This window comes from Triticum urartu, chromosome 3A, assembly GCF_056163025.1.
Source record: "Triticum urartu cultivar PI428250 chromosome 3A, HENAU_Tu73, whole genome shotgun sequence".
NCBI classification, from domain to species: Eukaryota; Viridiplantae; Streptophyta; class Magnoliopsida; order Poales; family Poaceae; genus Triticum; species Triticum urartu.
In genome coordinates this window covers 474,497,492-474,564,903 of record NC_141875.1, presented here as the reverse complement: position 1 = coordinate 474,564,903, position 67,412 = coordinate 474,497,492, and the positions used below count along the sequence as shown (strand labels likewise).

General features: G+C 49.0%; 8 protein-coding genes, 1 long non-coding RNA gene and 4 other non-coding genes across 17 annotated transcripts; 10 read left to right on the top strand and 3 right to left on the bottom strand.

The window, feature by feature from the left end:
- The first annotated feature begins 24,715 nt into the window (after nucleotides 1-24,715).
- LOC125544466 (SWAP (Suppressor-of-White-APricot)/surp domain-containing protein) lies at nucleotides 24,716-30,296 on the top strand. 3 transcript variants are annotated; one of them, XM_048708171.2, is made up of 5 exons: nucleotides 25,209-26,041; nucleotides 26,173-26,315; nucleotides 26,417-26,549; nucleotides 26,740-27,537; nucleotides 28,781-30,296. In XM_048708171.2, the coding sequence occupies exons 3-5, from the start codon at nucleotides 26,457-26,459 to the stop codon at nucleotides 30,167-30,169; spliced, it is 2,280 nt and encodes a 759-aa protein (XP_048564128.1). In that variant the 5' UTR covers nucleotides 25,209-26,041; nucleotides 26,173-26,315; nucleotides 26,417-26,456; the 3' UTR covers nucleotides 30,170-30,296. The 3 variants fall into 3 exon arrangements, with proteins under 3 accessions (XP_048564126.1, XP_048564128.1, XP_048564127.1); XM_048708170.2 differs by having other exon boundaries at nucleotides 26,408-26,549; XM_048708169.2 differs by lacking the exons at nucleotides 25,209-26,041; nucleotides 26,417-26,549 and adding an exon at nucleotides 24,716-25,171.
- LOC125549750 (small nucleolar RNA snoR101) lies at nucleotides 28,087-28,149 on the top strand. Its single transcript, XR_007301472.1, has one exon. It is a non-coding gene; the product is annotated as a small nucleolar RNA snoR101 (small nucleolar RNA).
- On the top strand, nucleotides 28,472-28,535 carry LOC125549749 (small nucleolar RNA snoR101). The gene has a single exon (XR_007301471.1). It is a non-coding gene; the product is annotated as a small nucleolar RNA snoR101 (small nucleolar RNA).
- A 134-nt stretch (nucleotides 30,297-30,430) lies between the features above and the next one.
- LOC147980157 (F-box/LRR-repeat protein 13-like) lies at nucleotides 30,431-32,265 on the top strand. The gene has a single exon (XM_087547395.1). It carries the CDS (start codon nucleotides 30,843-30,845, stop codon nucleotides 31,788-31,790), a length of 948 nt encoding a protein of 315 aa, XP_087403521.1. The 5' UTR covers nucleotides 30,431-30,842; the 3' UTR covers nucleotides 31,791-32,265.
- A 1,516-nt stretch (nucleotides 32,266-33,781) lies between these two features.
- Nucleotides 33,782-33,844, top strand: LOC125549752 (small nucleolar RNA snoR101). Its single transcript, XR_007301474.2, has one exon. It is a non-coding gene; the product is annotated as a small nucleolar RNA snoR101 (small nucleolar RNA).
- A 313-nt stretch (nucleotides 33,845-34,157) lies between these two features.
- Nucleotides 34,158-34,220, top strand: LOC125549751 (small nucleolar RNA snoR101). Its single transcript, XR_007301473.1, has one exon. It is a non-coding gene; the product is annotated as a small nucleolar RNA snoR101 (small nucleolar RNA).
- Nucleotides 34,221-37,217: 2,997 nt separating this feature from the next.
- LOC147980156 (F-box/LRR-repeat protein At2g29910-like) lies at nucleotides 37,218-38,324 on the top strand. Its single transcript, XM_087515496.1, has one exon. The coding sequence runs from the start codon at nucleotides 37,218-37,220 to the stop codon at nucleotides 38,322-38,324; it is 1,107 nt and encodes a 368-aa protein (XP_087371622.1).
- Nucleotides 38,325-38,631: 307 nt separating this feature from the next.
- LOC147980155 (uncharacterized) lies at nucleotides 38,632-41,244 on the top strand. Its single transcript, XM_087515495.1, has 5 exons — nucleotides 38,632-38,900; nucleotides 39,136-39,685; nucleotides 39,875-40,652; nucleotides 40,826-41,061; nucleotides 41,164-41,244. The coding sequence occupies exons 1-5, from the start codon at nucleotides 38,632-38,634 to the stop codon at nucleotides 41,242-41,244; spliced, it is 1,914 nt and encodes a 637-aa protein (XP_087371621.1).
- An 852-nt stretch (nucleotides 41,245-42,096) lies between these two features.
- On the top strand, nucleotides 42,097-42,793 carry LOC125546890 (uncharacterized). Its single transcript, XM_087516838.1, has 3 exons — nucleotides 42,097-42,117; nucleotides 42,208-42,479; nucleotides 42,579-42,793. Exons 1-3 carry the CDS (start codon nucleotides 42,097-42,099, stop codon nucleotides 42,760-42,762), a joined length of 477 nt encoding a protein of 158 aa, XP_087372964.1. The 3' UTR covers nucleotides 42,763-42,793.
- A 1,184-nt stretch (nucleotides 42,794-43,977) lies between these two features.
- On the bottom strand, nucleotides 43,978-44,481 carry LOC125546891 (uncharacterized). The gene has a single exon (XM_048710990.2). The coding sequence runs from the start codon at nucleotides 44,479-44,481 to the stop codon at nucleotides 43,981-43,983; it is 501 nt and encodes a 166-aa protein (XP_048566947.2). The 3' UTR covers nucleotides 43,978-43,980.
- A 9,164-nt stretch (nucleotides 44,482-53,645) lies between these two features.
- On the bottom strand, nucleotides 53,646-55,057 carry LOC125548524 (protein STRICTOSIDINE SYNTHASE-LIKE 10-like). Its single transcript, XM_048712106.2, has 3 exons — nucleotides 54,745-55,057; nucleotides 54,373-54,648; nucleotides 53,646-54,288 (listed from the first exon to the last, which is right to left on the bottom strand). The coding sequence occupies exons 1-3, from the start codon at nucleotides 55,047-55,049 to the stop codon at nucleotides 53,805-53,807; spliced, it is 1,065 nt and encodes a 354-aa protein (XP_048568063.2). The 5' UTR covers nucleotides 55,050-55,057; the 3' UTR covers nucleotides 53,646-53,804.
- A 294-nt stretch (nucleotides 55,058-55,351) lies between these two features.
- Nucleotides 55,352-59,897, top strand: LOC125544468 (zinc finger BED domain-containing protein RICESLEEPER 1). 3 transcript variants are annotated; one of them, XR_015619133.1, is made up of 5 exons: nucleotides 55,352-55,567; nucleotides 56,146-58,200; nucleotides 58,300-58,370; nucleotides 59,195-59,577; nucleotides 59,659-59,897. XR_015619133.1 is itself a non-coding variant. In XM_048708172.2 (4 exons), the coding sequence occupies exons 2-3, from the start codon at nucleotides 56,169-56,171 to the stop codon at nucleotides 58,368-58,370; spliced, it is 2,103 nt and encodes a 700-aa protein (XP_048564129.2). In that variant the 5' UTR covers nucleotides 55,352-55,567; nucleotides 56,146-56,168; the 3' UTR covers nucleotides 59,195-59,897. The 3 variants fall into 3 exon arrangements, 2 of the variants coding, with proteins under 2 accessions (XP_048564129.2, XP_048564130.2); XM_048708172.2 differs by having other exon boundaries at nucleotides 59,195-59,897; XM_048708173.2 differs by lacking the exon at nucleotides 55,352-55,567 and adding an exon at nucleotides 55,578-55,800 and having other exon boundaries at nucleotides 59,195-59,897.
- A 1,802-nt stretch (nucleotides 59,898-61,699) lies between these two features.
- Nucleotides 61,700-65,066, bottom strand: LOC125548525 (uncharacterized). Its single transcript, XR_007301110.2, has 2 exons — nucleotides 64,638-65,066; nucleotides 61,700-61,958 (listed from the first exon to the last, which is right to left on the bottom strand). It is a non-coding gene; the product is annotated as an uncharacterized LOC125548525 (long non-coding RNA).
- Nucleotides 65,067-67,412: the final 2,346 nt, after the last annotated feature.

The window sequence follows — 67,412 nt, the reverse complement described above, 5'->3', positions numbered from 1 at the left end:
GCGAGACTATGTCGAAGATTAACTCCTCGCTTCAGAAATTATCCGGAGATCCGAAGACCACTTCAAGTGTGACTGAGCCTGTGCAGTTGGCCTCTACACCTGGTATTATGCCTTTAAAGGTCGTTTTGGTGGGCTTAATCCTCGAGGGATCTATGCCCATTTTCCACACTGTATCCTGGTAAAGCAGGTTCAGGCTGCTGCCGCCGTCCATAAGGACTCTAGTGAGATGAAATCCGTCAATAATTGGGTCTAGAACCAATGCGGCGAATCCGCCATGACGGATGCTAGTGGGATGGTCCCTTCGATCAAAGGTGATCGGGCAGGTGGACCATGGGTTGAACTTTGGGGCGACTGGCTCTACCGCATATACGTCCCTTAACGCACGCTTCCGCTCCCTTTTGGGGACATGGGTTGCGTATATCATGTTCACCGTCCGCACTTGTGGGGGAAAACCCTTCTGTCCACTATTGTTCGGCGGCCAGGGCTCCTCGTCGTCATCACTATGCAGCCCCTTGTCTTCATTGTCAGCGCTTAACTTGCCTGCCTGCTTGAACACCCAACAATCCCTGTTGGTGTGATTGGCCGGCTTTTCGGGGGTGCCATGTATTTGGCACAAGCAGTCGAGTATTCGGTCCAAGCTGGATGGGCCCCTAGTATTCCTTTTGAATGGCTTCTTCCGCTGACCGGATTTAGAGCCTCTGAATCCGGCATTAACTGTCGTATCCTCAGCATTGTCGCCGTTAATGCGGCGCTTCTGCTTGTTGCGACGCGACCTGCCACTAATGTCCCTGGTGTCCGAACTACCAGGGTTCTTGGTCATATTGTTGCTACGAGCGAGCCAGCTGTCTTCTCCCGCGCAAAAGCGGGTCATGAGTGTCGTGAGTGCTGCCATAGATTTCGGCTTTTCCTGTCCGAGGTGCCGGACCAGCCACTCGTCACGGATATTGTGCTTGAAGGCTGCTAGGGCTTCAGCGTCCGGACAGTCGACTATTTGATTTTTCTTTGTTAGGAACCATGTCCAGAATTGTCTGGCCGATTCCTCTGGCTGCTGGATTACGTGACTTAGGTCATCGGCGTCTGGGGGTCTCACATAAGTGCCCTGGAAATTGTCGAGGAATGCGGCTTCCAGGTCCTCCCAACAACTGATTGACCCTGTTGGCAAGCTGTTGAGCCAATGCCGAGCTGGTCCTTTAAGCTTGAGTGGGAGGTATTTGATGGCGTGAAAATCATCGCCGCGGGCCATGTGGATATGAAGGAGATAATCCTCGATCCATACCGCAGGGTCTGTTGTGCCATCATATGATTCGATGTTTACGGGTTTGAAACCCTCGGGGATTTGATGATCCACTATTTCGTTTGTAAAGCACAGTGGGTGTGCGGCACCTCTGTACTGGGCGATGTCATGACGTAGCTCCAATGAGCTTTATCTACTGTGTTCGGCCCTGCCGAATGTGTGGCCGGCGTGACGTTTACCGTCTCGAGCCGTGGGGTGCCCATGCGATCCGTAGATCGAACGTGTTTGCCTTGCCTTGTCCTCCAACATGTCTCATAAGTCCGGCGCATATTCCCGTGCCTTGGTACGGGGTGCGGCTTGAGTGGAGGGCCGGGAGGCCTCTCTATCACGGCCACGAGGTGGCCGTTCGGCCGCATCAAGTGCTTCCTCCTCTAATTGGGGTAGCAACCTGCGCTTTGGGTAACTCTTGGAGGGGCGTTCGAGTTTATGCTCTTCGACCGTAAGGACTTCGGTCCATCTGTCAACTAGCAAATCTTGATCAGCTCGGAGTTGTTGCTGTTTTTTCTTGAGGCTTCTTGCCGTGGCCATAATCCTGCGTTAGAAACGCTTTTTCTCAACGGGATCCTCTGGCACGACGAATTCATCGTCGTCGAGGCTTGCCTCGTCTTCGGAGGGAGGCATATAGTTATCGTCCTCGACCTCTCTGTCTGCCGCTCTCTCATGAGGGCTGGTTTCTCCATCCTCCTGTGCTAAACCTCGCTGGAGGGGGTTTTCTTCGGCACACTCCGGAGTATTATTATCTCCCGTGCTCGAATCACCGTTTTTGTGTTGGCGGGATTTTGAGCGGCGCCGCTAACGCCGGCGCTTGGGCTGCATTTTGGAGGGGTCATCCTCCGCTGTTCCATTACCCTCTCCCTCTTTTGGGGTGTCCACCATGTATATGTCATATGACGAGGTGGCTTTCCAGGGCCTAGTAGGCACTGTTTCTTCATCATCTCCTTCATCGGCGTCCATACCGTCGATGTCTTCGGAGTCAAAGTCGAGCATGTCGGTTAAGTCGTCGACAGTGGCTACAAAGTGGGTGGTGGGTGGATTTTGAATTTCTTCATCGTCCGTACCCCAACCTTGCTGACCGTAGTCCAGCCAGGGCTCTCCTGATAAAGAGAGAGACTTTAGTGACTTCAGGATATCGCCGAAAGGCGAGTGCTGAAAGATGTCTGCGGCAGTGAACTCCATGATCGGCGCCCAATCGGATTCGACTGGCAGGGGCACGGAGGGTTCAGAGTCCGGAGAGGAGTCCGGCTCCTTGGAGTCACGAGCCTCACAGAGTACGGGGCTGGTGCTCGGCTCAATCGCCGTTTGGATCGCAGCCCCCGAGGTGGCGTCCAACCGCCCATCCTCGATCGGCATGGTCGGCTCCGAACTAAGGGTCGGAGCCGATGCGGGTGCGGCCTCCAGGGCACTGTTTGGCGGCAGAGCTAGATCATGCTCGTCGTGACAGTGCGGCGCGCTCGACAGTGGTTCGAATCTGTCGAGGATCAAGTCCCCGAGGATGTCAGCCGTGTAGTTTAAACTTCCAAATCTGACCTAACGGCCAGGGGCGTAGCTTTCGATCTCCTCTAGATGGCCAAGTGAATTGGCCCGCAGTGCGAAGCCGCCAAAGACGAAGATCTGTCCGGGGAGGAAGGTCTCACCCTGGACTGCATCGCCATTGATGATCGTAGGAGCCATCGGGCCTGACAGCGACGGCACAGAGGAACTCTCAATGGAAGCACCAATGTCGGTGTCAAAACCGGCGGATCTCGGGTAGGGGGTCCCGAACTGTGCGTCTAGGCCGGATGGTAACAGGAGGCAAGGGACACGAAGTTTTACCCAGGTTCGGGCCCTCTCGATGGAGGTAAAACCCTACGTCCTGGTTGATTAATATTGATGATATGGGTAATACAAGAGTAGATCTACCACGAGATCAGAGAGGCTAAACCCTAGAAGCTAGCCTATGGTATGATTGTTGATGTGTATGTTGTCCTACGGACTAAAACCCTCCGGTTTATATAGACACCGGAGAGGGTTAGGGTTACATAGAGTCGGTTACAATGGTAGGAGATCTGAATATCCGTATCACCAAGCTTGCCTTCCACGCCAAGGAAAGTCCCTTCCGGACATGGGACGGAGTCTTCAATCTTGTATCTTCATAATCCAGGAGTCCGGCTGAAGGTATAGTTCGGCTATCCGAACACCCCCTAATCCAGGACTCCCTCAGTGCCCCCTGCCCCCGTATATAAAGGAGCAAGGGGGAGGCCGGCCGGCCCTTGGGGCGCGTCAAGGAGGGGAGGAGTCCTCCTCCTAGTAGGAGTAGGACTCCCCCTTTCCTAGTCCAACTAGGAGGAGGAAGGGGGGAGGAAGGAGAGGAGAAGGGAGAAGGAAAGGGGGGTGCTGTTGGATTTCGGGTTCCGGCAGACCCTTAAGGTTCGAACACTGGGGTGCACGCGGAGATTACGCCTTCTACCTATCCGCCTTGCAAAGATCTAGACTACTGAAAGAACTGCACAAAAGACACAAGGTTTATACTGGTTCGGGCCACCGTGGTGGTGTAATACCCTACTCCAGTGTGTGGTGGGTGGATTGCCTCTTGGGGCTGATGGTGATGAACAATACAAGGAAGAACAGCCTCGCGAGGGTTTGTTCATGGCTGGGGCGATGAACTGCTGGGAGGAGTTCAGCCACCTTTCTCTCTCTCTCTCTATGCTTCCTCTTACTCGTCGGCCGGCCGAACCCCTTGCTATGTGGGTGGCTGGTCCTATTTATAGAGGCCCTTGTCCTCTTCCCAAATATTGAGCGGGAAGGGAGCCAACAATGGCGGGCTAATTTGAAGGGGGGCAGCAAGTATCAACTATCCTGACAAAAGCAGTCTTCGCCTGCGCAAAGCTCTAGTGATGACGCCGTCTTGGGCTCCACGGTGACCTCCGTCTCGTAATCCTCCTGGTCTTGGTCTCGTTGCACCGAAACGGCAACCTTTGCCTGATGCCTCGGTACTCCCCGGCTGCGCTTGTCCCCTTTGCACCAAAGAGGAAAGGAGGACGCTGCACGGGCTGGCACCCGCCTGGCGCCCCGAGTCATCATGGCTTGCGTCACGGGCACCTCGTGAGGTACCCCGCCTTGATCTCTCCGCCTCCTCGCGAGCCAGCCTGACGAGGACGTGCCTGAGGAAGGTCCGTGTCGTCCTCCCCGCGAGGCTTGGCCCCTCGCGAGGGTCTTGAGTCTTGTGTTGATAAAGATGGGCCGTGCTGGGCCCCCTTTGAGCCACGCCGCAGGCCGCAGGCAGGCAAGTCTGGGGACCCCCATTCCCAGAACGCCGACAGTAGCCCCCGGGCCCAAGGCGCGCCCGGACTGGGCCGTGCTGAGAGGCGAAAGGGCAAGGGCGAAGCGCCGCGGGCCCTAACAGCCTGCGCCCTTGGGCGCCGCGTGGCAGTTGATTGGACGTGGGCGGCACTGTTCCCCCACGCCCCCTTATCCTGCGCCCTACTAGGCGGACTTGTAGTTGTACACAGCCGCTCCCCTTCCTATTCTTCCTTCCTTCGAACGCCAGCTCCTGCTTCCAATCCAATCTCGAATCTTCCCCCTCCTTCCCATCGCCATGGCTCCAACGAAGAAGGAGAGAGGGAAGAAACCCATGCCTCCGTCTTGTGTGCCACCATCGGTGGCCCCCGCCGTCGGCCAGTCGACCATACTCGATCGAGAGTGCCTGGGCAAGGTCGGCTTGGCTCTGGCCACCATCTTCAATGAGTGCGGGAGGACGACGGCCTGGCCCGCGCCCCACTTCTCCATCGACAGGATAGCTACCGAGGTCCCATGTTTTGATGACGCCCTGTGGGCGGGTCTGGTTCCCCCCTTTTCCGATTTCTTCAATTCCGTGCTCTCACATTATCAGATCCATATGATGCACCTAAGTCCTGAGTCCATCACCCTCCTTTCGGTCTTTGCCTTTGTTTGCGAAGCGATGGTGGGCATCCCTCCTTCAGTTGCCTTGCTGTGCCACTTCTTCTCGCTGCATCTCGTCGACCCTACCCAATGCTGGGCGTGCGTGAGCTTCGCTGCCAAGCCTGAGACTGCGGCCTCTGGGATTGACTTCAAGCTCCCCCTACCCACGGTTGGGTTCCGCGAGCGGTGGCTGTATGTGGACGCAGGGGTGCCCAGCACCCTGCTATCGGAGCCGACCTCGCCCGCTGTCCCCAATTCGGGTTGGGGCCAGGAGACGCTCGAGAGCCCCCGGCTCGTATTCGTCTGGAGCCGCTTCGCGCTCCTGAGGAACCTCGGCGTGACAGCGCCCAAGGTGGTGAAGGAGTTTCTGTTATGCCGTGTCGCTCCCCTTCAACGCCACTCTCGCCGGATGTGGGCCTTTTGTGGGCGCGAGGATAGCATGAGGCTCCAGGAAGAGGACCTGGCTCCTGAGGTGCTGAAGTCGGTGCTCTTGACCTTGGCCGGGGACCCCAACCCCGGCAGCGTCAGGGAGGGAGGGGCCTTGCTGTATGTCTGCCAGAGCAGGGTCGACTTCGTGAAGCAGATGCCCGTCTTTGATGAGTGGGGGCTGCGCCCCGCCGACCTCCAGGGACCTCGTGAGAATCCAGTGGTGGTGACTGTCCTTCCAATCGGCCAAGGCGGCTCCTCCTCAGGTGGCGGAGCAGGGAGGCAGGAGGTGCCGGAGGCCGAGGGGGCTCCCGATGAGGTGACAGCGCCGGGTGATGCTCTCGAGGGGACAACTCCTGGGACCCGTGCCGCTGAGGCTGAGGGTGGCAAGCAGCCGCCCCCGGCGCCCGGGGCTGGGGCCTCGGAGGCCCCAGCCGCGTCTACTGGCGAGTTGATGGGTAGCACGCGCCAGGAAGGCGCCCCTGACGCGGATCGCCTCGATGCTCCGTCTTCGTCGCAGGTTGATCCTTGCGCTCTTCTCTTGGGCCGCTTCCGCGTGGACTTTGAGGCCCTCCGGAGAAAAAGGGAGGCTCTGGGTGACGACTTCCCTTGTCGCGTGCTGAAGCGCAGGAAGTACTTCGCCACTGATGAGTAAGTCTTCTTCCTCTCTGGTTCCTGATCCTATTGTTGCTTTCACTGATCCTTGCTCTGCAGGCCCCTTCCAGCCGAGCTCGCGGAAGTAGCCGAGGTGCCGCCTCCTTTGGCTTCGCCCCCTCTACCATCCTCAAGTGCTCCGAGCAGCTCTGCCCTTGTGGTGGGGGCGATCGGAGGGGTGAACCTCCCCGAGGTGCTCCGCGGCCCTTCATTCCCCCCGATTTTCCTTTGCGGGCCCTCTCGAGGCGTAGCCAGCCTGCCGTGGGCTTCTCGTCTGGTCGTGGACTGCGACTGGTTGAGGCGCCCCCTGCGCCCTTCATCTGGAGACGGGCTGGCTCCAGGCTGGGCTTCTGGTGCGGCGCGCCCGGCCGTCGCAAGGGTGCCAGCCCCTAGCCCCCTGCCCGGAGGGGGAATGATGATTTGTGGCCCCCGGCGCTTGCTTGGGGCAGATGATGGTGTGGAAGACGTGCTCGAGCGCGCCCGGGAGCGCCGCGCTCGCCGCCAAGGGTTCCTTCGAAGGTCAACTGACGCGGTGAACTTGCTTGGGGAGGAACTTGCCGACGAAGACGCGCGCCTGGAGGCCGAGGGCCTGCGCCTGGCTGCAGGGAGGCGCGAGCTGGAGGCCGCGTCGCCCTCGTGCGCCGTCAGCGTGATCTTGACGATGAAGAGGCGAAGGCGTCGCTAGAGGCCTCTCGGGTGGCCCGATCCCAGGCCGCCGAGGAGGCCCGGAGAGCTGACCGACAGCGAGAGGCGGCGGAGGAGCGGGCTCGGGAGCTCCTGGCCTGGTGCCACTCGCTGGAGGAGCAAGTGGAGCTGCGCGAGTCGGCCCTTGCGTCGATGCGGGTGGCCTCTGGCGACCCAGCTGAGCTCCAGAAGCGTGAAGAAGCGTTGACACTAGAAGCTGCCGAACGCACCCGCGAGTACGAGCGGCTGGAGACGAGGGAGCGCTTGGTGACGCAGGTGGAGGACGATGTCGCTGCACGGGAAGCTCGTGTCCTGGAAGAGGTCGGACGTCAGGTGGCGATGGCGCGCCAAGACCTCGAGCGCGAGTTCGAAGGGAGGCTGGAGTTGATCCGGGTCGAAGCTGAAGGGAGGACCGCAGCCTTGAGGGTCAAGCGGGAGGAGGCGACGCGGCTGGACGACGCCTCACGGGCCGCCCTTGAGGTAGCGCAAGGGGATTTAGCCGCCTCCCAGTCCGAGATGCTCCGTCTTTTCCAGCGGGTGGAGGAGGCTGAGGGCGTCGCGCGCCAGAACGCGGATGAGATACGTCAGCGGCAGGTCCTGGAGCACGTGCACGGCCCCATGCTCGCCACGCTCCGGGAGAGAGCTAGCGCAGCCTTGGGCAACATCTGTGAGGCGACTGTTGGCGAGCCGCACACAGCCAACTATGCTGGCAACCTTCAGTTCTTCACCGCCGTGGTGACGCAGCTGGAGGCACGGTCGGCCAGGGCCGATAGGTTGGTGGAAGAGAGGAACCGCGCCCTGCTCGGGCACGCCTTTTCCCGTGTCTTCAGTCATCTCCTGAACATGGATTCCCACTTCGATTTTGACGCCGTCATCGCCCTAGTTCCCTAGGCCATCCGGGGCGATCTGGCGCACTGGGTGGAAAACAACGTGGACGCCCTTGTCAGGGCCTTCGCTTCGGACGATGACGACGTGATCGTGGCTGCTGACGTGGGCGGTGCGGCGAACGGCCCTGACGCCGCTGGTGGCGACGCAGACGATGATGGCGAGTTCGGCGACGCCAGCGACGGCTCGGGAGGTGCTTCCGAGGACGCATTGGGGGATTGGTCCGACTGAGTGTGTATCGCTCCTGTCTTTTTTACCCTGCATGAATAGAACTCAGGTTTTTGACCTGATGGCTGTGAGAGCATTTTGGGAGGGGGAGCCCCTCATGTAAAACCTGTGTTCATCGTATTGGTAGTTGTCATATTGCACGAGCGCCCGTGCCTAGTGGTTGGCTGGTTTACCTTTGTTTCGCGCAAGCCCCAAAGCAGCCTGTGGGAGGGCGTGACGTCTTGGGTGTTCTTTAGTTGAATCCGTAGGATATGAAAGTGTCACCGGCGGGGAGCTTCACAGGCGTTGGCCTTCTTCACAGGCTCTGGGCCTTTTCCAAAACGCAATAGCTTCACAGGCACTCGCCTTGCTTCACAGGCTCTGGGCCTTTTCCTGAACGCAATAGCTTCACAGGCACTCACCTTGCTTCACAGGCTCTGGGCCTTTTCCTGAACGCAATAGCTTCACAGGCTCTGGGCCTTTTCCTAAACGCAATAGCTTCACAGGCACTCGCCTTGCTTCACAGGCTCTGGGCCTTTTCCTGAACGCAATAGCTTCACAGGCACTCGCCTTGCTTCACAGGCTCTGGGCCTTTTCCTAAACGCAATAGCTTCACAGGCACTCGCCTTGCTTCACAGGCTCTGGGCCTTTTCCAAGCAGGACAACCTCCGCAGGCACCCGAAAATCCTCCCGAGAGGGAGCAATAGCGGCAGTTTGTGTTGCGCACGAGCCAGGCCTGACCCGACTCGCGAGGGGCTCGCGAGGGGAGGCAGCTATGGCGAAGCGGTAACCAGAACACGAGAAATGGCTCGAACGAGAATAATCACCCCTTCCCCGAACACACGCAAACCTCAAATTCGAATCCAACTTAAATCCAGCGGGGGAAAAGATACAGCCAAAGGGAAAGGCAACGAAAGCAAACAAAAGGCCGCGTCCGGCACCTAGTCTATTCTTGGACGTCTTCTCACCAGCGCGGAGCTAAGTGCTGCCATTGGGCGTGGGAGGGAGCCCCAGGGCCTGAGGCCGGCACCCCGGAGACTCCGGGGCATGTACAGCCCCACTCATTATTACGTGAGAGTGTCACGGGGCGGCGAGCTTCACAGGCACTGGGCCTTCTTCATAGGTACTGGCCTTGCTTCATATCGCCAGATGAGGGCCCCGCCTTGCGCCACACTCTAGTGCCATCAGCAACGACCGGAAACCAAGACGCCGCCCGATGGGGTAAAGCGGTCGCCAGCGGTTCCCCCGACGACCACGGGTCCTCCGTCGGGGGCAGGCCCTGGGGCACCTCCCCAGCGGAGGGCCTACCTCCTGAGAACGCCTTGCTCCGAACGCCGTGGTGGCGATGTCAGATCCCTGCCCCTCTCCTGCAGCCCCCTGCGCCCTCCTCCCGAGGGGTAGGAGACCGTGGGAGCGGGGCAGTTGCTTGCGGCGGCGACCTGCACCTCCTGCGATCCATGGTTAGTGTATACCTGCTCCTGAAGAATTAGCGGTGCCCGATAATCGTCGCCTCCAGCGTGGCCAGTGGGACCGTTCCGGGGCTCCTGGAAAGGCTCGGCTTCTGGTGCCTCGTCCCCCCAGCTTGGGCCGAGGAGCAAGCCTTGTCCGCTCTCGTGAGGGTATCCTTGGTCCATCATGAGGGGCACGTATTCCTCTAGCACCGTCATCCCGAATGCCACGCCGTGATGCCCCGCATGCCCCGCGGTCCCTCCTATCACGCCCACTGCAGGGTGGCAGCGCGGCCGCCCACTAGGGCCGTGGGTCGCGTTGAGTCCTTCTTCGCGGGCCGGGGGCGGGGGCAGCGCCGCTGCCAGTCCGGTGCTGACAGCCTCGCTGGCGTCGGAGTAGCCTAGGAGCCCGCGGGGGCGCGCGGAGCCCCCGCGCGGGTCGCCCTGGGTTTGAGATGGGAGCTGGGTGGAGAAGGGGTGAGCCCCCGAGGCGGTGAAGCCCAGGAGCTCCGCCACTCGCTCCAGCAGTACGTCGTGGCCGCCCTCCAGCAGTCTGCACTGCAGCAGCTCTCGGGCCACCGTGAGCGCGGCCCTCGAGTTCGCCTGCTCCCGGCGGGTGTATGGTGTCGTGGTCGCGGCGTGATTGGAGGCCCTTGCTGCCGACCGTGCCTGCCGCGGTGTAAGAGTTGTCGAAGTCTGTCCGCGTCGCCCGTGGCCCGCAGCGCCCTGCGGACCGCGAGCTGCCTGGGGCACGGGGTCGCCCGAGGCAAGCGGTTCCACGCGGGCGGGCCACGCGGCCCATGGGTCAGGGTTGCCCTCCTGGTCGCCGGGCATGGTGATGACGGCGCGACGGGGCACGGAGCGGTGGAAGACGAACTCCGGCGCACCCCTACCTGGCGCGCCAAATGTCGGATTTCGGGTTTCGGCAGACCCTTAAGGTTCGAACACTGGGGTGTGTGCGGAGATTACGCCTTCTACCTCTCCGCCTCACAAAGATCTAGACTACTGAAAGAACTGCACAAAAGACACAAGGTTTATACTGGTTCGGGCCACCGTGGTGGTGTAATACCCTACTCCAGTGTGTGGTGGGTGGATTGCCTCTTGGGGCTGATGGTGATGAACAATACAAGGAAGAACAGCCTCCCGAGGGTCTGTTCTTGCCTGGGGCGATGAACTGCTGGGAGGAGTTCAGCCACCTTTCTCTCTCTCTCTCTCTATGCTTCCTCTTACTCGCCGGCCGGCCGAACCCCTTGCTATGTGGGTGGATGGTCCTATTTATAGAGGCCCTGGTCCTCTTCCCAAATATTGAGCGGGAAGGGAGCCAACAATGACGGGCTAATTTGAAGGGGGACAGCAAGTATCAACTATCCTGACAAAAGCAGTCTTCGCCTGCGCAAAGCTCTAGTGATGACGCCGTCTTGGGCCCCACGGTGACCTCCGTCTCGTAGTCCTCCTGGTCTTGTTCTCGTTGCACCGAAACGGCAACCTTTGCCTGATGCCTCGGTACTCCGCGGCTGCGCTTGTCCCCTTTGCACCAAAGAGGAAAGGAGGACGCTGCGCGGGCTGGCACCCGCCTGGCGCCCCGAGTCGTCATGGCTTGCGTCACGGGCACCTCGCGAGGTACCCCGCCTTGATCTCTCCGCCTCTTCGCGAGCCAGCCTGACGAGGCCGTGCCTGAGGAAGGTCCGTGTCGTCCGCCCCGCGAGGCTTGGCCCCTCGCGAGGGTCTTGAGTCTTGTGTTGATGAAGATGGGCCGTGTTGGGCCCCCTTTGAGCCACGCCGCAGGCAGGCAAGTCTGGGGACCCCCGTTCCCAGAATGCCGACAGGCGCCGCCCCCTTCCCTAGTCCAATTCGGACTAGAGGGGGAGGGGCGCGCGGCCCTGCTTTGGCTGGCCCTCTCTCTCTCCACTAAGGCCCATGTGGCCCATTAGTTCCCCCCGGGGGGGTGTTCCGGTAACCCTCCGGCACTCCAGTTTTCTCCGAAATCACCCGAAACACTTTCGGTGTCCGAATATAGCCATCCAATATATCAATCTTTATGTCTCGACCATTTCGAGACTCCTCGTCATGTCCGTTATCATATCCGGAACTCCAAACTACCTTCGGTACAACAAAACACATAAACTCATAATACCGATCGTCACCGAACGTTAAGCGTGCGGACCCTACGGGTTCGAGAACTATGTATACATGACCGAGACACGTCTCCGGTCAATAACCAATAGCGGAACCTGGATGTTCATATTGGCTCCCACATATTCTATGAATATCTTTATCGGTCAAACCGCATAACGATATACGTTGTTCCCTTTGTCATCGGTATGTTACTTTCCTGTGATTCGATCGTCGGTATCTCAATACCTAGTTCAATCTCGTTACCGGCAAGTCTGTTTACTCATTCCGTAATGCATCATCCCGTAACTAACTCATTAGTCACATTGCTTGCAAGGCTTATAGTGATGTGCATTACCGAGAGGGCCCGAAGATACCTCTCTGATACTCAGAGTGACAAATCCTAATCTCGATCTATGCCAACTCAGCAAACACCATCGAAGACACCTGTAGAGCATCTTTATAGTCACCCAGTTACGTTGTGACGTTTGATAGCACACTAAGTGTTCCTCGGTATTCGGGAGTTGCATGATCTCATAGTCATAGGAACATGTATAAGTTATGGAAAAAGCAATAGCAACAAACTCAATTATCATCGTGCTAAGCTAATGGATGGGTCAAGTCAATCACATCATTCTCTAATGATGTGATCCCATTAATCAAACGACAACTCATGTCTATGGTTAGGAAACATAACCATCATTGATTCAACGAGCTAGTCTAGTAGAGGCATGCTAGTGACATTCTATTTGTCTATGTATTCACACATGTACTAAGTTTCCGGTTAATACAATTCTAGCATGAATAATAAACATTTATCATGATATAAGGAAATATAAATAACAACTTTATTATTGCCTCTAGGGCATATTTCCTTCATGCCCTGCATCACTAGCGAGATACCATCTTGTTATATCATATTATGATTGTTTTGAGAACGTGTTGTCATCCGAGATTTGTTATTATTGCTCGCTAGTTGATTATGCCGTTGATATGAGTAAACATGAGACCTAAATGTTATTGTGAATATGGTTGGTTCATAATCTTTGCTGAAAACTTGAATGCTGGCTTTACATATTTACAACAACAAGACCAAACAGAGTTTGTAAAAGTTTTTCTTTATCACTTTCAGTTTGTCAACTGAATTGCTTGAGGACAAGCAAAGGTTTAAGCTTGGGAGAGTTGATACGTCTCCAACGTATCTACTTTTCCAAACACTTTTGACCTTGTTTTGGACTCTAACTTGCATGATTTGAATGGATCTAACCCAGACTAACGTTGTTTTCAGCAGAATTGCCATGGTGTTATTTTTGTGCATAAATAAAAGTTCTTGGAATGACCTAGAAATTTACGGAGACACGTTTTGGAATTTATAAAAAATACCAGCGAAAGAATCAACACCAGGGGGGCCCACACCCTGTCCACGAGGGTGCAGGGTGCGCCCCCCTGGGCGCGCGCCCCTGCCTCGTGGGCCCCCTGAGGCTCCACCGACATCAACTCCAACTCTATATATTCATGTTCGGGGAGAAAAAAATAAGAGAGAAGGATTCATCGCGTTTTACGATACGGAGCCGCCGCCAAGCCCTGATCTTCATCGGGAGGGCTGATCTGGAGTCCGTTTGGGGCCCTGGAGAGGGGAATCCGTTGCCATCGTCATCATCAACCTTCCTCCATCACCAATTTCATGATGCTCACCTCCGTGTGTGAGTAATTCCATCGTAGGCTTGCTGGACGGTGATGGGTTGGATGAGATTTACCATGTAATCGAGTTAGTTTTGTTAGGGTTTGATCCCTAGTATCCATTATGTTCTAAGATTGATGTTGCTATGACTTTGCTATGCCTAATGCTTGTCACTAGGGTCCGAGTGCCATGATTTCAGATTTGAACCTATTATGTTTTCATGAATATACGTGAGTTCTTGATCCTATTTTGCAAGTCAATAGTCACCTAATATGTGTTATGATCCGGTAACCCCGAAGTGACAATAATCGGGACCACTCCCGGTGATGACCATAGTTTGAGGAGTCCATATATTCACTAAGTGTTAATGCTTTGTTCCGGTACTCTATTAAAAGGAGGCCTTAATATCCCTTGGTTTCTAATAGGACCCCGCTGCCACGGGAGGGTAGGACAAAAGATGTCATGCAAGTTCTTTTCCATAAGCACGTATGACTATATTCGGAATACATGCCTACATTACATTGATGAACTGGAGCTAGTTCTGTGTCACCCTATGTTATAACTATTGTTTGAGGAATCGCATCCGACATAATTATCCGTCACTGCTCCATTGCCTATGAGCTTTTCACATATTGATCTTTGCTTAGTTACTTTTCCGTTGCCATTGTTACAATCACTATAAAAACTACTACTGTTACTTTTGCCACCGTTACCGCTACTTCCATATTACTTTGCTACTAAATACTTTGCTGCAGATATTAAGTCTTTCAGGTGCAGTTGAATTGACAACTCAACTGTTAATACTTGAGAATATTCTTTGGCCCCCCTTATGTCGAATCAATAAATTTGGGTTGAATACTCTACCCTCGAAAACTGTTGCGATCCCCTATACTTGTGGGTTATCAGAATATCCGGGGACGGGTATGCGAGTATCACGCGGTAGTTTACCCAGGTTCGGGGCTCTCCGGAGAGATAATACCCTACTCCTGCATGTCTGGATATATATGGTGTACATGTCTGGTACAGAGTTGCTCCTGGAGTTGTATCTGAGGTCAGTGCTATAGGCATCTGGCCTCGTATTTGTGAGCACAAATGCTTGGGCATGCCTGCCCGTGGTCGGGTGGCCATATGAGCTAGTGGCCATGTGTGGCCATGAGTGTGTGCCTGAGAGCATGTGTGTGCCCATACATGGGTGAATGGATGTGTGCCCCATTTGTAGTGTGGGCTAGCTTAGGAAGTAAGCTATGTGAGAATGGGTGTGGGCATGGTGGGTGGTGGCCCACCCACCAACTACACTATTCGGGGGACATTGATGTGACGTGTTACACCTGCTACAGCACTCCACTATTCTCCAGTAGTGCCGGGTATGACCGTCTCGTCGGGGTCTTGTCGGTGTCGGGTCGAAGCAGCGGTTGACTCAGCGCAGCAGGCCGGCTGGAGCAGCCGGACGGAGAGCAAGCCGGGTGGCGAGCCGGCCCAGGCAGTTGGACAGGGGCCGTCTGGGGCGGCCTGAGCAGTCGGACTGAGGGGCTTTGCTAGCCCCCGATGTCTTGAAATATTGTCTTGTAGTCTTCGGGGTACCCGTGGTCAATCACCCCGACATTGATGTTGAAGTGTTAAGACCTTGGAGACAACAAGAGCGGGGCTTGAGTCTTCGTCACGAAATACTTGATCGTCTTCATCTTCGTTTACTTGCCGGTGCATGGCCACTTGCTCAAGGGCTTCCATTTCGCCTTCACTCATGGAGTCATAAGTACCATCGTCATTGAAGATCATGGTGCGCTTGTTTGTACATTCGAAGGACTTGTGGCCTCGGCCGCCGCATGTAAAGCATTTGAAGGAACTTGTCTTGATGGTCTCATCAGTTGGGGTAGATGATGATGAAGCTCTCGGCTTGAAGTTGCTTGTAGTAGGAGGACGAATGGAGGTCGTCGAAGTTTTCTTGTAACTTGATTTGTCGTCGTTGCTTGTAGATGGCTTGGTTGAGGTAGAATGTGTTGGAGTTGTTGAAGCTTGTGGGTTGGAGAAACCATCGGACTTGGATGAGAACTTGGCATATTTGAAGTCATCTTGCACTTGACGTCCCGCTTTGGTAGCTTGATGCACTAGCTCGATGAGGTTCGAGTATGGTTGGAAGTCGGCGATCTTCTTGATAGGATGATTGAGTCCATTCAAGAAATGTGCCATAGTTTGCTCATCATCTTCCGTGACATTAGCTCGTATCATGGCAATCTCCATTTCCTTGTAGTATTGTTCAACGCTCTTGGTTCCTTGCTTGAGGAGTTGGAGTTTCTTGAAGAGGTCGCGGTTGTAGTATGTTGGCACGAAACGTACTCTCATGACGTCCTTCATTTGCGCCCAAGTAGTGATGGGTGGGTTGCCTTTTGCCTGACGACGCTCAATGACTTGTTCCCACCAAATGAGGACGTAGTCTTGGAACTCAAGGGATGCCATCGCGATCTTCTTCTCTTCCTCATAGTTGTGCAAGCGGAAGATTTTGTCAACTTTCAATGCCCATGAAAGGTACTCTTCGGGATCATTGCTTCCATTGAACTTGGGCATGGTGAACATTAGCTTGCCGTATCATTGCTCTTCATTGTGTTGGGGTCGGGGATGATGACGTCCTTGACGAGGAGGATTGTCTCCCTCAACTTGCTCTTGTCTTGGAGGATCTCAATTGTCTTCTTGTTCTTGTCGAACTTGAGGTGCTTGTCGAGCTCGTGGAGGAGCTTGAGGGACTTGACGATGCACTCTTGATTGAGAAATCCTCTCTTGAACTTCATCGCGAAGCGCTTCTTGTTGCTCACGAGCTTGTCGGCTGCACGTGGCTACGGCTCGACTTGAATCTCGGAGGGGACGTTGTGCCTCAAGTGCTTGAGCTTCACTTAGTTGTTGTTCTTGACGTTGTGCCTCGACGTCTTGCTCCTCTTGAAATTTACGCGCTCGCTCTTCCTCTTCTTGTTGGCATTGACGTTGTCGTTCTCGTGCTTGCGCGAAAGTAGCTTGGTTTTGACGGTGGCTTTGCTCTTGAGAGTCGTTTTTCTGTAGAGGATTTCGGTTTGCTTGACGGTCTTGGCGCACGGCACGTCAAAGAGTATTCGATGTTGGTGTACTTGAGCCGGAGGTGGTGTCGTCGGAGTGTCGACTTGAGCGGCTCTGTCTTAAGTAGGACGACGAAGTGGAAGAAGGGCGTTTGAGCAACAAAGCATGGATCTCGTCCATTCTTGCGTCATTCTCTTGTTTGTGGTCGTCGAGCTTGTGGTCAAAGTAGTCTCTTGTAAGTTGCTTGGAGAGTCACAAGTCGGTGGCGAGGTTGTCGATGCGTTCGCTCATTGCTTGTTGCTTTTGATGCAAAGCTCGTTGTGCACCAAAGAGGTGGCCCTTTGTGATGTAGGAGGACATGTCGTCGTCTTGCTCGATGAAGAGTGGGTTGGTAGAAGTACTTGGCCTATCCATCATTCCAATCAAATATGTGAGTGGGAGAAAGAGAAGAACTTATACCAAATGTACCTTGACCGATGTTGAAGATGGATCAATGATCACTCAAATGTGGAACAAGGAAATATCACAATTGGTACCAATTCTTGTCGGTTTCTCACACCACACAAGTAAAATCTTATAGTGGAGCTTGGTTAGGATGGTGGCACAAAATTTGATGCAATTGTTAGTGAACTTCAATAATGTTAGAAAAGATTCACAAATTTGCAAATGCAACAAGTAGACCAATAGCCAAATATGGTAAACGGGAACTCACACACGGAGAGATAAATGGGGTCGTGCAACCAAGGAATGAGCCAAAATGTGGAGTCCACGAAAATGCTCGTGTTGCACAACACTAGAGAGACGCTAGCATGATTGCACAATAGGCGGATACGAAGACTTGTGCACAACCTACTAAGCAAAAATGCAACGACTTCTATCCCAAGTATGCTCTATGTATGGTATTCCGATGATATGATCCAAGATGATCTAGTATGACAATCTTAATGTAGTATGATGCTATGGTTCTTGCTTAAAAGCTTTTTACTTATCTTTTCCTTTTGCTTAAAAGCTTGGTTGGCTCTTTCTCTTTTGAGCTCTTTTCTCATGCAATGCTTCACGAGCCAAGATATCAATTGAGTATGCGATGACAACTTTGTGACACAAAAGATGATACCAAGATATGCACCACGATGATATGGTATGTATGCTATGGGGTGTATGATCACTAATGTGCACAAGTGACGTTGCCAGCAATACTCAAAGGCTAGTCTCGATGGGTAAGATACGCAAAATTGGGCTATGGTGGTTATCAATGTAAATGGCAAGAATGTGAAAATATGGGATGTCATGATACCAAGCTGAGGTTACCGTTGAGGTTGGTTGTTTGTAAGCAAGAACGGATGACAGTGACCAAATAGTGAAGTGGTCGTTGTTGATGACGAGCCGTGGCGAAGATGAGCGGTGGTGATGTTGATGTCGAACCATACCTAAATAGCCGAAACACAATAGGACACGGAACTGCAACTCAAATTCTCAAAGCAAAATGTGACAAAATTGTCGAAGTTTGTAGCGGGTAAGCGATGGTGGTGCTATGCGGAAGTGCTGGTTGTATGCGGAGGTGGAAGTGGGCACCGGAACAAAATTTGGTAGAGGTTAGGCGGAAAACGAAGCAGTGGATGGAAGTGATGTTGTCAGGGGCCGGATGTCCCGGTTCTGGATCCGTGGATGAACTCGAGGAACTCCGCGTGGAAGAGGCAAATTGGGGCAAAAATCGGGGGATTTTGTGGATGAAAATTGGGGAAAAGATGGGGGAAAGCTAGATCTACCTGAACACACGAAATCCGCAGATCAAATCCAACAAAACTTCATCACACCAACAAATCACAAATTTTTGGGGGCTATTTTTGGTGGGGATTTTCGAATTTAGGACGAAATCAAACAAAAGAAAGGCTAGAAAAACAAGGGGTAGGGGCTCCAAATTCATGATCAACATTGCTTTGATCCAAGATGATGTAGGGTGGAACCCTAGATAGCCGATCTTTCACGAAAGGAGCGGATCCCGCTGAAAGAACATGCGGTGCCCCCATGTTTGGTTTTGGTAATTGATGACAATCTACATGGACTAATGGTTGCCTTGAGTTATATTTGAAGGTTTTGTCCATAGGCTTTTCTTGGAGTACATGTGTTGGTTTCAAGGAGAGTTTGTGTCGACCAAGGTGCTATTCAAGGAATTACCTAAAGATTGGTCTTGTGAGAGGTTGATCAAGACTAAGTCAAAGAGTGAATCAAGTTGATCAACCCACAAAGCATAGAAGATGTACCGAGAGGGATCAAGTGATCCCATGGTATGGTAAGCATTGCCAATTACGTTTTGTGTACTAACCCATGGTCTTCGTGAGAGTTCTTTGTGGGGTTAGGTTGCGGTGTGCAAGTTCAAGTGGAGCATCATGAAGAGATCAAATGCTTGAAGCTTGCCGTCCATTGTGGTGACAATGGACCTGTGAAGATGTGCGGAAGAGTGGCTCACCCATAGTGGAGTATGGGGGAGCAATCAACTAGTCTTCATCGAGCCAACACAATCAAGAAAGGTGGTCCAACTTGAGGAAGTCAAGATCGTCATCATCTAGCTCAAGTGGACTATGTGTAAGACAAAGGTTTGCCCTTGATAGGTTTTCTATTTTACCAGTCTCATAGTGGTGGTTGGGAGACCGGGTTATAGGATCGATTGCCGTATTATCAAGGGGGGCTCTCGACGAGTAGCTTGATCGTATCGTTCGTAGAGAGATCAAACCATTTCATCCTTGCATCATCTTTCTTGGTTCTTGTTTGGTTCTATTTATGAGTTTTAGAGCTTATGGTCATCTTGGTGACAAGCTCGAGTTCATCGAAAACGGAGTTCACTCACATCTTTTTTGTTGTTTTTGATGTTGGAGGTTATGCCGGTTCTTCTCGGTTGGAGGTTTCACTCCTCTATTTGTTGTCATACCTCCCCTGCCTCTTCTTACTATAACCAGTCGCTGTTTTGATGCTACTCGCTGTCTTGTATCCAACAAGCTTGAGTTTGCTCAATTCGGAGCTCGTATGAAGAAGTTATGGCAGTTCTGGTTTTCTCCCTGCGGTAGTACCGCGGTCGGCAGCGGTAGTACCGCTTGTAGCATCAAGCGGTAGTACCGCTCCAATACCGCCTCGATTTTGGGTCCTGCTCTTTTCGTGTTGGGTTTAGCAATAGTTGCACGGCAGTAAGGCACGGTAGTTCCGCCTACCTCCTATAAGCGGTAGTACCACTCCGGTCGGGCGGTAGTACCACTACTGCATTACTGCCGCCGTACTCTGCTCTTCCCTGCCTCTTTTGGTCCCGTGTTCTGCTCCTCCAGCGGTAGTACCGTCGGGGTGAGCGGTAGTACCGCTTATATGCGGTACACCTCCCCAAGGTTCATGTTTTGTTGCTCCTTTTCCCTGCTTCTTCCGCCTGAGCGGTAGTACCGCTCGGGGAGCGGTAGTACCACTCGTGTGCGGGCTGAGCACATAACGGTTGGTTTTTCCCCCTCCTATAAAAGGGGGTCTTCTTCCCCAATGAACCTAATCCTTTGAGCTCGTGTTCTTCCCCCATTCTTGACCTTTTTCGAGCTTGCTAACTCTCAATCCCTCCATGGATTCTTGCTAGTTTTTGAGGGAAAAGAGAGAGGAGATCTAGATCCACATTTCCACCAATCACTTTCTCCTCTATGTGAGGGGAACCCCTTGGATCTAGATCTTGGAGTTCTTGGTGTTCTCCTTCTTGTTCTTCCTCTCATTTTCCTCCCTAGCATTAGTTGCTTCGGTGGGATTTGAGAGAGAAGAACTTGGGCACTCCGTGTGCCCTTGCCATTACATTTGGTGCATCGGTTTGAGTTCTCCACGGTGATACGTGGAAGTTACAAGTTGAGAAGCTTATTACTCTTGGGTGCCTGGTACCCTTGAGCTTGTTCCTCTTGGGTGCTTGGGCGCCCTAGACGGTTGGTGGTGTTCGGAGCTCAATCATTGTGGTGTAAAGCTCCGGGCAAGCGTCGGGGTCTCCAATTAGGTTGTGGAGATTGCCCCGAGCAATTTGACGGGTACCGGTGACTGCCCCCAAGGGTCCCTTAGTGGAATCACGGCATCTTGCATTGTGCGAGGGCGTGAGGAGATTACGGTGGCCCTAGTGGCTTCTTGGGGAGCATTGTGCCTCCACACCGCTCCAAACGGAGATTAGCATCCGCAAGGGTGTGAACTTCGGGATACATCGTCGTCTCCGCATGCCTCGGTTATCTCTTACCCGAGCCCTTTACTTATGCACTTTACTTTGTGATAGCCATATTGTTCTTTGTCTTATATCTTGCTATCACATAGTTGCTTATCTTGCTTAGCATAAGTTGTTGGTGCACATAGGTGAGCCTAGTTGTTTTAGGTTTTATGCTTGTGCAGTTAAGCTGGATATGATGAAGGCTTACGATAGAGTGGAGTGGCATTTTTTGGAAGCAATGCTCTTGAAACTGGGGTTCCATGCGGATCTGGTCAGGCTGATTATGAAATGTGTCACTTCAGTGAGATTTTCAGTTCGTGTCAACGGCGAGCTGCAACCCTTCTTTAACCCATCGAGAGGGCTTCGGCAGGGATGTCCAGTGTCCCCATACCTTTTCCTGCTCTATGCCAAAGGCTTCTCATCGCTGCTGAAGCACTATGGAAGCTTTGTTGATCAAGGAATAAGGGTGAACTTCAGAGCACCGTGGGTGAGCCACCTCCTGTTCGCCGACGACAGTCTTAGTTTTATTAAGGCGGACACAGAGAGTGCAACAAGATTGAATGAAATTCTAGAGATTTACAGGGAAGCATCGGGACAGAGTGTTAACAGAAGCAAAAGCTCAATCTTCTTCAGTCCCAACACACCCGAACCTCTTAGACTAGTTCTGAAACTAACACTTGGTGTTCCAGTGGATGCTTTTTCAGAACGGTACCTCGGTCTTCCGACAGCTGTTGGAAAGATAAACATCGGTACCTTTGAGTACCTAGGGGACAGAGCCCGAGGGTATATGCAAGGTTGGTCGGAGAGGCTTTTTGCTTGCGCCGGGAGAGAAGCACTTCTCAAATCTATTGTCCAAGCAATTCCGACGTTCAGCATGAGTTGCTTTCTCTTGACGAAGAAGGTGTGCAAGGGTTTGACCTCCAATATGGCAAAATTCCGGTGGGGGAGTTCCATTGATAGAAGATCACTCCATTGGATCTCATGGGACAAACTTGCAACACCAAAGTGTAATGGCGGTATGGGCTTCCGTGATCTGCGGATCTTTAACTTGGCATTGTTAGGAAAGTATGGATGGCGCTTCATGACAAACCCTGATTCCTTGTGTGCCAGGGTAATGAAAGGGAGATATTTTCCTGACACGGACTTCATGCATGCCTCGGTACCGAACTCCTCCTCGGCGACGTGGAGAGCTATAGTGGCAGGTCGTGAAGCCTTGCAGGCGAGACTGGTGAAGCGGGTCGGCAATGGGTCCTCTATATCTGTATGGGAGGACAAGTGGATCCCTTCTACGGTTACAATGTCATCGATGCTACGACCAGCAAATGCGATAGTCCTTACTGTCGATGAGTTGATTGATACGGAAAGCTGGAGTTGGCGAAGGGAACTAGTAAGAGAAAACTTCATTGCACCGGATGTGACAGCAATTCTGAATATTCCGCTACAGCGGGGAGGAGGTGAGGGTTTTCTCGCGTGGGCACATGAGAAGTCAGGCAACTACTCTGTTAAATCAGCGTACCGGGCTCTAGTGAATCAGAAAGAGCGTTTAGCTCTAGATGAAGGGCAGGCTATCGGCACTTCAGTGAATCAACAACAGATGTGGAACGCAATCTGGAAACTCAAAGTCGTCCCGAAAGTGAGGGTGTTCTGGTGGCGGGTGATGAGGGGCATCTTACCTGATGAATGCACCCTTAAACACCGCCACATAAGACAGATCAACACTTGTAAAATTTGTCTAGCCATGGAGGAGGACTTGGAACATGCACTGCTGCACTGTTCGCATGCGAGGAGGTTTTGGGAGGAAACAAGATTGTTATTTCATGTGGATCTACCTCGGCTCCATCCTCTTACTTGGACGAAAGACATTCTCTGCGATCCCCGATTCTCTGACAAGGAACGGGCGATCTTCATCACAGTGATGTGGGCAATTTGGACGTCTCGAAATTGACTGACTCACGACAAGGAGGGGTGGAATCCAGCCTATTCGGTCAGACGGGTTAGAGAAGATCTAGCCATCTTGGAATTACCCAGGCAGCAGGAGATCACACTACCCGGCTTTGGCTGGGATCCTCCTGACGATCCTCATATTAAGATCAATACAGATGCTGCGGTTCACCTCGATGATGGCAATGCAGGAGCGGGAGGGGTCGCCCGCTCGTCCTCAGGCTTCAAGGGTGCATGGTGCAAACCGATATCGGGTGTTACGGATCCTCTCATCGCGGAGGCTCTAGCGCTGAAGGAAGGAGTTCTTCTTGCTACACTTCGAGGCTTCACGCATGTGATCATGGAGACTGACTGTCTAGAGGCAGTTCACCTCTGGAACTCTCGCTATACCGGTCGGTCGGTGATAGCACCTATCTTGTTAGAAATTGGAAAGCTAGCACTTAGTTTTACTTCTTTTCGCATTCAGCATGTAATGAGAACAACCAATGGTCATGCACACTTGTGTGCTAAGCGTGCTTGTACGCTTAATGTGACCGAGAGCTGGCTCGATACCACTCCTGGCTTTCTGATCAGCAACCTATTGGCTGACTGTTCAGCGAACGCCTTTGTTGAATAAAGCTCTCTAAAGTTCCCCGCAAAAAATAGTTACAACAAATACGTGAGTACTCCTATATCGCTTGTAATTACATTATTATGGGATTGGAGGAGTAGCTTATATCCTGTCTAGGAATAAATAGTTTTGAAAAATTTGAAACAATGTGTGGGATAGTGACCCACCTAGTCTTATCATGCCAGCGATGAGTTTTTGAAGTCCAATAAAGCTAGCCGAATGGCATTCCCTTAAAAAAAACTTCAAATGAATCGAAAATTGCTTTATATTTTCTCTATAGGTTGCATTTCAACCCATTTCACCCGAAATTTCACACACATAAACCTCACATATGTATTTATTGGGCAATGATAGACGTAGGTGCGCCGGCCCAAATTTGGGTCGGTCGCTGTGCAGCCGTCCGATCCGAACGCGTCCAGCTGTTGGATTAGGTCTCCTTCCCCGTGTCGTCTTCTTCCCCCACGCTCACCATCCCGCATAGCATCATCCCCCTCTTGCCGCTTCCATACCTGAAAGGGTACTGTCTGCCCCGTCGTCGTCGCCATGGCCGACGAGCATCAGCAGGATCTCGATCCTTGTGGCCGCCGGGATTGCAACCAGCGCACGGGCACCATGGATGCACTTTAACACCGAGTGGTCCAGCACGCAGCCGCCATGCTTGCAGCATCTTGCGCGTCACCGGCTCCGGCTCGCCGTCTTGTCTACTAGGACTACCATATCCTAGTGAAACTCAGCGAACAAAAATCTCAGGATGGTTACTTTAAGCAAAACAAAAATCCGTAGACTGAAAGAAGTCTGATTGTAACAAAATAGCTAACCGATTCCAGCAAACTCAAAGAAGCAGGATGGTTCCAGGAAAGTGCTTATGGTCCTTATAAAAAAAGTGATATTGCCAATTCCAGCAAATGGTGACCGTGCTGGTAGCAATCGCTGGTGTCAGTTCCAACATTTTGGTGGACACCACCGTTTCGCCCCATGTCGGGTGTTGTAACCCTGCCGGTGCCGGTTTGCCACATCGTTGTTGTAGCTCTGTTAGTGATCGTCGCAGCAAAAAACGGCATCGCCGTCACGTCGCATGCACGGTGGTTCCCCCCAAAAGTTGCAGCCGCGTTGATTTTCTGCATCCTCCGCCGCAGCTCCTTTGGTGTTCGCCGCGACAAAATCGACTCGCTGCCGCGCCCCTCGCGTGGTGGTTAGCCCCCCAAGCTGCAACACATCTCCTGTCGGCCGTCGTTGTTGCAGCAGCAGGCGACGGAGGTTGTGGTGGGGAAAAAGGAAAGGTAGTGGTGGAAAATGGATGGGTGCCGCTCCCGAAAGGAAAAGGTTGTTCGAAGCGGTGCGTGGACCCACGCGGTGATTGCAGTCGCTATGAGACCGGCCCAAACTAGAGCCGGCGGTCTGTCGCGAAATGTTTTCCTTGTAATTTTTTTTCAGATTTTTCTGATACCGAAAATTTTGAAGTTTGAATTTTGATTTTTCTAAAAGGCCGAGATCCAAAATGCCATCCTAGATGAGCCCTCTCTAGCTAAACAAAATCCCCTAAAAAAAAACTAAACAAATCAATTCCGTGTTCGTTATTTATATTCGTAGAGATACGAGGGGCAAATTGCGAAAAGGTAAAACTGGGTCACACCTTTTTCGCTTGTGCACGTCTTTCCATCGAAACCCTAGCAGCCGAGCTCTCCATCTAGCTCTCCCGATACGGCCCCGCCGCCTCGCTGAGCAGACTCCAAGCGGAGGCGAAGGCGAAGGCAGACGAAACTATCGCCCATGGATCTGCAGATCGTGGGACGGCACGCGTTGCTCTTTGACGACGACGCGGCGGCGGAGGTCGTGAACTCCGGCGGTTCCCTCGTCCCCTGGTCCGCCGCCGGCGCGGCCGATCTCCTCCTTGACCGCCACGACGTCCGCCACCTCCTCGACCGCGTCCCTCCTCGTCCAAACCGCGCCTACTCCGTGGCCCTCCTCTCCACCCCCTCTCCCGACGGCGTGTCCGAGGCCGAGCTTGACCGCGAGCGCTTCCTCGACCTCACCGCCGACGTCGGCACCGGAGACGCGTCCCCTTCAGGTATAAACCCCTCCACCCTCTGTGCTTATTGTATATGACGCTACTCTCTGGCGCCAACAGCTGTTTTTTTGTACCATTTTTATGTAATTGGACGCTGTTAGCGCAATTCTGCGGACTTTTAGCATTCTGAGAGCGGTCTTGGGAAATGGAACCATCGTATCTTATAGAAGGTTGATGCCAAATAATGTTTTCTTTTCAAATGCCCCCATTTGCTATTGTCAGAAGAGAGTTGGTCTGTATGAGCTGAAATATGGGTGGCTCAGTTGGAGTAAATGTTGAATTTGGTACGCTATGACACTGAGATACTCCCTCCGTCCGCGAATAAGTGTACATGTAGCTTTTGTTCTTAAGTCAAAGTTCTAAAATTTTGACCAACTTTCTAGGGAAAAGTAGAAGTATTTATAGCACTAAATTAGTATCACTAGATCCGTTTTGAAATGTACTTTCATAATATACGAATTTGATGTCATATATGTTACTACTATTTTCTATGAAGTGGGTCAAAATTTTAAATTTTTGACTAAGAACAAAAGCTAGATGTACACTTATTCACGGACAGAGGGAGTATGTCCGGAGAAATATCTGTGAAATGCTAACATTGTAAAATAACTCGGTGGTCCCGTGCTATTGTTTGCCTGTAACAAAGTTAATATTGCATCTGTTGGGTTCCTATAGTAGCTGTACTGTCTACCGCGTATACGAGCAACAGTAGTTGTTATAAAATTTTGCAGTTTTACCTAATGAAACTGGCACACGTGGCAAAGGCAGTGGTGCTAGTTGGACTCCTATTATATTTCTTGTCATATTGTTTTGTAAGTTTGCAGGAAGGATGCTTGATTTTATTTGATGAGCATCTTTAATCTGTTCAAAGTAAGGGAATTTTCTTCGATTTCTCCTGAGATGTATCTTTGGATCTGCATTTTTCTTTTTCACTCAATCTTAGTTTCTGTGTCTTGATTGTTATGTAACAATACCCAAACTGGCATGTTTTCTTTCTGCAGGAAACGGGACAGATACTGGGCAGGCCGGTTATAATGCCGTCGCTTTCTCATATGGGGGACCTGCTGGTTCTGATGATCCGAAGGATTCAGTCTCTTCTTATCGCCCATCTTTTCCTGTGCCAGAAAGCCTGTTGAATAAGCTGGTGAGTGTACAAAGCCTACTGTCTGCTCTCATCATATATGCATTCTGTCATATTATTTTTCCACTTCATACATTTTTATTAATCTTCTTCAGTTGATCCAGCAATAATTGTCCAAGGTGCATATGTTCTTCTAAGGATTAAATGTCTATTTCAGATGGTTGGAGCAGAGATGAAGTTCCTACTAGTGATCCACATTGTTTCCTTACGATCTATCTTGACGTAAGGAATAGGCAGGTGGGATTAGAATGATGTAAATGGTACATATAATAAAAGAAGAGAATACTGCAACGGGATAGCTGTTCTAAATTTTACTATGTTGTACCAGTTCTGTAGTACTCCAGTTGTGTTTAAGTTATATGGTTGCGATTTTCTGCTCTCATACCATTACTGAGACACTTTTCTTGTCATAATTTTTAATTTGCAGCCTCCCTCCGAGAAGGTGCATCAGATAATTGCAAGAACTGCTCTATTTGTCAGTGAGCATGGGGGACAATCAGAGATTGTGTTAAGGGTGAAGCAGGGAAGTAATCCAACATTTGGATTCTTGATGCCTGACCATCATCTCCACAGCTACTTCCGCTACATTGTTGATCATCCTCAGCTGTTGAAAGATGTCTCTGATGCTGACACGAATAAAGGCAACAAAATTGTTATGGGTGAGAGTGAGAATGCTGCCTCGTCAAGTGGAGCTTTATCATTGCTTGGGGCCGTCTACGAGTCTGGAGATGAGGATGAAGGCGTGCTTCCAGCTAGTTCAAAAGGCAAGGATCCTGGAAATGAAGCTTTGCATGACAATGTCCACAAAGGTTCATCATGCCTTGTACATGACAACGAAGTGAAAAAAGATCAGACAGTAACAATAGAAGCAGCCACTTTAGTAAAGGATAAGCCTATTTTTACCAAGAAGAACCCAACAATTGCTGGAAACAGCATTGTTGCTGCTCAGCGGGAGAAGGTTAAAGATGCCATGACAGTGTTAACCACTTCTACCAAGTCTGACAACTCTAAATTGGGTGTGTCTGACACAAAAGAAATGATACTGGAACCACCATCCTTTTTGAAGGGCACAATGGAGAAAATAGTCGAGTTTATTCTCAGGAACGGGAAGGAGTTTGAACAAAAGCTCATTGAGCAAGACAGGATGACAGGGAGGTTTCCATTTCTTCTCCCGTCTAATCCATATCACTCGTACTATCTCAAGATGCTTCAGGAAACCCAAGAGGTAATTTGGATCACACTCATCTTTTATTTTTTAGGACGTAATATTCGCATAACTTTCCCTTTCCTGACCTGTTCTATAGAAGTCAATTTTTTTAGACATTTGTCAGATAGTTTAATTGGGCTAAACATTTGCAATTTGTACCCCTTCCCTTCACATCCATATTTTGTGGAGTTCTATTTGACTAAACATTTGTCAGAATTCACACCATTAATTGGTTGTTTCATCATTCATGCTTTGTTTAAACGAGTGAGCTGTGAACCAATGGGCATGTTCGCTTAGAAGTTGCAGCAGCTGCCAATGCTGTAATGAAATAAATATAAGCTTTGGCCTAACATTCTTCAGTTTCTGAGGTTTATTTTTTGTTTCCTTTCTTCTTCTGGATCACTCGCTTTTGTCCGGCTACTGCTTTGTCTTCCATTCTCTGTGACACACTGACACTTAAAAGTTTCGACGTCTTGTAGAATGAGTATTAAGTTATTTACCCATGCTTGAACTTCTGATTACCTTTCATGCTAAAATTGCCTGTTTTTTTTCTTAAGTGCACATGATGTCTTACACTTGATCTCTGAACTTCAGGTAAGTTCATGTGGACACTATATCAATCCTGATGCACAGTTTATTCTTATTTATTTAATTCCAATCGATACACAGATATTTTATTCAACTGTGTATATGATTTGATTGATGTCATGGTTTTCTTCTTAGTTTGGAAAGTTTTTTAAAATTCTGGTGCACTTCATTTTCCTTACACATGTGTTTTTGTAAACTATAAGTTGCGTTGGTCTGATTGTTTCTTCTATATGTGCTGTTTTATATTTTCTGTGGGATGTAATACCATCATCGGGTTTTAGTGGATATTCATCTTTATGCTTATATGGCCTGTTTATGCCAAGATTGCTTGTTTCCTTGGTCTTTACTCCTAAGTGCACATGATGTCTTACACTTGATCTCTGAACATCAGGTAAGTTCTTATGTGGACACTATGAATCACTGATGCACTGCCTTTTTCCTCTTTGTTCATATTTCCAGCCAAGTACCGAAGTATTTGGTTTAACTGTATTGCATCACTATGTTTTCTGGCATTGCCTATAAGCATCGATTTACGGTTTTCTTGTTATTTTCAAAGTTTAATACTGGCACTGTTTCTAAATTTCTAAGATACAAGACTTTGTTTTGATATCATGGCTCGCACCAATGCAAATTGTAACCGCTCTTTACTGTGTTTCCTGAATTTGCTGTGCAGTCCAAGTCCCGTGGTGGTTCTTCAGAGCACAAAGACAGAAGGAGCTCTTCAGAGCGCCAAGACTGGAGGAGTTCTTCAGAGCGCAGAGACAGGAGGAGTTCAGAACGTAAAGACAGAAGATCTATGGATCGCAAAGATAGAAGTTCTTCAGACCTCCGAGACAGTGGCCACGACAAGGGGCGGGGAAGTGCTAACAAGGACTCAAGCACTTCTGATAGAAGCTCCGCGGAACCATCACAGAAGCAGCTTTCTGACAAGCAAGGGGAGGGGAAGTTCCAGTTGGTCACTGATGGGGCCAAGAAGGAACTTCCTCGGACGGTCACTGCAGACGAAGCTGCTGCTATTGTTATGGCGGCTACTCGTGGACTGGGGCCTGCCAATCCTCAACCTAACACGCTAAAAGACACGAGTGACATTCGCCATATACAGGGCTCAGGTGCAGTGTCCAAACCTGCTTCAAATAGTGAGCCTGGCACATCAGTCACAAGTAGTGATCAGCTAAAGAAGGAAGGTATTGGAATTATCGATGATGATTGGATCACAAATACAATCGCAAAAGCAGTTGCTGTTGCCGCCTCTAAAGAGGCAGATTCTTCTGAAGCTTCCATGACAAACGAGCAGAAGCTGAAGGCTGAGAGGCTTCGGCGTGCAAAGATGTTCACTTCAATTATTAAGGGTGGTGGCAACAAGAGCGATCTGGTGACAAGTGAGATAACTAATGAATCTGCAAGGGCCGCTCCTGCTAATTCGAACCTCCCCGTGCCTCCAGAACCTTTAGCAACTGAACGGGAAGGTAGCTCTGTGCGTTTTGAACGGGAAGGTAGCTCTGTGCGTTTTGAACGTGAAGGTTCGAATATGATCAAGCAGGAGAAAGACTCTGATGACGAGCAGAACAGGGCACGCAAGTACAGAAAGCATCATCCAGAATCCGATGAGGACAAAGATTATTTGGAGGAGGAAAGTTATAAACACTCAAGGAAGAGGCATCGTTCGGAGCGTTCAAGAGGCCACAGTAAGGATGCACACAAACGTAAGCACAAGCAGCACTCCAAGGAAAGGGAGTATAGGCATGATCATAGCTCTTCGGAAGATGAGCTACGCAGTTCCAAGTCAAGGCATTGGCATAGGGACGATCATCACTACACTGAAGATGACGAGCATAGGAGGCACCGGAGGAGCCATCGCTCTGGTTCCAAAAGGAAACACAAGGATGACAGAGATCTCAACGAGCAAACTCTTGGCCGTCCTGAAGCCTCCCAAAACACGCCCGAGCACAGGCATGGATCAGAGCAGCCCCCTAGCGACACTGCTCAATCTTCGCAGGCGGCAACTCAGGTCCCAGATGAGCTGAAGGCGAAAATTAGGGCGATGCTATTAGAGACACTATAATACATTGTGTGATGTGATGTAACACTGTACTATCATGTTCTTTTACATTTGGCGCCTTATTTGTTACAGCCCAGTTCCTTTATTTTGTTCAAGCGTTTGTCTTGTTAAAATATCCCATTGCCTGGCACTGTGGTCTGCATTTATAGCGCATGCTTCCGTCTGCTGGCGAACACAGAAGTATTATAGCATAGCATGATTACTGCTAACCTTTTTGCCGTTTTCAAATGATACTCAGTCCCAAAATGTAATATACTTTTTGACACTACGATAGTTTTGGGCCAGAGGGAGTATATGTTGCTTGAAGTAGTTATATCTCTTTAGCTGCGAAACATTACCACTTTTCAGGATTGAAGGACGTCAGACATAGTTTCAAGTTGTTGCAATCTCAAACGTAGTCTGCTTCTATCTGAACACCATATCCAGCGTGTTTGTTTTGTTCGTATGCTAACGGCACCAGATCGAATACTGATTTTGTTCCAACCCAGCACTCGGTATTTATTTTGTGCCGATCCTACAGTACAATACTACCTGAAAAGGAAAAGAAAAAGAAAAAGAGAAACGCTTATTATTTAAGCCATTGCTCGATTTGTTGCCAAAGTTTTGCTAGTACAATACCTGCGCTAGCTCTACAACAACTCAAAACCCTACTACGTAGCGTCCAGCGCTACCGGGCATGGCCATGGCGGCGGAACCGGACGAGCACGACTTTGTCAGCCTCCTCCCCGACGAGATCCTGGGCACCATCATCTCCCTCCTGCCCACGGACGACGGCGCGCGCACCACCACCCTCTCCCGCCGCTGGCGCCACCTCTGGCGCTCCTCCCCGCTCAACCTCGACGACTGCGACATCATCAGGAATAGGCGCTGGGATTACCTCCTCTCCTGCCCCTCCGACCGCCGTGGCCTCAACGTCAACCGCCTCCGCAAGGGTGAGCGCCAGCTTATCGCCGTCATCTCCAAGATCCTATCCAAGCACCAGGGCTCCATCCGCCGCCTCTCCATCCGCTACGACTACTTCTACATCAGCGACATCCACGACACGCTCGGCGGCTGGCTCACGTCCCCCGCCCTCACCAACCTCGAGGAGATCGAGATCATCAGCTGCAGCTACAGAGGCCAATATCCGCTGCCGCTGCCCGTGATCCGCTTCGCGCCGACCGTCCGGGCCGCCACCTTCGACTTCTGCCGCTTCCCTGAGCAGGCTCCCCATGCGCTCATCTTTCGGCAACTGAAAAGACTCGCCCTCCATGACGTGACCGTCCCCGATGACGACCTCCAAGGCGTGCTCTCTAACTGCCCTGTGCTCGAGAGCCTTCTGATTGACATTGACGTTCGCCGTACACCTGACATTGTCCGGGTGCTGATCAACTCACCGTCTCTCAGGATCATCGAGAATGGCTACATGGTTCAAGTAGTCATCGAGAATGCCCCTCGGCTGGAAAGACTCATCACAGCTCGGAACTTTCATAGTTCCTATTACAGTTACAACCCGATGTTCGTCCTGTTACCCCACGCACGGAAATTGGAGATCTTGGACTCATTCAGAAACTTCAGGGAAGTGGTTCTCGAAAGCTTCAGAACAACTATGCGCTGTGAGGGTTTTGGTTCTCAAGGCTTGTGAACCTGATCTTGATGAAGTTATCGACTTGCTGAGATGCTTCCCTTACCTGACGAAACTGTACATCACGTCTTCTCCGCGGAAGTGTTCGAGAAACGATGGACACGGTTACAACCCGCAAGATCCTATCACATGCCTTGAGCTCCATCTCACAGAGGTGGTGCTCAAGCGCTACGGGGGCAAGCAGCCGGATGTGAATTTTGCCAAGTTCTTTGTGCTGAATGCTAAAGTGCTCGAGTCAATGAAGTTTGGTGTCCACGACAGTTGCAACAATAAATGGATAGCTAATCAGCACCAGCTCCTACGTCTGGATAGTAGGGCTTCTCGAGATGCTCAAATTGATTTCAGATCTGATCTTACTTGTGATGATTTTGTTTGCTATGATGTTCTCTCCGTGCCTGATCCCTTGGGTATCAGAAAGTCTTGTGAATATTGTTCACGAGGCTGACCAGGTTGCGGACCTTGCATTAGATTTTCTTGCCCGTCCTATTTTGGTGCAAACATGCCAATTGTGTATAATTTTTTAAATCTTCTATGAGTGCAGCTATTGTGTCCTTCCATATCTCTTCATCGAATAAAGAAGCTAATTTTAAGATAATGTTTAATTTTTGAAACTTCTATTAGTGCAGCTGTTGTGTCCTTCCATATCTGTTCATCAAATAAAGAAGCTAATTTTAAGATAATGTAGTTCCATGAGTTTGCGTCTTTGATACCAGAGCATCTCCCAATACTCATAAAGTGTCTTGCTAATACTCCATGTGTTCCATGTCAGTCTCCCTGATATTATAGCATAGCATCCCAAATGGTCGAGTACATAATTGTTCTAAACATCCATGTTGGAGAGAGATACCACATCAGCAAGGATGCTATCATGGAAGACATTGAGCTAGTATCATATATTATTCCTTCGGTAGTAGTTGCATTGGACCCAACACTAAATTTCAGAAATCTGGAAAGGGTATTTTAGTACCTTTTGCTAACCCTTGTCAACTGAAAGTTGTTGATTATGCACTGTCGGCCTGTCACGTGAACACGCAGGCTGCTTTGGCTTTGCAAACAAACATAAACGAACACAGACTTGTTGTAAAAGGTGTCTCAATGTCGCATAATGTCTTGATAACAGGTGGTGGAAAGAAGATGAAGAACAAGTTTGTGAATGTGTGATTTTTTTTTGTTGGTATTTGCATTCACACGGTTGCCGCCTTCGCATACCCACCATTGGTGGAGAGTGTATCCTGTGCACCAAGAGTTGTGCTACCGGTACACCAAACATCAAAACTTATGTCATGACTTCTAAAAACAATTAAGTATGTTATGACTTGTACCACGTTGTGTTTCTAGGAGAGCGAACTTATGGTGGCGGAGCACCTCAGTGCTCTGAATCACAAATCGTGCAACCTGGCATTGGGATAGTAATGTACTAGCTCACTGTCCCAGTTAGCTCCTCGTAGGCATAGGTGGCGGCGTAGGTGTAGTTGTTTGGTACACATGTTAGATTGTGGTTTAGGTGTTTGTAAACGGGGGCCGTCTTGTTCATGTGATATGGCACAGTCGAATGGAGCAAGTTGTTTGCACGTCTTGATGTGACCAAAGAATTCATATTTTTTACTTGTACCACGCTGCATTTCTAAGAGAGCGAACTTATGGTGGCCGAGCACCTCGGTGTTCCGTTAGCTACTGCAAGTAAACATTTGTCAGAATTCACACCATTAATCGGTCATTTCATCATTCATGCTTTGTTTAAACGAGTTAGTTGTGAACCACTGGGCATGTTCACTTAAAGTTGCAGCAGCCACCAGTGCTATAATAACTTGATACGTATAAGCTTTGGTCTAATGTTCTTCAATTTCTGTGGTTTATTTTTTGTTTCCTTTGTTCTTCTGGATCACTCGCTTTTGTCTGGCTAATGTATTAAGTTATTTACCCATTTTTGGACTTCTAAATACTTTTCATGCTAAAATTGCTTGTTTTTTTATTTCTTAAGTGCACATGATGTCTTACACTTGATCTCTGAACTTCAGGTAAGTTTGTGTGGACACTATATCAGTCCTGATGCACAGTTTATTCTTATTTATTCAATTCCAATTGATACACATATATTTTCTTCGATTGTGTATATGATTTGATTGATGTCATGGTTTTCTTCTTAGTTTGGAAAGTTTTTTAAAATTCTGGCTCATTTTCCTTATACAAGTGTTTTTGTAAACTATAAGTTTGCTTTAGTCTGATTGTTTCTTTTATATGTGCTGTTATATATTTTCTGTCGAATGTATACCATCGGGTTTTAATGAATATTCATCTTATATGCTCATGGCCTGTTTATGCCAATATTGCTTTTTTCTTTGGTCTTAATTTTCAAGTGCACATGATGTCTTACACTTGATCTCTGAATTCAGGTAAGTTCTTATGTGGACAGTATGAATCACTGATGCACTGCCTTTTCCCTTTTTATTCATATTTCCAGCCAAGTACTGAAGTATTTGGTTTAACTGTATTGCGTCACTATGTTTTCTGGCATTTCCTATATGCGTTGATTTATTGTTTTCTTGTTACTTTGGATAGTCTAATACTGTAACTGTTTCTAAATTTCTAAGGTGCAAGACTTTGTTTGGATATCGTGGCTCTGGCACTGGCACCAACGCAAATTGTAACCGCACTCTACTGCGCTTGCTGAATTTTCTGTGCAGTCCAAATCCCGCGGTGGTTCTTCAGATCACAAAGACAGAAGGAGCTCTTCAGAGTGCCAAGACAGGAGGAGTTCTTCAGAGCGCAGAGACAGGAGGAGTTCAGAACGTAAAGACAGAAGGTCTATGGAGCGCAAAGATAGCAGTTCTTCAGACCTCCAAGACGGTGGCCATGACAAGGGTCGGGGAGGTGCTAACAAGGACTCAGTACTTCTGATAGAAGCTCTGCAGAACCATCACAGAAGCAGCTTTCTGACAAACAAGCAACTCAGGCCCCAGATGAGCTCAAGGCGAAAATTAGGGCGATGCTATTAGAGACACTGTAATACACTGTGCGATGTGATGTACTATCATGTTCTCTTCCATTCAGCGCTTTATTTGTTGTTACAGTCCAGTTCCTTGTTTGTCATTAAAATCATATTCTGGCACTGTGGTCTGCATTTATAGCTGCTACTTAACGGACACAAGCATATAGCATAGCATGATTACTGCTGATCTTTTAACTGTTTCCAAATGATTTATCTTACTTGAAGTGGTCCATATATTTCTTTGACTCTTTAGCTGCCAACTTCGGATAGTGTCAAGAAAAACTTCATCACTTTTCAGGATTGAAGGACATCAGGAGTAAAGCTTGATGATCAGTTGATGTGAATCCAGTGTGCTTGGGGGTGCAGATTGGTGACTTGAACCACTTGACCAAGTTTCCTGAGGAAAATGTTGCACCGTTAACAATGTTAGCCGAGGACAGCAAATTTTACTGGAAAGCATTTTCACTTGCCGGTAAATTAGGGACTACCAGACATAGTTTTAAGTTGTTAAGGCATGCACAATGGTTGATAAGATAGTCTTATCTTAAGTTTTGCATGTAATTTAGAAATGACAAAAAAGAAAGTCTACAATGGGTCATCTCTTAGCCTTATCTTCAATAATTAGCAATTCCTAAAAACATGGTGAGACATATTGTGCTAAGAGATCATCTCTTGTCTTTTAAATAAGATAAGACAAGCCTTTTCTTATGAGCTCTCTCTCCTCCACCTCAACATTTTTTTTGCGGGGAAAAAGGAATTCTCATTACTCAAGGAGGCTTCTCTGCGAGAGCCAGGTTTACAACAAAATTCATCCCGGCAGTAAGCCAGACTGCTGTGCGCGGAGTGCTACGGCCATAGGCGACCAGCTCATGACTAATCCCGTTTTGCATACGGCTACAAAGAGTAAAAGAGATCTCCCTAGCATCGCTTCGAGCCAACCTACGAATCTCCTCTATAAGTGTACGATGTGATGACCTATCCATCTCGCGTGCTGTAATCATCGACACCGCCTCCGTGCTATCCACCTCAACCAGAATAGGTAGGCTAGATCGGTGCAAGGCCAGCTCCAAGCCTTCTCTGCACGCTGCTAGCTCCGCCTCTAAAGCGTTGTCGCATGTACGTAGCTCCCTACATGCGCTGTAGATGATCTCGCCTCTGTCATCACGCAGGATCATACCTCCTCCCGCCGCACCTGTGGCCGCTATGTAGCTCCCATCCGTATTCAATTTAACCCAGCCCGGCTGGGGCGGTACCCAGTGTGCGCGCACCTTGGGTGCCGTACTTTCTGGAGTGCGTGGTGGTGAAGGCAGGACCACCATCTTCCTTTTCTATAGGTTACCATCAGGACATTGCTGTATGCACAAGAGTGAGTTGATGTATCCATGCAAAAAACGTCGAGAGGCTTCGGCAGTGGGCGGCGCCTTGTCGTGTGTGATCTCATTCCGAACATGCCATACTCTCCACATGGTCATGAGCACCACCAGTCTCGCCGTCTCATCCAAGGGGTCCAGCAGTGAAAAGATCCAGTCTGGCCCAATGTTGACGATGGCCTCCACCTTGGGGATGTTCCAGTCCAAGGCCATAACTCGCCAGAGCTCTCTTGCCAGGGGACACCTGCAAAGCGCATGGAATCCATCCTCGCGTTCAACACCACACAAGGGGCAAATGTCAGTAAGCTCGAGGTGTCGCGAGGCTTTATTGGCCCAAGTAGCGAGTGAGTTGGCGACGACTCTCCAAGCGAACACGCGTACCTTAGGGGGAGCAGGGCACCCCCATATGATCTTCCAGATGGCGCGACGACCATCCGGTGCCCTGCTCGTGGCGGAAGCCGAAGGACGCTCGCGCTCGTCCATGGCCAGGCGGTAGGCGGACCGAACGGTGAAGATACCGTTCCTCTCCGGTGCCCATGCAATAATATCCTCGGTGACGCGGATCGACGTACGGATACTGGTGATGACGTCGACATCCGTAGAGAGAAAGTAGCGGCGGAGCAGGTCCATGCGCCAGGACCCCTCGTCATCCAGGAGCTCCGCCACCCTCCTTAGGCGGCACGTACCCTGCAGGGATATGGGTTGGCGTGATGGCTCCCTAGGCAGCCACCGGTCTCGCCAAATGCGGATGTCCTGCCCGCCCCTAACGCGCCATATGATGCCCTTTTTTAAGAGCTCAAGCCCGTGCTGAATCGCCTGCCCTTACCGTCTTAAACGTAATTATCCTAAAAAAGAGCGTTGTTAGAGAAACCCAGCGTGTTTGTTTTGTTCGTAAGCGAACGACCAAACCTGGGCGTCCAAGTCCATCGCGTGCCAATAAACTTGACCGTCAATAAAAAAAAATAACATTGACCATAATAAATCCATATCATGGAAAATCTACAACCCCTGCGCTAGCGCTAGCGCTACAACAACTCAAAACCATACGAGCGTCCAGCGCTACCGGGCATGGCCATGGCGGCGGAACCGGACGAGAAGGATTTTATCAGCCTCCTCCCCGACGAGATCTTAGGCACCATCATCTCCCTCCTGCCCACGGACGACGGCGCGCGCACCACCGCCCTCTCCCGTCGCTGGCGCCACCTCTGGCGCTCTTCCCCGCTCAACCTCGACGACTACGACATCAGCGGCAATAGGCGTGGCCTCAACGTCAACCGCCTCGGCCTCGGCAAGAATAGGCCCCAGCTTATCGCCGTCATCTCCAAGATCCTGTCCAGGCACCAGGGTTCCGTCCGCCGCCTCTCCCTCCGCCACGACTACTACTACATCAGCGACATTCACGACACGCTCCGCGGCTGGCTCACGTCCCCCGCCCTCAGCAACCTCGAGGAGATCCAGATCATCAGCTACAGCTACAGCTACAGCTACAGAGGCCAGGATCCGCTGCCGCTGCCGCTGACAATGAGCAGCTTCGCGCCGACCGTCCGGGCCGCCACCTTCGTCCTCTGCCGCTTCACCGAGCAGGCGCCCCATGCGCTCATCTTTCGGCAACTGAAAAGACTCGCCCTCCATGACGTGACCGTCCCCGATGACGACCTCCAAGGCGTGCTCTCTAACTGCCCTGTGCTCGAGAGCCTTCTGATTGACATTGACGTTCGCCGTACACCTGACATTGTCCGGGTGCTGATCAACTCACCGTCTCTCAGGATCATCGAGAATGGCTACAGAGTTCAAGTAGTCATCGAGAATGCCCCTCGGCTGGAAAGAATCGTCACATCTCGGGACTTTCGTAGTTCCTATTACACTTATTACACCCCGATGTTCTTCTGGGTACCCCAGGCACGGAAATTGGAGATCTTGGACTCATTCAGAAAATCCAGAAAAGTGGTTCTGGAAAGCTTCAGAACAACTATGCGCGACGTGAGGGTTTTGATTCTCAAGGCTTGTGAACCTGATCTCGATGATGTTATCGACTTGCTGAGATGCTTCCCATACCTCACGAAACTTTACATAACGACTTCTCTGCGGAAGTGTGAGAAAAATGATGGACACGGTTATAACCCGCAAGATTCTATCACATGCCTTGAGCTCCATCTCACAGAGGTGAGTAAATAGCATAAAACTACTAGTTTACAGGTTAGGTTTTCAAAAAACTACCATTTTTTAATTTTTCTCAAAAAGCTACCAAACGCGCAGTCCGCTGTTTCAAAAAACCCAAACCCGCGGTGACTAGCGATTTAACCGTTTTTCTGACGGATTGGGCCCACATGCCAGGCCACCTGGCCACGCGCGCTCACGGCGCGGCCGTTGACGGCCGTTAGCCGACGCGGCCCGGTCGGAACCAAAGTAGGCGGTCGGGCCAGACACTCTCTCGCTCCCCCTCCTCTCCACCTCCTCTCCCCCGCAGTGACCTAGGTGGGCGATGGCGGCGGCGCAGCCAAATGTCGTCGGCGGCGAGCTATTGAGCCAAGGCGGCACCGGCCAGGAGGGCGGTGGACAGTCAGAGGTGGACAAATGGCTAGGCAGCTCGAGCTTCCCGGCGCAGCGGTCGCAGCAGCCATCACCGCCCGCGGCTCCTGTGGATCCGCTGAGCTCAGATCCGGAAGTCCACGCGGCCAGGGCAGTGGCAAAGCGCATCCACGCTGATCCAGCAGGCGGCTACCATTGGGCGTCGTCCTTTGGTGGAGTGAGGTAAACACTGTTTGTTCTTAGCATGCTACTGTATTTTTGGATGCTTTAGTTCAAATTAGAACTAGAGATAGTAATTGTTTGTTCTTGGCATGCTACTGTATTTTATTGGTTAAGTCGGTGTAGAAGAAAGTGCATTTGGTTAGTTCATTTGGTCGGTGCATTCACTGTAATTAGAAGAAAGTTCAGTAATGTTCAGTGACTTAAAAAACGGTTGTTTGTCAATTTAATCCTACAGCTTAGATGAAGAGATTTGGGACTTGAGGCTACATTTTCAAGGAATAGATAATATGGAGAAAAAGTATTCAGTTTCCTCAGATATCAGTTATCTGACCATATTAGCATTGGTTGAGTTGGAGGGCTATGGCATGGATGCATTTCTGACATATGTAAAGGAAGAGGGAAAGGGGCTGGAGGGTGTGGAGGCCCTGGATAGTGAGGAGGCATTAGAGGAAATGCTTGACTTATTTGTTGATAATAAGGTACTGAACATCAGTGTCAGAAAAGCTACTGATCCAAGTCCAGCAGATGAGGAACAGATCCCCATTGATCATGATGGTGATCCTGTTGTTTACAGAGTTTCACAAGAAGGTGTTCTGTACCCTGCCTCTAATGCTAGTTTGCCAGCTTTAACCCCTGATGAGCCCTACATGAACACACAGCAAAGCAGCAATTTTAACAAAGGGAAAACAGTTGTGGAAGAAGAAGATGTGGAAGAAGAAGATGTAGAAGAAGAAGATGTAGAAGAAGAGGATGTACAAGAAGAAGCAGATGAAGAAGAAGAAGATGTACCAGAGGAAGAAGATGAAGATGAAGTTGAAGATGACAAATCATCTTCAGATTTTGAGTTCTTTAGGGGTGATTACAGAGGGGAGAAAATTTCTTACAAAGCTTGATGTAGGGGTGAAGATGAGGCTGGCACTGATACTGCAGAGCACTTTTGTGCAGCTAACTCAGAACCTTCTGAGTTTTGGGAGGAAGAACCAGTTGTTTCTGAAGATGAAGTAGTAGAGGATCCTGCTGTAACTACAAAAGCAGCCAAAAAGCTTAAGCCAGTTAGAAAACCTGGCCCAACTAGCAAGTCTCACAGTGAGCCTGAGCACAGCAAGTTTGAAGATTATGTCCCTGAAGCTGATGAGTACTGTTTTCCAGGTGATTTTGGCATAAGTGATGAAGATGATGCACCAAGGCTGCCATCTGGAAGGAAGAGTAGGAAGAAGCAGAAGAAGCAGAGGATATGGTATGATCCATCAAGGCCTGATGCACATGAGCAGTTTGCAATGCATTTGTGCTTTGAAAATGTAGTTGAGTTCAGAGAAGCAATTAGAAATTTTCATGTGAGGACTCTTAGGAATTTTGAGTATCACAGAAATGAACCAACTAGGGTTATTGCTTGGTGCTCTGACAGAAAACATGGTTGTGAGTTTTACATAGTTGCCTCCAAGATAGCTCATGAGGCAACTTTCAGTATCAAGAAGATGAACCTGGATCACACTTGTGGAGCAAGTGGAGAGAACACAAAGGTGACAGCCAATTGGGTTGCTAAGGTTTGTGAGGATACAGTCAGATCCAACCCTGGAGCTGGTGTTGAAACAATTATGTCATACACAAAGAAAAAGTTTGGTGTGCATGTGCCTAAAAGCTTGGCATATAGGGCAAGGAAGCAAGCAGTTGAGGTTGTACAAGGAGATCACAAACTCCAGTATCACAGAATAAGGGACTACCTGCAGTGTGTGCTAGATACTAACCCTGGCAGTAGGTGCATAGTAACAACACATGAGGACCCACTTAACCCAGCTCCTACCCCAAGGTTTCACTATATGTTTTACTGCTTGTTTGCATGCAAGGAGGGTTTTCTAAATGGATGCAGGCCATTTATAGGTAAGTATTCAGAAATTTATATGCTTTTTAAACATTGATGTACTTAGGCACTCATGTTATCATGTTAGCAGGTCTGGATGGTTGCTTCATCAAGCTAAGCACTGGTCAGCAGATATTGGCAGCTACAGGGAGGGATGGCAACAATAACATCTTCCCAATAGCTTTTGGTGTTGTTGATAAGGAAGAGACAGACAGTTGGACATGGTTTCTCACACAGTTGAGAACAGTCATTGGAACTGGCAATAAGTTTGGCAAATACACAATTATGTCTGACAGGCAGAAGGTATTGTTCTGAACCTAGTCTTTACATTTGCCTTTACATTTGCCATGAGTAAAATGTTATTTAGTAGATGAGTAACACTTAAGATTACCTTACATTGAACAGGGATTGTTGAATGCAATAGATGATGTATTCCCTGACTCTCCACAAAGGTTTTGTCTTAGACATATTTATGCCAATTTCTAATCTGCTGGTTTCAGAGGAGAGGAACTTAAGAAACATGTAGATCAGGCTGCCTATTCCTTTACCAAACATGGACATGATTTAGGCATGGAGAATTTGAAAAAAGAAAGTTTAGAAGCTTGGCAGTGGTTGTCACAGATACCAGAGCATACCTGGGCTAGGTATAAAATGGACACTGTGTGCAAAACAGACCTGGTAGTAAACAACCTTAGTGAGGTTTTCAATAGAATGATATTGGATGTTAGGAACAAGCCAATCAGGACTATGTTAGAGGGCATAAGAACAAAGCTGATGATTAAGTTTCAGAAGATCAGAGAGAAGATAGAGACATGCAGATGGGAAATCACACCTACTTATTCAGAGATTTTAGAAGAGGGGAAGAAGTGGGCTAAATATTGTGAAGCATACATGGCAGGGACAGGGATATGGCAGGTCACAAGTAGCTCTGAAAACACATATTGTGTTAATTTGAACAATGAGACCTGTGACTGTAGGAGGTGGGACATGACAGCTATCCCCTGCAGTCATGCCATTGCTGCAATGCAGAAAGTGAAGATACACCCTGAAGACTATGTTTCTGCTTTTTTCAAGAAACCCATGTATTGTGAAACATATAAGCACATAATATTCCCTGCGCCAGGTCCTGACCATTGGCCTCATACACCTGGTGATGATATTTCTCCCCCTGTGTTTAGAGAAAAGAAAGGTAAAAAACAAACTGCCAGGAGGAAAGGCCTGTTTGAGGTGCCAGCTAAAAAGGATACTTCTAGAATTGGTACAGTGACATGCAGCAACTGCAAGAAGCAAGGGCATAGGATCAACAATTGTGGTGTCCCTTTGAAACCTAAGTTTCAGATGAGGCTGAACAAGCACCAGGTATGTCCATTCATTCCATTGTTACATTCATTGCATTGTTACATTCATTTCATTTGTAGGAAAATAGTTCTAACTAATATTGTTGTGTAGGAAAATAGAGCAAACTACTCTGAGGCTGGTTCTTCAATGGCTGCAACTACACAAAGGCCACCAAGGGTACCTTCTGCCTCTGCACCTGCACCAACTCCTCCTCCAAGAACAACTGAGTCAACACAGACAGCTTCTAGGTCAAGGAAGAGGGAAGCACCAGCTACAACAGCAGCACCACCACCTCTCAAGAAGAGCAGGACCAACACCTCTTCTGCAACAGTAGTACCACCTCCCAAGAAGAAGAACACAACTATTTCTGGCAATGGATCAAGGTCTTCTCCAGCAAAGAACACCAGGTCATCAAGGTCTTCTCCAGCAAAGAACACCAGGTCATCAAGGTCTTCTCCAGCAAAGAACACCAGGTCATCAAGGTCTTCTCCAGCAAAGAACACCAGGTCATCAAGGTCTTCTCCAGCAAAGAACACCAGGTCATCAAGGTCTTCTCCAGCAAAGAACACCAGGTCAGCTGCCGCCAATAGAGCTGGCACTGGATCAAAGAGGGTCAGGAAGCCATCTAATAGGCTGAAACATTACTTTTATGCAAGTGGTAACTAGCTGAAGTTGTTGAACTCCAAGTGCTTGATACTGTTTGATTTGGTTTGTAATAACATTGCCTCACTAAGTACTTGATACTGCACTGTTTGATTTGGTTTGTAATATGGTACTGTATGTGGATTCTGCACTTGTTTGCAACTTCATTTCATCTGTAAATTTCATCTATATGTGGATTCAACACTTGATATACACCTTACAGATAGAAACATAGATAGAAAGATAGTCTCATAGATAGAAAGATAGATCTCTAGAAACATACATAGATAGATCTCTAGATAGATAGATAGTCTCATAGATTACATAGATAGATAGTCTCATAGATTACATAGATAGATAGATTACATCAAAATCTCACAAAAACTACCAAAACTCTCTCTCAAATTGACTTACAGATAGAAAGATAGATAGCTAGATCAGTCATAGCGCTCAAAGAAACGGACCCACTTGGCCCTAGTTGCTGGATGAGGAGCCATGACTGCCCTAATCCTTGCCCACCTAATTATCTCCATGAATGATCTTCCCCTGCCTCCAGTGAAAACCAGCTCTAGTTCTTCATCATTGCACTTATCCAGTACCTTGTTGGCGAGTCGGCGGTTGAACTCCTCTTGCTGCTCATCCTGGGCCGCCTCTAGGGCCCTCTGCCTGCGCCTCCTCCTCCTCCTCTGTGCAGCTGCTGCTGTCCTAACCTCCACAGCCTCCCCCTCTTCCTCTGTGACATCTCCCATGTCAGGATCCATCTGTTGGGTTTCTTTTGGGTGGCGGCTGGTGGAGTGACTGCGAAAGGGTGGGGGTGGGGAGGGGTTTATATTGACAGATGGATGGGGTTGGGTTTAGTAGGCCTAGGGTTGCATTTGGTCAGAGAATAGTGGGCCACCAAGCCCAATTAACCACAGAAATAATATATGTAGGCTAACAAATAACATCTAAAAGATAGAAGATCAAGTTGAACACTTAATAGCATACAAGATCCATTTCCACAACTTAGTAGCATAAGAGATCCATTTTCCACTACATAATAGCATAGGAGATCCATTTACAACACTTAATAGCATAGGTGATCCATTACAACTTAACAACATAGTAAATAAGGTTCTTACACTAGGTTAAACTTCACATTCCCCCAAAATGTACACCCATAATCACTTGCAGTCATGCCAGGCCACATCCTTATATAAAGGCCTTTGGATGTACTTACTTCACCAACATATCAAAGCCACTTCAAGAATCAAGGATGGCCTTGATTTGCTCTATCTTCTCCTTGCTGCCATACCCTTCTTTCAGCAACTCAGCAACAACAAGCTCAAGCTTTGCCTTCTCCTTCTTAAGAACATCTCTGTCAACTTGAACATCCTTCATAGCCTTCCTGGTGTTCTTGATGATATCAGCTTGGCTCTGCAAAATGCACCTCTGCTCTTTTGCAAGTTTGAGCTTTTCCATCTGCACCTCCAACATAGCTTTCTCCTCTAGCTCCTTCTTCTTCTTCTCAAGTTCTTCCTCCTCCTCCACTTGTTTCTGGTGCACCTTCTTGTCCACCCTACCATCCTGCCAATCAAACATCTTGGATACATCATCAACAAGCTTGGTGTACTCAATGCAAAGCTTGTCATTTTCAGCCCTAAGCTTGGCCAACTCCCTTTCATGTTCACTCTTAAGCCTGGCCAACTCCTTCTCAAACTTCTCCTTGTCCTGTACCCTTCCAAAGTTCTGCTCATGGAACATCTCCCATAGCTTGCACAAACATCTCTAAAGAACAGTTGGCCAAGGCCCATCAACCCACTCTACAACACCACAATTCACACCATTTTCCTGCATTTATAAATGTGATAAGTTATTACAAATGGACTAGGAGCTTATTTCAGTTCCATGATTAACTTGTATATACTTGATAATTTCTAACAATGAATAACAACACCATGATTAAGTTTCCAAAGTAACAAAAATACATAGCAGAAAAATGTTTATTGGCATCATATCAAACAAAGTGCTGCATCATATCAATCATCAGTGACCATACATAGCAGAAAAGTTTATTGCCATCTAACCTGGACTGGGCAGCCATAGAAACGCCTTCCTGTTAAAGGCCCTTCAAAAGCAACACGCTTAATATGCCTCATTTGATGCAGAATGCACTTGGGATGAGCAAGCTCAAGTTGGCCACAGAAAAGGGGCTCCACAGTGGTGTCTGGTTCCTCCTGCAACCAAAATAATCAGCAAACACTAGTTTCAATCTGCACTCAACACCAGAATATACTTGCACGCTTCATTAAACATGAACACTAAAAAAATCCCCAACTCAGCATGAACCCTAACACTGTACTGAGATGAACCCTAGCTTACATCAATCCTACAATCAAACCCCAGCCTCACTATTGAACAAGAATCCTACAACACCAACACTACACTTAGCAAGATCCATGGCGGTAGCCTAGGCCTACTCGGCCTACTAGCACCTAACCCTAACCCTAACCCTAGGTGGCAAAGAACTTACCATAAGTCCCATGTCCATGCTGACGACCTCGCAGTCCTCCTCCGAGCTAGTTTCCTCGTCGTTCCAGGAAGGCATGGTGGCAAGGAGGTCAACGGCGAGCCACCTCAAAGACGGCGAGCGGCGGCGAGCTCGTACTGGAGCAGGGGAGTGAGAGCAGGGGAGTGAGCGAGCAGGGAGAGAGTGAGTGAGCAGGAGCGACCGACCAAGGGGGTTTATTTACCCCCGTTCCGACCGGGCCGCGTCGGCTAACGGCCGCGCCGTGAGCGCGCGTGGCCAGGTGGCCTGGCATGTGGGCCCAATCCGTCAGAAAAACGGTTAAATCGCTAGTCACCGCGGGTTTGGGTTTTTTGAAACAGCGGACCGCGCGTTTGGTAGCTTTCTGAGAAAAATTAAAAAGTGGTAGTTTTTTGGAACCCTAACCTATAAATTAGTAGTTTTATGCTATTTACTCCACAGAGGTGGTGCTGAAGCGCTACCAGGGCAAGCAGTCGGATGTGGATTTTGCCAAGTTCTTTGTGGTGAATGCTAAAGTGCTCGAGTCAATGAAGTTTGGAGTCCACGACAGTTGCACCGATAAATGGATAGCTAATCAGCGCAGGCGCCTACATCTGGATAGAAGGGCCTCTCGAGACGCTCAAATTGATTTTAGATCCGATCTTACTTGTGATGATTTTGCTTGCTACGATGTTCTCTCCGTGCCTGATCCCTTCGGCATCAGAAGGTCTTGTGCATATTGTTCACAAGGCTGACCAGGTTGGTGATCTTGTATGAGATTTTTTTTTGAGGGAGATTTTCTTGCCCGTCCTATTTTGGTGCAAACATGCATGGCAATACGTCTATCGTATGTAGTTTTATGGATCTTCTATTAGTACAACTATTATGTCCTTCTATATCCATTCATTTCATTGAATAAAGAAGCTAATTTTGAGATAGGCTTCAGTTGGTGCCTCTTTGATACAAGAGCATCTCCTGATCTCCAATACTCATAAGCTGTCATTCTAATACTCCATGTGTATTGGAGATCAGGAGATGAGGCGTGATCATTGAATACAAGAGCATCACCTGATCTTCATAGTGATCATTGAATTGGTATTTACGGCAACAAATACACAGAAATTGATCATTTAATTGGTATTCACGGCAACAAGTGCACAAAAACTGATCATCTAATTGGTATTCACGGGAACAAGTTCAGATGCAAGCGCTGCATCCACATCTCACAAAACAATACTCTGTCACTGACTGTACATTCTAATCTCCACGCCCACACGACAGGCAACGTCGATGTAAACGACAGTGAACATTGCAGATGGAAATCAAATTTAGCTCTGTGTTATCCCCAAAACACACTCGTGCTTCTTTTCTGCTGACCAATTAATGGAATAGCTCTGCTAATTGATTTTTAGAGGAAACAAAAACGGTTTGCTACTGAATGAACCTGAAATAGTTTTATTTACTTGCCTGTCGTTGTTTCCTTTTCTCCTGGTGGATTGCTATTTGCTAGCTAATTTTTGAAGGATTGCTAATTTTGTGGGTGATGTCTTGTTGGCCAGGCATTATCATTTTGAACGCTGTCGTTTTTCCTTTTATTTTTATTTTTGAAACGTTTGGTTGGGAGGGGAAAGCATTGCTGAAGTTTGAACTCGGTAGCAAGTTGTTCGAGTATCTTAGCATATACCTGAATAGCTTGTAAATTACTTCACATTTGTTGTCCCGAAGGATGCTTTGGACTCATCTCAGCATTTAATCCACTGTTTGTTTGAAGAATAGCAATATCTTTTAGCATAATCTTAAAGAAAGAGCGAGCTTCAGGAAACAATAGAAGTACCTATTACTCAGGAAAATTATATTTAGCCCATGAGGTAAAAGGCCACATGAGTAAAAGTATCAGTGGTCTGCAATTGCTTTGGCAAGTCAAATTAACAGGTCTAGTTTGCATTACTGCTCTCAACTAATACAAAATTTGGTACATCGATGGTGACTACATGATCAATTACTTACAGAAGATGAATGAAATAAAGTCAACTGTATTTTGGAAATTTTGTTTATATATAGAAATACAGAACTCACATCATGTACACTTTCATCAGTAAGTAAGAGTTCTTTCATAAATCAATGATCTTGGTAGTCAGCATGGGATTCTTTTGTCCAAAAATCAGCATAGGATTGGCTGAAAATTAGCACAGGTTATACAAATACAATAGAATGCAAGCACCCTGATTAATAGAATACTGCAGTTGGCTGAATGCATGAGGAATAGAACACCTTGAAATGCATCTGAGCTTTTTGGGTATATGCTTCATTCCCATATGATGGTTCCAAATTAGAAATACACACGGGTCAAGGAAGCATGCTGTTCTCAGTTAAATGTTGGTTGCTCCAGTCACTTTTGAAAAACTGGTTACCCTGCACCATGAACGAATCCAATGAGTGCGCACCTAAAAAAAAGCAGTTGACACATATTGGTTTAGTTACAGGATTAAGAAATTATGTGTGCACCTTAAATGTAAATTTCGTATATGAAATATCAATCTGAAGCCCATGCGTGAGGATGGAGAGCGTCGGGAGATGGGGGAGGCGGGGCGTGGGCAGTGGGGTCTCTGGTGCGGCGATTCGTCCGCGTGGGAACCAGAACAAAGGAAAGAGAGGGGTTGAGCGAGGGAGGGGTCCCATCACCATGAAATCAATTGACCCATGCTGACCCGGTCAAAACTGACGGCTCAATCTAAAATCGGACCCCTCAATCGACTCTCCCAGGGCTTTCACCCCTAGTGATTCAAGAGATGTTGCTTTTCTTTAAAAAAAATTCTACATCATGTAATTCAGAGTAATGCTAGAGCTATGGTGAAACTAATTACGTATTTAATGGACTGGATTAGGTGGAGAATTATGATTGGAGGTAGGGGAGGGAGAGTCCACCCCCATGAAATTCAGGATGAAGGAAATAATTATTTAGAAGTTTTTGTAAAATGAGCGTAGCTCGCCCGCACGTCTAGGATTATTGTGTAATTCGTGTGCCACAATTAGGTCTATACTATCTTGACCCCTAAATGTTGGTCGCATGGTAAGGTTGCCCGCATCCTTTGAGGAGTGAGTGTAGGTCATGTCCTCATCCATGATGGGTTGAGTGCTCTTTTGTGGTCTTGTGCCCCTTGAGTTGTAATTTCTCGTTCATAGTTTTTGGTTTTTGTTACCTCTACCATTAGTGATATTGTAATCGTTGACAAAGACACACTTATGTGTATTCGAGAAAAGTATATTGAATGATACCAGCCATGGGATATAGTTGGTTTGTTGGGTTTCTAGAATCCAGAAGTCCATGAATTATGAAGAGAACAAAATATCATTACTAAAATTTAAGAACATCAATTTTTGTACTGTTTGTTTGTCTAAGCCAGGTGCATCAGTGCTTCCTAATATATATTTTTCCCAACCTGCTATGACACAACTTTTATTCACCAACTATACTATATTTGTTTTCGTTTTCAAAAAGGAAGGAAAAGACTCCTAGCCTCTACAAAAACACATCAATAATTTTAGGCGACTTATACGCGCCGGCGCGCCGGCCCAATGATTTCGGCCGGTCGAGCCAGAACCGTCGGATGCGATCCAGGTGGGCCATTGGATTGCACGGAAAAACGGTTTGCCCCCGACTTCTCCTTCCTCTCGCTAGTCCCGCATAATGCGCAGCTCCATGAATGCACGACGTCGTGCTCTGTCGCCTCCGGTCACAGCACTGCGCCGCCTGCCGCCCGCCCTCGCCGGCGTCCTGCTCGTCGCCGCCGGCTGCCGCCCTCACCGACATCGATCACCTCATGCGTTTTCTTGCCTCCGTGGATGCAGCAACGTGTGCCCGGGGTTGCAGGCTTGTAGATTCGCTAGCGACGCCGGCAACTCCAGTGCCCGACGGTCACGCTCCGGTGGCGACGGCTCGTCGGGCAGAACGCCTCGACGGCGAGCTTACAAAAAAGATGCATCTCTCCTCTGGTTGCCGGTAGCAGCAAAATTAACCACCGGTCGTAGCAAAAACAAGTGCTGGTTCCAACAAAAAAAACATTGTAGTATCTTCGTCTCGCCCACCCCGGTCACCGGTCGTAGCTTTCCCCCTCGCAAGTCGCCAGTTGAAGCTTTTCGCACATACGATTGTAGCTTTCTTTGTCAATGGTTGCAACCTTTTCTGATTGTGTAGTGTCTGGTTGTAGCTTTCTCTTTCAATGGTTGGAGCTTTTTTCATCTACGGTCGAAGCTTTCCTATTAATGGTTGCAACTATTTTCTTTTTGAGTGGCTCTTGGTTAAAGGTTTCTCTATCATTCCAGTTGAAGCTTTTTTCATCCAAGGTTGTAGCATTTTATGCGAACGGTTGTAGCTTCCCACGATGGCGCTGACTGCTTGCAGCTTTCTCTGTATCCGGTTGAAGCTTTTCAGGAAGGGTTTGAAGCTTTTTTTGTCAGCGGTTGCAGCACGAGGGTATCCGACGGTTCTGCAGTGCCTTCGGCAACATCCATCGCCGTTGCTTCGTCTCGCGCCCTCGCCCCCAACCCCCATTACTGCCAGTCCGGGGAAGTGGTCTCACATGCTGGGTTGCAGCACCCCATTGGTCATCATCAAAGCATGTAGCACGGTGTGGCTGGTTCCAGCGGCTATGGTGTCGACTGCAGCAAAAATTGTGGCCGTCTCCCGTATGGTTTGAAGCTGATGAACAGCGGCCATTGGCACGCGATCGGCTACGCAACAACTAGAGGGACCAAAGCTTGCATGGTTAGTGATGGAAAAAGAATGTGCCACTTGCTCAGGGAAGAAGGCGATGGGAGGGAGGAGACGAACGAAGAAGACGATGGGTGGGAAGGAAAAAAACGAGTGGCGGAGGTCGTGCCTGAAGCGATAAGGTTTGACTTGTTCACGATAGATGCATAGTCACACGATCTATCGCCATACAATGAGTCATGCGCGTCCGGCGGAACCGTTCCCCCGGCGCACTGGTGGGAAACGTTTCCCATAATTTTATTAAAAAGATGCCAAGAAGCAAGACAAAACACTTCGGTTGCCAAAAAGAAAATAAAAATTAGGAGACCATCTTCTTTAGCAGACTGCTTAGACCAAATCCAGCAATAAATACAACATTGGTTCCAACACACAACACATCACTCCGAAAACAATGCGTTCAAGAAAGGCCCCCTTCCTCACCCCCCCTCTCTTGCGTATGCCGATGTTGTCTATTCCAACCAAACATGACATTAATGGGATTATCATCCCAAAGCAGAGCCAACACCTTCAACAAAGTCACAACAACCTACACTGAGATATTGTCTAATGAAGCCTGAAGGCGATATCGTGGAATTTCACCCGATGAAAGCACACTTCCTCTTCAATCCGCCGCTATCTCGGCAAAAAAGAATACCCCATTCTTGTTGTCCAACCTTTCTACGAGCGATGCTTACACTTGCCCTGGTCAGCTCTTGGCACGAGGAACGCACTATAGGCTCGCTCACGCCGTAGCAGAACACGTCGAAATGGAATATCACTAGCGATGGATCACTACTTGAAATGAAGCACTTGTGCCCAAATCCATGTGTGGATGACTGTCACCGCCACCTGTCTTGGGCCTGTGATAAGACGCGTCACCAAGTTGGGCCACGTCATAACCCCCGTTGCTGCATCTAGGCACCAACACCACTAGGCCATGCCACCAGCCGCTAGTTGAGGGTTGCACCGATCATTGATGGCTCAAGAACCGCTCGAGTAGGAGATAAGTGGGCTCTAACCACTGACATCCGCCACAGGGTAAACCATCACATATCACGCCTCCCTGACGGGTTCTACCGTAGAGCCCAACAACAGACAATAACTCCCCCTTCTGCTCGCCGGAACACAGATTAAGGGCTTACCACCATGGTCGATCGTGTGGTTCGGAGCCACGGTTCCACACCGGATACACAAGCTCGAGCACCACACCGATGACCATGCGACCCCCATGCGAGATGGTCGATGACTGCACCATCTTCCCACAAGAACACTAACGGTATTAGAAGTCTCATTGCCAGGCTTCACAGGTTGCAACATGGGCTTCGTGGCGTCTTTCTCATACGACAACAAGGAGGCAGTGAGAGGGGGGGAATGTGGCGTCATGCTAGAGTTTCTATCTCATGGGTTGCCGGCTAGCTAGAGACGCCACAGGACACGCTAGGATCAATTGGTGAACGAATGATCATGATCATTCAATGCACTCTCTGGATGAAAACCCAACACATATCTTGTTGCCGAAAATACCTTTTGTAGTTCTATTTTAGCTCACGTTTGCATAGTTATGAGGAATGAAAATTTAAATGCATCTTCATCATAAACATTTTCTTCAGGACACCCGGGTAGCTCCTAGGGGGCCAGTCGGGAGAAACCTAGTTGATGTCCCCACCTTCTCCCCTCCCCACTCACCTCACAGCCATAGGAGGAAGTGTGTAGGAAAAAACATGCCTGGTTGATGGGGGGTGGCGGGCTCATCTCCTTGTGCTACAGGAGTTCTAGTCCTCCTGGCTAGAGTGTTGCAGCGGACCTAAATGGCGCATACGTCGGTGACCCCAGGACATCTCGATAGTGGCCATGTCACAACGGGTGTGAGGGTAGTGCGGTGATTGGTCGCGACTTCAACGATGGCGACAGTGATCTATGATGGAGGCTTTCTGTTCAATAAATTGCGCCGACAATGAACATTCTTGGTTCCCCATTTCCCGGCAACAACGAAGACACATTTTCTCAGGCCCTGTAGGGAGGCAATTTGCAATTTTTTTGGTTGCACGTGCATCGGTTATTTTTCTCCCGATGATGTGACCCCAGGCTGGCAACTATCTTTACCGAGTGCAAGGTCGGCGAAGTTTTAGCCTCCATATTGGAGGTTCCCCGTGACGCGGTCTGGTGATTGGATGTCTCCTTATTGTTGCAGAGGTTTGCGGTGCTCGACATGGTCCAAGATGTCATCTAGCAACTCAACTTCTGCCTGCTGCGTGGGTTGTCTCTTGTCCGAGATTCCCCATGTGTCCAAACTAAATTGGCTCTCTGCAGGCTGCCTCGACTCTTAACTGCATAAGATTGCTGGAGATGGTGGTCGGTGGACATCCTTACGCATTGCTTGGCATCATGTGTTGCGTCCACGTCAAGACTTTTTGTCTGCACGCGGTTATGCATGATGGATCGGCGGGTGATTGCAAGGCATGGCAATGTCAGCTAGGGGGTGTTCTTTGGTTGTTGCTTGATGAAGCTGGTCTATTGATTGCATTTTATTTTTCTATTTTAATAATTTGGTTGTGTACATGCTAGATGTCCTAAGTAACTCTTAAGATCACGTTCATGTAAAGATCGGGTAATTGATATCCTTTCCTTTTCCTTGGTAATTGATATTATTATATATTTTCTTTATCCTTGGCTATAAGCAAAGTAATCTTATATACTAACTTATTTTTTTCAACATGCAAGCGTGCCACATAACCATATAATTATGGATGAGACAATAAGACCCATCTAAACATGCAACCATGCATGAGAAAAGACTCACCACCACACGCAACCATGCATGTAAAAAGACTCACCACCACATACAATTATGCATAATCAAATATAATAAATCTAATGAATTTCTAATTTTGATTCACATTTTATTAATCTAAATATTGATATTATGCATTCATTGAAGTATATTGCAATCGATTCCCGCAGCAACTCGTGGGGCATCATCTAGTTGCTTAAAGAGATATGGCCGCTTTGATTAAAAGAATTTGTAAAGAAATTTTTCATTTGATTGAAATCCTGTACATAGGATTTTTTTTCTTGGGATTCATTTGTACTGGATTTCGTAAGAAAATTTTCATCCACTCCAATCTTGTGTGAATATTCCTATGTTTTTTGAGCTCAATCAAACATACATGCAATCCCTTAGCATTGAAGATGGCATACTCGGTAAGAAAAAAGAAAAAAATATTGAAGATGTCCGCCTTCCGCATTCATGGCCGCAGACTGGTCTTTCTGTGTGCGGACGGATGTTGTGTCCGATTTACGGGTCAGCATTGCGGCCTTTATATCATATCCCCGCGTTTTATATATGAGAGCCTTTTCACGGTTGATGCATCATCTCACTAAACCATACAGAAACTGTAGTTGTCAGTCCAAAGAAGGACATCAGAAACAAGAGGCTGTTTCCGGTAAGCCAACTTTTCTGGATGGGAGAAGAGAGAACTGGCCCTCCAGTATCGAACAACATCTTTTGTTGTCCTTTTCCGTGTAGAAAGAATTATGGATGACTTTTTTAATCATCCTTTCATGTTTTCCTAATTAATGGTATTATATTAAGTACATAACAATAGTCGAAGTTCAGAAAGAAAAATCTTAAGCAAAGCAAATGGATTTGACAGAAGGATAACTAATACTCGCATAATTACATCTGTAGAAAAACGTTGCATGTAGTCCTGAAACCGTACGAAGCCATGACCTTTAACTCTGTCTACTAACTCAATGAGACAACCACTAACGAACCCGTACAAATCCATAAAGGCGCTGGCACATAATCGATCAAACGAAGAGGCCTATATAATCAAGCTCGACGGAGCCCAGCCACAGCTTGTTGCCGTTCTGCTCAGCCACCTCGCTGAGCGTCACGCCCCTGGCGGCCGTCAGCTCCTCGACCTCCACGCCGTCGGCGCCGAGACGGACGCCGACCAAGTGCTTCACCGGAGCCGCCGTCGCGTTGAGCCGCGCCTTCTCCTGGTTGAGCGCCACCCAGAAACCGCCCTGCCCGTCGCGCCTCACGTTGTCCGGGTACCCCGGCAGGTCGGCGAAGAGCTCGTACTGCCCGGCCTTGGGCCCCTTGAGCCAGTACCGGAACGCCTGGCACGGCACCGTGTGCGCCACCACCAGGTGCGTCCTGTCACGGCTGAGCGCGACGCCGTTCGGGTACGGCAGCTCCGCCTTGAGCACCGTGACGAGCTTCGTGCGCGCGTCGTACTTGAGCAGGCGGCCGGTCGCGTCGGCGTTCATGATGATCTCCGTGTTGAACCTGCACGCACATAAACATTGGTTCGTCATCTCCGGGGTTCATGCTACAAACGATTTTTAAGGCGTGATCTGGCGTGTGCGGTACCTCCGGGGGTAGTTGGCGCTGCTGTCGGTGAAGTAGACATCGCCGGTCGCCTGATCAACGTCGAGGCCGTTGAGGAAGTGGAAGGGGATGCCGTTCGCCTCCGTCGCTAGCACCTGGGCTTCGCCGCCTTCCGGGCCGACCTTCATGAGCCCCAAGTAGGCGTCGGCGATGTAGAGCTCGCCGGTCTTCCTGTTGAACCGGACACCCAGCGGCCGCCCGCATATGCTCTCCTTTTGTTCCGACGGCACCCCAGAATCCGAGCACAGAGGAATTTTCCTACACACGTCCCACATGCCACACGTAAGCTAAGTTTTAGATCGCGGTCGATCCTTAAGAGAAAAAACACGATTTTGAGCTTTTAATTACACCGACCTGTAGTTGGCATTGTAGGCGAAGGTGGTCCAGCCGGCGGCGCTCCCGCCCCACCTGAGAACGCGCCCGTCGGAGACGCCGGTGTAGACCCCGTCCTTGCCGGCGAACGCGAGGCTCTCGGCGCCGCTGACGCCGTCGGGCAGCGGCAGACGGTAGCTCCACCGCGTGTCCGTCGTCTTGACCTGCTGCGCCGACGCGAGGGAAACGAGGCAGGCAAGCACGACGAGCACCGCCGCCAAGTTGCGCCCCATCGTCATAGTCCTCGAAAGTTTTCCTCTATGGGAAGTCGTAGCGCTCACCTCCATGCCTTTTATGGGAGGCCACGACCCATGGATCAGATCAGACCAGACCAGACACGGTAGTAATCCTACACCAACTCCACGTAAAATCCCACACGAACTGTAAGTAAAACCGTGACGTGACGTGACGGGCTGCCCCCGTACGTCCGACCGAGCCCGTTTCGTTTGTGGTCTCTGCTGAGTTCGGCCCGAACCCGACCGGTTCAGGTATTGTTCGCCTCGGTCCACCCACACCCACTCCAACCTTGGCTACCACTAACCCAAGTAGTCTGGGGTCCGGGCCAGCCACGCCCGACCGAGGAGCTGGCTGTCGCGGCCGCATCGGGGCCGTCCATCGCGCAGGGGCGGACCCGAAACCCACCACGGCGACAAAACCACCACCCTGCACTCGCGAAATGGGTCGCGGCTCGCAACCCACGCCTCGTCGGCCCCGGCTCCGATCTGCTAAGCCCCCACCGGATCGGGTTGCGGGTCCCCTCCCCGCGACCCATCACCGCCGCTCGCCGCCGGCCGCCGCCGACGAGGTCAGTCTCCCGCCCTACGCTCTCTACACCTCCGCCTCCTCCGTCTTAGCGGGTCCGCTTACCCGAGCCAGAAACGCTAGCTGTAGCTGAGAACCCATTTCCTGGAGCTCGAGCATGGGGGGCGGGAGTAGGACCCGACCCCTCCGGGCTTCGATTAGTCCCTGGAGTCCCGAGATCGCTTGCTTGCCACGGCTGATTGCGTCGTGGTTTTGGGGATTGGGTCTTCGGACGGGGTAGGTGAAGGGGATTTAGTGAAAGGAGGTCCTTCGGTCCATGGTAGCTTTCAGCACTTCGCGAAATTTTAGCCGTCATGTAGTGTGAGTATGCGCTTAACGCATGAGCAATCGTTAAGTTGGAAAGAGGAATTTTTATTCGGACAGTAACTGGGAAGTCATCATCATCCATTGATATTGTTTCCCAGTTCGTCAGGGGGGGTGTCCAAACCCTTCTTTGACCTTTTGTTTCTGCAAAAGAGCGAAACATGGAGCCATTTCCTTAAACTTCGTATTGGATCAAAATGTGTAGTACTATCCACTATCGACTGTTCTCATGATACTTCTTCTTTGGACCTGCTGCAGTGAGTAAGCCTACACGGGATACCATGCTGGCACCGGCAGCGATGGAAGTGCCGATTGATGGCACGGTGAGCACCACGCTCGCGTCTGTGAACGCGGTGCACAATCCACGGGCACGCAAGTTGCGGTCAGCTGTTTGGCAGGACTTCACCAAGGAGCGCCGTGCCGACGGCAATTGTGTTGCTATCTGTAACCATTGCAAGAAGCAGCTCACAGCAACCAGCCGGTCAGGCACCACACACCTGCGCAACCACCTTGCGATATGCACCACCACCTCTACACGCCGTGCTGGTAAGCGTCGGAAGCTGATTGTACGCCGTATTCTCCACAACAAAACATCCACTGGGCAGCCTGGCGATGGACATGCCTCTGGTGAGGACAATGACAATGATAGCACACACTTTGATCAAGAACTCAGCCGGCAAGACCTTGCCCGTATGATTGTCCAGCATGGCTACCGGTTCTCCATAGTGGATGATCTGGGGTTTCGAAAGTTCGTCAAGAATCTCCAGCCACAGTTTAGCATGGTCTCATATGACATAGTGAGAGCTGATAGCATGGCAATTTATGAAAGTGAGAGGCTGAAGCTGCAGGATGTGCTCCTCAAAACCCCTTGTCGGGTTAGCATGTCAGTTGATATGTGGCGATCGAGTACACAGATGGACTACTTGTGTTTGACCTGCCACTACATTGATCATTCCGGCGATGAATGGAAACTTAGGAAAAAAATTCTTAACTTTGTGCATGTCGAGGAACATTTTACAGCCAATCAGATTGCCAATCTCATTCTGGAGAAGTTGCAACAGTGGGGTATTGAAAGGAAGGTAGCTTCTGTTGTGCTAGACAATTGCACCAATGGTGACATTGTTGCCGCAGAACTTCTCAGAGTTATGCAGCCTAGGAGACTTCTCCTATTAAACGGAAATTTGTTCCATGTGCGCTCTTGTGCACATATTCTGAATCTCACAGTTGAAGAAAGCTTGGAACAGACATCTGACATAATTAATAGAGTCCGTGAGATGATTCAGAATGTCAAGTTCTCACAAGAAAGGCTTCAAAAGTTTCTAGATACCACAAAGCTGCTGCAGATTGACCAAAAACTGTTAGTTCTTGATTCTCCGAACAACTGGCCTTCCACTTACTTAATGTTTGATTCTGCATGCTATTATCACGATGTGCTTGTGCGCCTTGCAGAACAGGAAGCTAATTACGCTGCTTTCTTGACCGCTAAGGAGTGGGCTGATGTGAAAGCCCTCACTGAAATACTTGACGCGCTCAATAATACAATGGAGAAGTTTCCAGTGGAAATCCCAACCGCTAACCTATATTTCAATGACATGTGTGAGATCCAGGTTCTTTTGAACACCTGGCGCAATAGTCCATCTCCTGTTGTTGCACAAGTGGCTGGCCGAATGCTGAAAAAATTTGAGGGATACTGGGATCTTACTAGGCCAGTAATGGCATTTGCATCCATACTGGATCCTCGGTACAAGATGAAGTCAATTGAGTATTTTTTTCAGCTGATTTATGGAAATGACCAATTTACAGCAAAGGCAACAATAGAAGCCATCAAGCAAAGCTTTACCAGCCTGTGCAATGAGTATGAGCATTCAGCAGATTCATTGAAGAATCCAGCTGTTCTCTTCTACGCTGGAAACAGTAGTTCTTGCATGAGCTCTGTGTACAACACTGGAAATGACTCTAAGACCTTCTCTCGCATCACATTATCAGATGCCCGACGGGGACTTGATCAGTATATTCAGGAGTCATCGTCAGGCCAGTCCTTCAAGTCTGACTTGGACTTGTATCTTGAGGAAGCTGTCTATCGTCAAAAAGAAGGGAATCAAGATAATTTTGACATCCTTGGATGGTGGAAGTCTTTTGCGGCAAAGTATCCTGTCCTTTCTCAAATGGCCCGTGATATTCTTGCTATCCCTGTATCTATCATCCCACTGGACAGTGAAGCCCGGGTGCTGAATGAGTATCTCAGTACTATGGACCCTTCAACGGTTGAGGGATTGGTCTGCGCGCAAGATTGGTTACGTGCAGACACAGAAGGTATCACTGAGTCTTACAGATATATTTATGAACTTAGTTTTACTCTTGTAAATACTCATGTGCACTTACCAATGATTGGTTTCCTGTGTGTTTCTACAGTTGCTAATTCAGATGGCCATGCAGATGATAAAGTGCCACGTGGCGACGAACTTATTGTGGCACCGAATTAGGTGAGTATATTGGGAGCAACTAGTTTCAACTTATTTTGTTTCTTTATCTCACCCCCCTTGAATTACTAAGTCATTTTGATTTTTGACCCATACCACTAATTCAACTTGAAATCTTCCCACTTTAGGTCATAATGCACAGGCCCGCATGCTAGTGACACTAAGCACAAACTTGTGTTTTTTTACCAGAAAGTGGAACTTGCACTTTTGCTGTTGTGTAAAACGAAACGGGCCTCCTTTTCCTTGTGAGCTTCTCCTATAAGTAATCTTATAATTAAATGGAACTGGTATTTGTATTGTATGGATTGCCTAGTATGTGTTTTGGACAGTTGGTGTAAACAGATTATCTGTTTGTTTGCAAATACTAGTGATAAACTAATTGTGTATATAGCATGTATTTTCCTTCTTATTCTGCGTGGTGAGCTCAAATTGATACAATAGTAATTCTACCAGGATGCGACTTTTGCCATGCAGCTGACCGATTACTTAAATTACACTAGGGCTATAAATCACAGACGTTGAAGACTAAAATTTAGATGTACTATACACACACATATCAGCATACATATGCGTACTTGTGCATTTTTATCCACCATAGTACAACTCTTGCACGTATAACTAATTACCACCATAATGGTAATGCTTTAGACCTGTGCATTTTGCTTTGTCCATCCGGAGTGACACCAAGGTTAATCATTGTGGCTCTGTTTCTCCTGTTAGCTTGAAATTTCATGATCCATCAAATAAACAAAAAGATGTTTTGTGGCGTTTTACTTTCTCGAGCCACCTAGATTATATAAAAGCTGACCAATTTGACTTGTCCGCAGTTATTTCATCTGTGATGAAGGCGTTTGGAGAAGAACGGAGGTACAAGAATGGCATCTATCCATGCCCCTGTCCAGGAAGCAGCAACTTAATCATGTAAATGTATCATCCTAGTTCTACACTGTCTGTACAATGAGGTATCAGTGTTGCCCCCCAAATGAAGGCTAACATGGCGCAGCCATCTCGTCCCATTTTTAGACAATTTGGTCGGTGTAATGTGACTGCATTCTTGACTGGGTGTGTATCCTGCTGCTCAGCAAAGCTATTTGCAGACGTCCCCGGAGCCTCGGACATGCCCTGGAATGCTTGGAGTGGACAATATTGTGCATCGAGCATTTGGAAAGTAATGCCAAAACTTAGGACCCTGGTAATTGTCACACGTCAGGTACGAGCGTATGGCAAATCGAAGGATGTCAACTTTAGTTGACAAGCATGACAACTTCGTGCTTAAGTTTATTTTTGACAGAAACTTGCCGTCTGTTGCTGGAATTTGTCAACCTTGCATGACTGAAATTGCCACCGAAAGACGTCAGGGCCATTTGGGAAAACTTACCGTGAGCTCTACAAAGCACCTCAATCGTAGCCAGAGTAGGGTTGGCAAAGAGCTCTACAAAGCACCTGAATTGTAGCCAGAGTAGGGTTGGCAAAGAGGACTGTGGTGTTCACCTCAAGAGTCAAGACTTATTACAGTTTGGCTTATTTTCAGACTCGACGAGTCCCACTCTGGTACAGTTGAAGGCGCTGCTGAAGACTACTCCTAGATGGCAAGATACACGGACAGGGCAAAAACGACAAATATGACTTGTGCTTGAAATCAATTCACAAACAGAATTGTTTTTTTTTAAATCGCTCCATAGACCTTTTCGTGTAACGCCCGATAGCCGGGCGCCACGCTACATTGTGCAACGTTTGACTAACACGCGCTATACACCTGGCCATCGTCACATCCTAGACTGCCTGAAAATTGCTAAGTTAGTGTGCAACGCTTGAGAGCTGGGCGCTACACTATACAGTGTAGTGCCTAGGCATTGCACTACTGTCTGCTTCATCTTGTAGTGGCAAAAAGTGTAGCCACTAGGCGCTACACCGTATAGTGCAGCACCTAACTCTCAGGTGTTGCACATTGAGAGCAATTTCAATGGGGCGATCCATTTTGTCCGTTTGGTTCATCCGGACAGAAAACTTAGCCCAACGGGGGACCTAAACGGACGCACATGTCCGCCTGCTGTCCGTTTGTCATCCACCCCGACCTAAACTGAGCCCAAATTTGGGCCACAAATGGGTCTACGACGGACAAAAGCGGGCGCTCCTCTCGTCTGCTCTCGTCCGCTGCTACCCTCTCGTGTCCGCCCTGGTCCTACTAGTCAGCGACACAGCACGAGCCACTTGACCGAGAACTGCAGCGAGATCCCCACCTAGCCAAGCGCCGCCACGAGCTGCCGTCTTCGACGGCGGGGGCTCCGCCTCCTCCGTCGTCCTCGCCGGCGAGGCCTCTGGTCACTGGCCATGCCACCGCCGCCCATCGCCACGCACCGGGGAGATCTCCGCCGCCCGCCGCGCTCACTAGGAAGACCTCCGCAGCAGCAGCCCCGTCACGAGCTCCGGTCGCCGTGGAGCTCCTGCATTGCATCGAGCGGCACGTCTGGCCCCCTCTGCCGGCCGCGTGCCCCGTAGCTCGCCGCGACCACTCGCCCCGCCCGCCCGCCATGCCGCTCGCCGCGCCTGCTCGCCCAGCTCGCAGTCGAGGCCACCGGCACAAGCCGCCGCGGTGCTCGCCGTCGCGCTTGAAGGCCATGGCGGCGGCGGTCGAGCACGGACGTCGGCCATGGCGGAGCAATTCCTCTGCGCCAGATCCGGTGAGGAAGAAGGGAGGAGGAGGGGGGCGAGCCCGCGCCTGGGGCCGGCGGCGGCGGCGCTGGGCCGGGGCACATGCCCGTCGTCCGGCTCGCTTGGTGGTGCTGTTGTTGTGCGCTTGCCTGTCCACTTTGGGTCTCTTCTGCGTTGGGTGCATCGCGTGTCCGCCCCAAGTCCGCTAGGCGGACAGATGACCCATATGGACGAAAAACGGATAGAATCCGTGTCCGTTTGGGTCTCAGCGTTGGAGTTGCTCTGACTTAACAATTTTCAAGCAGTTCAGGATGTGACGCTTGGCTGTCGGACGCTACATAAAAGAGTCAGCAGAGCGAATTTTTTTTAGCTAACAATTCAGTTTGTGAATTGATTTCGACCGGTGAGTTTTGCGCACGAACAGCGGCACAGCGCATACTTCCATCCCCAAATGCAGGGCATCGCCGGATCGGCACGCGACCCTCCGTCACCCGTGCTGACAGACGCAGCACCCCCGGCGGTCGAGCACGCCCCAGCATGGGCACCGGCATGCATGCCGCGGCCCGAGCACGCGCGAACAGCGACAGTGACGAACGAAACATTCGCACGGCGCGGCGCGACCACACCACGCGGGACCATGGATTTGAACAGAATAAAGCGGCAGCGCGAACAGTAGAGTAGATAGAAATTCAAAGAATAGGCAAGGCTTAGCTGGTCAGTCACTGATTACACCTCTACCTGAAAACTGAAACGTATACCATCTGGATGGTAGTAATTGTCTTCTGACGTTACGCAAAAGAATATGAGTACTATGTATACGCTCCCGGACCAATACGGCTTCATTCCCGACTTCTCCTCCCCCCCTCGCCCCGCGATCGAGCAGGGCTTCACCACCGGCGGGCGCCCGGCTCCTCCGAGTGATCAACGTGGACCTGGCACCTGCAGACCAGGAGAGGATTAAAATCTCTTGTCAATTGGGATAACAAAATTACGCTGCAGAAAGACGCCATTCACAATAGCCAACCCCATGATTTTTATTTATTTATTTTGCAGGAAAACCCCATGAATTATCCTACGCATCTCTAGAAGCTAGGGCCCAAAGTGTTTGTTGATATGGACACATGCAGAGAGAATAAAGTTTTATTTTATGGTTTGTCGTCGGCCCATAAGCTTATAAGCTTGTATAAAGGTCAATCATAAGCCTAAGGACAAGTTCAGTTTTGCAAATATGTACAATTAAGCGCTAAGGGCAGGTTTTCTTTTTCTCTCAGAATACCCATAAGCATGTGCATCATCACATTAGAGAAGAAGCGGCAAAGAAACCGAGGTTTTCTTTTTCACAATATGGCTGCAAAGCTAGGTTTGTGTGTGTTTAGTTTTCCGTTTTTTTCTTCAAAAAACGGGCTCTCCATGGAACCAGGGAGCAAGAAATCCACACCTTGGGTGCCACATCTTTGCATGTGTAAAGAAATTTAGTTGAAGAGAAGTGACTATGGCATCTAAGGAAATCCTAAATATCCGAGTAGTTTTTTTTTTGCGGCTTTCTGAGTAGTTTTGTTGATATACACTAAAATATCAGTGCTGTAACTCCACAAGCTCATTGTGCAATGATCTTCTAGGAAGTGAGGAAATGAGTCCATACTTCTAAAAACAATCAGGATTCTTAGAAAAACCTAAAATAAATAAATAAATACAGCAAACAGATTGCTTTAAAGTGAGTTGATGGCTATGGTCCTAACAGTAGGGCAGGCAAATCATGTATATATGAAAAGGTAAAAGATGAGTAGTTGAAACAGGAGCCACATAAATATATAAGTTTGCACTTTTCAGCATTTCAATGCTATAACAAAGTAAAAGACAAAAATGACATGCATAGGCTGGTCAGGGGAAAATGTGGTGTCTTCACGTTGCAATGAGATGCCAAGAGGAATTTCTATAGTCTTAAGTCTACATAATAACAATTGCAACACAAGTATGAGCCTTTTGTCTTCGTGTTTCTTTTGAAAAATATTTGTCATATTTCTTATTTGAAGCAGTCTTCTTGTTTACTGTGTTTTATGTTTTGAGAGAAAAACACAGGTTCACCTTTTGGGAAAAGATAAAATGATCAGTGCTAGAAGACAGTGGAGACACATGACTTTCTAATGCAACGCCTACCTGATACTACATCAATCATAAACTCCATCCTGATCATATTAGTAAAGTCGCCCCACAGTTACTGGAAGTCTACTTAAACAAACAGTGATGGGAACAATAAAATTAGTAAAAACAAGCAAATAATTTTATTCTATGTTTGAATGGTGAGAAATTTTAAGATGGTCCCAATTAACGTGAGCCATTCATTTTTTGCAATCCAAACCAACCCTACTACTCACTACGACACGAAGAGGGAGTAACTTTTGTGTCGCGGCCAAATATTTGGTTTTTGTTTATGGTTGCGTTTCTTTTGGCATGCCATGTATCTTTTCCAATTCTAATTGGTTTTTCTACATACCCATAATGTCAAAAGGGTGCACAATAAGGCCCTCTTGCCACAAGGCAATGCATATCACAAAGGGGATGAGACATTTCACTGTCGCCTAAAATATAACTTATCGAGGTGCAATAACCTTTATTCGCCTACACTAGCAGTCAGTGGCTCAAGAAAAGAGCTAGATTTTGACCCTAATGGCTAAGGAGTATGTTTCTGTTAACTAATATAAATAAATCGCCTGATATTTAGGTAAAGAGAGACCACCCGAGGGCATATATACTGATGAAAGCATCAAAGCACTAAAATAAATCCATGCTAGAAGAATCATGACCTAACTCCAAAATCTCCGCCTAACTATGAAATGAACGATTCAAGAGATAAGTAATGCTGAAGTTTTTCTACTTGTGTTCTTTGATACTCCTTTTGCTCCGTATGTAGCACATAGTGGAATCTCTAAAAAGACTTATATTTATTTCGCAACATGAAACGTTAGAGTTACCAAGCGCTAAACTACCACACACCAGTGAGATGTGTGAAGTACTCGTAGTAGTACTAGCCTAGTACGAGTGCAGTAAGACGAAATGTAAGTCCACCAAACGGTACTATGGTCCGACTGGAGGCTCATCAAAGATGATGATTAAACCAATTAGTGACCTCAAGTTCTCGCATGCTGGATCTAATCATCTGGACTACCTTATGTGTAGCCAAATACTATTTCGGTACATTGTTTCATGAAGTTTGAACCATATTGGACAGGCAAATTCAGCCGTCTAGCTAATATACGTGGAAATGTACTTTCGAGGATGATACTGATTCAGCGCTGCTGGAAACAGCAACTAGGAACCAAATCTATACGATGAAAATCTAGAACTAGCACCCGCCAAAAAAATATCTAGAACTAGCACCTGCAGCCCGTTCTAAAAATGTATCTTGCGCATGCCTATGCTCTGTTTGTATGTTGTGCTACTTCGCCACAAGGGCAACTCACAAGCTCAAGAACAGCGAGGAAGCAAGTAGAACACACACACACACACACACACACACACACACAGAGAGAGAGAGAGAGAGAGAGAGAGAGAGAGAGAAAGAGAGAGAGAGAGAGAGAGAGAGAGAGAGAGAGAGAGAGAGAGAAAGCACGGCCTCACCTTCTCCTCCGCGTCCACCTGGTGCTTCCGAGGAGGCCATGGAGGCCTGGGGGGAGGTTGGTCGGCCCCATCCGCGTCCATTACTCGCTTGGTTGGGAGCTAGAGTGTTGTAGCCGGTGGTGCTCTTTGAGGGGAGGGAGGGAGCGAGGAAGAAGGGAGGGAGCAAAGCAAGCCGGCAAGGCAAGGGGTGGGGCTGCGTGTCTCCCAAAGAAAAGAAAGGAAGCAGAGTTAAGGCTAAGCAGAGAGCAGAGCAGCCCACTCCGTTTGGTTTTGAATGAAGAGGAGAGAGAGAAGGCGCGCGGAGCAGAGAAGGCAGTGGCAGAGAGGCAAAAGGAGGGGAGGGAGCAAATGAGCAATGGCTGTCAGCTGTTTCCCCTGCTTTTTCTCTTGTCCGCGCAGGGCTCACTGCTCCTGGCACAGCAGCCCGCGTACACGTACAGAGCGGCCCCCTGCATGCAATGCATGTCTGTTTCTCTCTCTCTTTCTGACTGTGCGGGTGTCTACTACGATGTCCATAGCTCTGCTGCGAAAGCAATCTCTCGCTGGGAGTGGGCCACCGTGCCGAAGCCCCGCTAGTTTCAGCTAGTACGCACTGCTCGTGCTAGGCCTCCCTCACATGTCATCGAGAGTCGAGACTCGAAACCCTCAGCGGCATGCCATTGCCAGCCGTGGAGAGAGCTTCGATCCGTGTAGGTTTTCTTGTTTAGATTAAGAAAAGGTACTACTAATAGCAAGGGTGATCAACGTTACGCCGTGCTTTTCGGTTTTCACGAAGCCTTTTTTCAGGACTGATGCCAGGGGCTTTCTACCATCCGCTCAAGCGAGAATGAGTTTTTCACCGTCTTGTCTCGGGCACTGGCCGTCGCGCGTGCGTGTTTGCGAGGTGTGAAGATGTTTTTCCTTTCTTTTGAGAAGAGAAGCGGCAAGAGCAGCAGCCAGCCAGCCAGCCGGCGAGTCTTTTCTTGCTTAAGCTCGCGCTCTCTTTCTCTCACTCTCTCTTCTGTTCCCTGGCGGCATGGCCGCAGATGGCGTCTGCGCCGCCCTCTGCTTTGCTTGCTTGCTTTTATCGTGTGGGTCTGTCTGGCTGGCTCGGGACACGGGAAAAAGTCGTGGCGGGAGGGACGGAAACGCTGTTGGAACTTGGGAGGAGAGGCGAGGCGAGGCGAGGGGCCCGAATCCCTATAGATTGCCAAAGATTTGGGTATGCATGCAGCATGCTCTCTCTTTAATGCTCTTTCCAACTCAGGTCTAGGCCGGCCAGCCTGGCTCTGCTGGGTTGCCACTTCTTTGGGGTTCCTAGACAAACTATACGGATAGCGAGAAAAACATTTTTAGATGTTTCTTTTTGAGCGAATATGTGGCTGTGGTTCTCATGGGGAGTGCCTAGTGAAGCATTAGGGCATCTCCAACAATGACTCGTAAATTTTCTTCCGCATCCGATCACAGATAAGGTTGGTCATAGTGGGGAGTAACTTATACTAGTGTCATGCATATGACACTAGTCTAAGTTACTACCTTCATAGTGCAAAGTAATATAGTAGTAGTATCATAGATGGCTTCATTTATTAGCTTGTAGACTCATCTTGTACTGGAAAACACTATGTTACAGTAACATATTATGTTACTATTTCTCATTAACTACTTGCCACATAAGCAAAAATTTCTTGAAGTGTGTTATGTTACTCGCTAAGTTACTCCCACTATGACCAGCCTAAGGAGAGGCCAGTTCGGGGACATGGATGTGGTAGACCACCATCGAACGCAACCCGCATATATTTCAAACATTGTGGAAACAAACTGGACGAAATTTGTACAAACACGATGGATTTCATAAATATCGGACAACATTCATGCAAACACATCCGATTTTCGTTAGGTTCCGAACATTCAGAACAAAAAGACCGTTCCGAGCCGACCCTAAACTATCCTACGGCGACGTCCGGTATCCAAGCCCTTGTCATCCTCCACCCGCCGCCTCCATGACCACCGGCAATAAGACAGAGGAAGTGAAGCTGCAGTCTCCAGCGAGGAAGAGTAGAACATGGGAGATGCGTCGGCCCACAAGGGACACAAGGCCCTGCCGCCTCCGTGCCCTACTCATTCTCGGAGGAGTCCGCGCCTTGTTTGTCGCCTATGGACGTGACGGCCTCGTAGATCGCACGCTGCTCCACGACGAAGTTAGGGTTCGCCGCGGCCAAGGCCGCCACGACCTCCTCGCTCGCGTGCTCGCCGTCGATCTAGCCCTCCGCCAACCGATGCTGCTGTAGGAGGAACGGATTGTACTGTTGTTCCTCCCGCGCCTGCTGGAACGCCGACATAGGCACCGACGCAGGCTGCTCCTCCGTCATGGCAGCGTAGTGCGCCTGCGCCTGCTCCATGATGAAGCCGACGTGCACAGGCACAGGCTCCGGTGGGGTGTCGTCGAAGCCCATATTCATCGTGGGGTAATCCTCGTCGTCGGAGACCTCAGGCGAGCTGGCCGGCATACCGACCTCTATCATCTTGGCACGGTGGCTCTGCCAGGTGGCCACAAGGGCGGCCAGCTCGTGCTTCATCGCCATCGATAGGCTATCCCCTAGAGCATTGCCGCCTGCAGTCATGGTGGATGTGATGGAAGTGTCACGCCCCCGATCCAGTCATGCATTAATCATACACGGAAACATGCACGATCAAGATCAGAGACTGACGAGAAATATCACAACACAACTCGACGACACAAAGGATAAACATAAGTCTTTATATTACAAGCCATGGGCCACGAGGACCCGAATACAC

Excerpts from the sequence above, each read along its gene's own strand:
- LOC125546890 (XM_087516838.1), top strand. The coding sequence starts at position 42,097 with ATGAGGCTGAACAAGCACCAG. Across the intron at positions 42,118-42,207 it reads TGAGGCTGAACAAGCACCAG|GAAAATAGAGCAAACTACTC; the intron begins GTATGTCCATTC and ends ATTGTTGTGTAG. Across the intron at positions 42,480-42,578 it reads ATTTCTGGCAATGGATCAAG|GTCTTCTCCAGCAAAGAACA; the intron begins GTCTTCTCCAGC and ends CAGGTCATCAAG.
- LOC147980155 (XM_087515495.1), top strand. The coding sequence starts at position 38,632 with ATGGCGGCGGCGCAGCCAAATGTCGTCGGCGGCGAGCTATTGAGCCAA. Across the intron at positions 38,901-39,135 it reads TCGTCCTTTGGTGGAGTGAG|CTTAGATGAAGAGATTTGGG; the intron begins GTAAACACTGTT and ends TTAATCCTACAG. Across the intron at positions 41,062-41,163 it reads TTATGTCTGACAGGCAGAAG|GGATTGTTGAATGCAATAGA; the intron begins GTATTGTTCTGA and ends TACATTGAACAG.
- LOC147980157 (XM_087547395.1), top strand. The coding sequence starts at position 30,843 with ATGGCCATGGCGGCGGAACCGGACGAGCACGACTTTGTCAGCCTCCTC.
- LOC125548524 (XM_048712106.2), bottom strand. The coding sequence starts at position 55,049 with ATGGAGGTGAGCGCTACGACTTCCCATAGAGGAAAACTTTCGAGGACT. Across the intron at positions 54,649-54,744 it reads GCCTACAATGCCAACTACAG|GAAAATTCCTCTGTGCTCGG; the intron begins GTCGGTGTAATT and ends GGACGTGTGTAG. Across the intron at positions 54,289-54,372 it reads AGCGCCAACTACCCCCGGAG|GTTCAACACGGAGATCATCA; the intron begins GTACCGCACACG and ends ATGTGCGTGCAG.
- LOC125546891 (XM_048710990.2), bottom strand. The coding sequence starts at position 44,481 with ATGTTCCATGAGCAGAACTTTGGAAGGGTACAGGACAAGGAGAAGTTT.
- LOC147980156 (XM_087515496.1), top strand. The coding sequence starts at position 37,218 with ATGGCCATGGCGGCGGAACCGGACGAGAAGGATTTTATCAGCCTCCTC.
- LOC125544468 (XM_048708172.2), top strand. The coding sequence starts at position 56,169 with ATGCTGGCACCGGCAGCGATGGAAGTGCCGATTGATGGCACGGTGAGC. Across the intron at positions 58,201-58,299 it reads GTTACGTGCAGACACAGAAG|TTGCTAATTCAGATGGCCAT; the intron begins GTATCACTGAGT and ends GTGTTTCTACAG.
- LOC125544466 (XM_048708169.2), top strand. The coding sequence starts at position 24,874 with ATGGATCTGCAGATCGTGGGACGGCACGCGTTGCTCTTTGACGACGAC. Across the intron at positions 26,316-26,739 it reads AAAGCCTGTTGAATAAGCTG|CCTCCCTCCGAGAAGGTGCA; the intron begins GTGAGTGTACAA and ends TTTAATTTGCAG. Across the intron at positions 27,538-28,780 it reads TGCTTCAGGAAACCCAAGAG|TCCAAGTCCCGTGGTGGTTC; the intron begins GTAATTTGGATC and ends TTTGCTGTGCAG.